Here is a 72,089-nt window from a genome sequence, read left to right on the forward strand (position 1 = left end):
GGGCTACTCGAATCAATAGTGTGTGATCGTGATACTACATTCATAAGTATGTTTTGGGAGGAATTATTTCTCCTTAATGGAACTAGCTTCCATTTTAGCTCTGCTTATCATCCGCAGACCGATGGGCAAATGGAGGTAGTTAATTGCACTTTGGAGATGTACTTGGGGTGTTTCTCAAGTCCTCGATCCAAGGAGTGGGTTAAATGGACTTCTTGGGCTGAATATTGTTACAATACAAGCATTCATACGAACACCAAAAAAACCCCATTTGAAATTGTGTATGGTAGGCCGGCCCCCACCAAATTTATTGTCATATGTTGCAGGTACAGCTAGAACTGAAGCAGTGGAGAACGAATTGATAGCACGAGATGAGGTTTTGAAGGAGCTTCGTGAAAATATTTTGTTGTCATAGTCGAGGGTGAATTTTTTATGCAAATAAGAAGAGTAGAGAGAGATCTTTTGAAGTGAGGGAATGGGTGTACTTGAGGTTACAACCTTACCACCATTTCTCTGTGGCCTTGTGTAGGAATTTGAAGCTTTCTCCTCGATTCTTTGGACTTTTCCAGATCATACAAAAAGTTGGTGATGTTGCCTATAAGCTTAAATTGCCAGAAAATTGCAAGATTCACCCTATGTTTCATGTTTCCAACCTCAAATTGTCACTTGGCCACAATGACCAACAGGGTACTACTTTGCCCGAAATTCATGGGAGCAATAGTGTTGTGGGTCCTCTTCCACAAGCTATCTCGGATAGGTGAACTCAGAGAAACAAATAAGAAGTTTTGATCCGTTGGCAGGGGCTATCACCAGTAGAAGCTACTTGGGAGGATGCTTGCACAATGTGGCTTCATTTTCCTAATATAATTACCCTTGAGGACAAGGGTCAAATTTAAGGGGGAAGGAATGTTATGCCCAAAGAGAAGTGGCTAGAGCTACTGGGTTCACTCACCCTATCGGATGTTAATTTGTTTTGAATTACTTTATCGGTTACCTTTTATTTGTATTTGTTTTTTTAGTCTCTATGTGCTAGTAGAGTCAGGGAAGATAATAATGACAATCTGAATAATTATCAGATTAAAGTATTAGGAGTTTGGTTTTACAATAACAATCTAAATAGTTATTGGATTGAAGTATTAGGGAGTTTGGTTTAGGAGTCTTGCTTATCCTTATCTAGTTGCTAAGTTGATTAGGAATATTGGAGTTGTTTATTTTTTTTATCTAAGTCTGTAAAGCTATTTATATAGCTTCATGTTATATCAATAAAAATCAATCAGAATATTATTCAGCAAATTTGCTAATTGGGATGTCAGGTTTTTCCTTGAACTAAAACCAAATTCATATCCTCTTTCTTTAGTTTGTTACAACAAAAGCACCATAGCTCCTTGCCGCCCATGGAGGTAGTCGTGGTCGAGCTGGTTGTAACAAGTGCGTAGTTAAACACCGATGACATTTGGACTTTGGTACTGTGGAAATTTTTTTTTTTTTTTTTTTTTTGAGGGTGATACTGTGGAAAAGTTCAGAATACTAGTTTAACCAAAAAAAGCACATGCATGCATGCTTATTTATATTTTCTCATACTTCAAAGCTTACATTCTACATTATTCAGACAAATACATGCATAATACTTTTTTCCACTCTAGTTCTCTAGGGCTTGGCTTCAGTTTCCATCTGGGCCGCCACCTCCACGGCCTCCGTGGCCTCCTCCACCACGGCCTCCATGGCCTCCTCCACCACGGCCTCCATGGCCTCCTCCACCACGGCCTCCTCCATATCCTCCATGTCCACCGCCATACCCTCCATGTCCACCACCACCATACCCTCCACGTCCACCACCACCATGCCCACCATGTCCACCGCCATACCCTCCTCCGTAACCACCATACTTTGCGTCTTCTACAGGCTCTGACTCTTCTGCAGCTAGCGTGCAATGCAAAAGTAAAATAATTCAGTGCAAAATACTTAATCACGACAGATCAAGAAATATATACATAAAGAGTGTTCTGGTTTAATAGTACTGCCTCATTCTTTTCATAGGAAAAAGCTAAGTTTATTTCCCTTATCCTTTACTTGTAAATAAATAATAAAAGAAACGTATATACTAACTTCTTGCTAGAGCATATAATAATGATCGGCATATAATGTATAGTTCTTAATTGTAAAAATAAAATCATATTCGTCATTTTTTTTAAGTATTTGTGGCTGCAGGTTCATGATTAATATTAAGATATGATGATATTCATATTTAAAAAAATTGAATAAAAAATAAATAAAAGCTCTCCTGCCATTTTTTTCAGAAATATGAGTGAAAAATGTAAAGAGAAAATGAAAGAAATTTAACAATAATAATGGGTGTTAGACTAACGTTTTTCCTCATCATTAGATGTCTCAGTAGCCACGGCTGAGGAGATAAGAAGAACAGACGCAAATAGAAGAGCTAAGAATATAAGAGCCTTCGGATTCATTTTTCTTGACAAAACGCTATTTAGAAATCACACTCAAAGATTTTAGGAAGGATGAGAACTGTTAGGTTTCCTTAACCGTTATTTATAGTGGTGGAGCGGTGCCAAAAACCGAAAGGGTGTAAACGTAAAAGACAATACATAGATTATTAAAGTGTTGCGTCATTAATTCATTACCAAAAGCGTAGTTGGCTGTTGGGCGTTGGCTCTTTAGTATGCATTAATGATCTAATTCTTTATACTTTCCATTGACAGACATTCAGATTGAATAAAGACATGTGTATTAGTTGAGCTCAGCAAAGTGTGAAATGGTGCCAAGTAGCAAATAAATTTGGAGATTTCTGCATGTACTCACGATAGTAGTTCATAAATGTGGACAGATGTGTCAACACAATAGTAATGGAAGATTGGTTCAGCATCCGCATTAGTCATCCACAAATTAAGTGCATAAAGTCCTTGTGAAATAAACTACATGCATGAGAGGCTTTAACAATACAACTGTCATTACAGGGACTGAGATTGGATCGGGTCCACTGCCACCTGAAACCCGACCCGATAACAATCGGGTTTATCAGGGAGAAACCAGACCCAACCTGAAAAGTACAGGTTTCTGGTCGGGTCGGGTGATCGGGTATTGGGTCGGGTCTATCCTTTTTTTTTCTTTTTTTTCAAATAGTGTGAAGGTGAAACCATGAAAGGCCTAAAAGAAACATTGAAATAGCTACCACTTTAATGAGCTATTAATAGGGAAAAAATTACTTACTTTATTACTCAAACTGGCCATTTAAAAGTTGTCATGGTTTTATTTTTATTTTTAAACTTCCATGTTTGAAGGATCTCCACTTTTTATATAATAAAATATTAATGCCTTTTTCTTTATCAAGTTAATGCATCTGTTTAGGCAATATTTTTTTGAAATTATTTTACTAATTTAGTGATTTACATTAATGTGAAAAATTAAATTCAATAATTTATTTATTGTCATATATAGGCTTTAGTCATGATTTTTTTATTAAGCAACAAAATTTTACAATATTTTTCCTTGTGTATATCTTGATCCGCTCCTCATTGAATGAGAAATTAAAATTTACCATTTTTGTTTACATTAGCACTAGGCTTAGTTTGGAAATATACTTTCCAATAAGAAACAAGATCCTTAATATAATTAGGACTGAAATAAAATCTTTTTTAAATAACAATTTATGGAAAATATTATTGTTAGAGTTATTCCTTTTTTGTAAAGTCCAATTATTTTATATTTTTATTATCATTTTAACCTTCATTTGGATGGAAAGTGTTGTCATTAGAAAATTATGCTACAATAAACTAAATTATGCTAAAAATTATATTTGGAAATATTGCAAGAAAAGACCATTACTAATTAAATAAAAGCAATATATAAAAAATAACATTTGGCATTGAAAGTTACGGGAAAATGCCAATGATGTTTGTTTCAGCAATGATATTGTCTGGAAGATAAGTCATTTTTCAAGAAGCATTTTCTATTAAACTATCTCATTTTCCAATGTTTGGTAGCAACTTTAAATGAGTTGAAAAACAACCTCCTAATTCCTTATTTAGTTTGCTGTGAGATAGAGTTGTTTTCCAAAAAAAAATTAATGCAAAACAATCTCTAAAAATAAGCCATATTTTTTATGTTGACCAAAAATAATTTTCCTTTAACTCATCTTTTTTTATACTTTCAAACGCTGAAAAATATGAAAAACTATTTTTACACAAGGTTTCCATCGAAACAAATGGAACGTATGTTTGTATTTAAATATAACTTGTACAATTTCTTTTTTTGGCAAAAAAATGTCATTTGGTGAAATGAAGGGAACAGACTAACTTTGTATGTAATCTAGTCTTATCTAAGAATAGAAGCAAATAGGTTAGTTTGATGCAACATTAGTACATTCCCTTTGCAGTTAAAATGTGGTCATAGTGTGGCAAACATGAAATATTAATACGTTGTAACGACTTACTTTACAAATTAATGTCTTATTTTCTCTCTCTCTTCTTTTTTTTTTATTTTTCTTTTTGAGAAAGGATTTCTTATTTTCTCTAGCTTTACAAATTTAGTTAATCTAAAACATAAGCTTAGTCAAATTCAATTTATTTTTATCTGTAAAGTTGTGATTTACAAATATGTATTTTGTTGGCTTTTATTCCGTGCCAAATTTGATTGTAAGTTTATTCAATCTTTTGTACTCTGTATTTATTGTGGGATTTGATTGTAAGGGTTGTGTGATAGAGAGAGAGAGAGTGTGAAGACTCAAGCAATTGAAACCAGAAGATTTCTCGTGGGTAGCTCGCGACTAAGCATCCCAGGAAGTGAAGCATGTGCCTTGCACATGACTGAAATGAGAATAGTCAGTACAGATGGAGACAACTGTGTTTCGCGAGTAGCTCGCAGGTAAGGCCTTCCCGCAAGACACCTGCGAAACATTCTGTTCTGTCAGACTGTACTATCTGATACATACTTTCTGTACCCACACTATTTATACCCTCATTACCCACAAATGTTAAGGAGTGTTTCTGAGAGAAAGCCCTAGCCAAACACCCTGAGAGTTAGAGATTAATTTACCTATATATCTCTATACATAAGATTGTGGATTTCCTCAACTCCTATCTCTCCATTTCCATACCATTGAGAGGTTAATAGCCCAAACACTTACCACACCCTTTCAGAGTATTAAGTGAGGTTTTGGTGCTGCTGGGAAGTATTGGAAGAAGCCAAGGATAGTAGATGCAACATAGAGCTTGTTTCGGGATCCGGAAAGCTAGACAAGACACGGTTCTGAGAAGTCTTGTTGGAGTAGGAGCTTGGAGGGCTTAGGTACAGCGGGTAGATTAGGCTTGGAGGGTCTCTTGCTAACCCATGTATCCTAACTGATTGTCTAGTGGATCAATTACTGCTTGGAGGGCAGCGGAGAGGTTTTTCGCCTAGATTCTTCGGTTTCTTCTTCGATAACACTTCGGCGTGTTATCTGTGTTTGTATTCTCCTTCCCTACTCTTTTACATTTCATTTTACTGCTATGATTATATGAATATGTGTTAAAGTAGCTTGTTTGTTTATCCGCTTGCATTTACACTATTCTGCACTTAGAACTAAGTTAGTGTAAAATTTATTAAACCGTAACTTTAATTTGGGGGTCTAAATAGCTCTTGTGTTTCTTAATACATTTTCGATCTTTCATTATCTCACACATATACTAATATTTATTGAAAGTCGTTAAGAGCTTTGCAATTATGCTAAAAATTATATCTGAAAATATTGCAAGAAAAGACCATTACTATTTAAATAAAATCAATATATAAAAACAACATTTGACATTGAAATTATGGAAAAGATCTATTAAAAATGTTAAATTCTGAATATTAAATAGTAGAGTTAATATATGGAAACTCATTAAAGACAATTGAAAAACACCCTTTAAACAATAAATTAAGAATTAGACGTGTCAATTCACCGAAACAAACGTAACGTATTCACCGTGCTTACACTGGAACAACATAGCATGAATAGTGTGACACACCTCAAGTACTAATGGGGCATAGCAATTTATTAAGTACATGAAAAAATTGTGGTCTAAGAACTTACGTGTTCTTTGTTTAGAATATATATAAAAATAAAAATAAAAATAAAAACAACAACAACGACAACGAAGAATCGACTCTATGTTTGCTGAACTAATGATTTAATTATTGTGATTGAGAATTCATAAGTATAACAAAAATATTTAATTAATAATAATGCTCAATTCTAAAGTTATGTTATCAATTCTAAAGTTATGTCATACGAAACATTCAGTTATAATGTATAAGTTAATTGCATTTTTTTATGGGCGGACTTAAAAAAAAAAAAATGTTTTGTTAATAAAAAGGATTTTTTTTTTTTTAATAAAAAAATAACATTACATTATTTATATTTTATTAGTCAATACAATTGTGTATTTAAATTAAATTAGAGAATCTAATATACTGCAGCTAAGGAACTAGACGTAAACAAGAAACAACAATATTCATAATATAAAGAAAAGTGAAAATAATAATGTTCAAAACTTATCTTGTAGTTTTTTGGTAGTTGCTTTTGCAATAAAACCAATATAAGGTCCAACATTGGTTGAAAGCATTTGGAGGAAGTATGTGAAGTGTTTTGCTGTGGTGGAAAGCGTTTAGTATGAGTCACTTAGCGGCACGCCGGCACTCTGAGATATTCAGCAGCATACAGGCTCTTGAGAACTTAATCTGCAAATTAGTGCTTAATCTGCAATGGAGATGGAAACTTATAAGTTTGCGGAAGCTTCTACCAGAAACATGTTAAAATCAATAAGTGGCCTTGCCTTGGTCTGCATGAGCTTAATTCTACTGTAGGTACAGGAAAGTAAATCATGTCCATGATAAGATAATAAAGTAAGAGAAGAATTTATTTGGAAGGGGAGTGGAATTTGATGGGCGCATACTTATGTGATGTTTTTGGAAGTTTAAGTTAATGAGATAGTGTGAGTTCCCTTTTCTTTTTCTTTTTTTTTTTTTCTTTTTTTAATGGTTCTCAGGCCCAGTGATGATGGGGGATCCTGGGCCAACAAAGAAATGATGATAAAATGTGCGGGTGAACTAGGTCCGGTTCTCTACGGCCTACTGGGGTTGTTATATGAACCGGTTTGTGTGCAAGTCACATAGAACTTCATAAGGCAAAAAATGTGATTTCCTCCTAAGCTATAAAATATCATTGTAAGTGTTTTAATGTTGTAAAATGACATTTTATTCTTATAAAATGAGTAAAAAAATTATTTATAATATTCACAATGAGAAGGAGATTAAAATAGAATATTTAAGGCTTATACATTCTAAAACATATACATATATGTATGAATGAACTTCATAAAAATGGGTTAGCCACGAGATCCTTGGCCTGAATTCTCACAGACTTAGTGCTTTTGTACAAGACCTGTGGGATTTGAAACTTAAGTCAAAGTGGTTTTGCTTGGACATTTCCTTCCAAACCAATCAAGTGAGGAGAATTTTGTGGGAGGAGTGATATCTGATGTGTGCATGATTTTGCATATGTTTCTTTGGAGGCTAAGTGATATTTTGAATGATCTTAAGGATATGGGACGAAGTCCTCCTCCTAGGCTCTCTCGTTCTATTCTTTTTCTCTCCTGTCTCTCTTGCTGAACTCTTACAACTCTAAAAATTATTTTTTTAAACCTCTAGAACCCCTTGGAACTCTCCCCTTCCCCCCCCCCCCCCTTTCTGTTATGCTTTGGTACTCTTTTTATAGTGGACATGGTTTGGTACCCCAGACAAGGACCTCCTCAGTTTGCTGGGTAAAACCATGTCCTCTGATAAAATCTGAAGGAGTTCCTTGGGCAGAGTTTTAGATTAGTTTGGAATTATAACTCAAAAGATTATTTGGCTTTAGTTACAAATGGAAGATGCCTTCCTGGAAAGTCAAAGGAATAGGTGGGATATTCAATGTAATGGATGATAGTTTTGATTAATAAGGACAACTAAGACAGAGTTATAGGGAGATGCTATGCACATGGAGGAACTGAGTTAGGTCTTTGGTTCATGCATTCTAAGCAAATACATTTACCAAGGGAAAACTTCAAGATCATCCTTTCACCAGAAATCACTCCCCTACCGACCAAACCACTTCTCCCTTACTACCAATTCGAGATCCCATGAGCTTGAACCATGGGTTACAAAAAGGATACGTAGTTTTGTTGGATTTTTTAATGACTTTTGCTGGGAATCTGAACATACACCTTGGCTTTCCCATGTGTCAGTTAAGATCCTCTTCTCAAGGCTTTAATAGGACACATCAAGGTCCTAGGGCCTTGATGTTGACTCTTCCTGATTTGGCCTTTTTACAAAAATGGCATAGATTCCTCATTGCAATGGGTGAGCTTGGAAAGCCTCTGACCATCCTCCCATTTGCTTCATGTCCTCTGCGTTGATTGAGATCCCTCGATTCCTACGTCAAGTACTAAACTCAAGAATACCACTCGTCCCTTTCACTTCTCTCTGCCTCTTGATTTCAACAGGACATCTAATGAATATTTCCTTCTTTCAAGGATACTTGTGAGTGACTTGTTCTATCTTCTAGGTTGCCCACGTCCTTCTCAAGATCTTCTAAGCCGTCCACGTCCTTCTCAGGATCTCCTAAACTTTCCCTCAAAGGATTCGCTTCTTGGGTGATGGAGATCCTACTCGTGGCCTAAGTCTAGGTCCTCTTCTTTTTTACTTTTTCTTTCTTTTTCCTTCTTTTTAGGTCTTTGGGCCTTCATGGTCCTTCTTAACTTCACGGGTTGAGTCTTCTTGTTAAGACCCATGGTCTTTCCTTGCTTTTTATGGAATAGGCTTCCTTGTCACATTTTGGTCCTCAACAGATAGATAATGCGACAACCGTAAATGGGGCAAGATAGATTGGTGTTCTTTGATTGCCACTCTTCTACCCTTTCCTAGACTTTAATTGCCCCTTTTATATTAGGTATGGTTTGATTCCTGTAGACTCTATAGCTCCTTTTAGTATGTTGGACAAATCATGGTTTTCTGTTGAAGGTGTGCTTATGTAAATCTAAAGAGTTCAAAATTCTATTATGTTGAGTAGAGGGTTACCTTGAGTCTTATAGCAAGAGACAGAACTACTAAGGGGTTGAAGGGCATAAAGCATGTGTGATAAGGCGCGTGCGCGTGTGTATAATGAATATTTTAACAATTGAACACAAAATAATTATTTTTGGCTCCCTTCTTCCCAAGAAGTTACAAAAAGGCTCATGAAAATGATAAAACGCAATAGGCAAACACCCATACTATAACATATGTAGCGTTTTTATGTTATCGTGTTGGCTGTTGTTAAAGACTATTTTTTAATGCCAAATGAAATTATTTCATTGGCAAACCGAGCCACATCAACATTATCATGGATTTTGGGTAAATCTCCTTTAAAACCCAAAAAGGCTCGTATTTTATTCAACTGCATTAATTGGGCTCACATGGCCCACAAGATCATCACTTTAAAAGGCGGATTCATGGTCCACATTTTCTCATCATCAATTGGGCTCATGGCCTACAACATCATCAAGGATTGGGCTCAAGCAATGATTCAAAGCTCAGCCCATATTATCTCTCTCATGCTAATGATGATTCAAGGCTTAGCCCATATTTACACAAAACAATGTCAAAGCCCATGGTTCAACTTTCATGGCGATATTATCTCATCAAAGCTCATGACATGTTATCTCATCAAATCCCAAGGTAAATCATCTCATCTTCAGCTCATGATCCAAGATCATGAGTCTCATCGGAGAAACTTTGGGAGTCATGGTTTGGAAGGCCAAGAAGTAAGTTTAGTAAAGCTCCAACAGTTTAAAGTAAAAGAAACATGTTGTTTGACATGTCTTCTCCAACTCCCTGAATTCTGACGAGTCAGTGTGTAGCGGATAACATCTAATAAGGCTCTCTTATCACATAACACTTAAAATGATAGAACTCTCCATTGCTCTTCACCTAAAACTTAATACTTATCATATAACAAATACTCAATAGCTCTAGCCATCTAAATGCTGATCAAATAACTATTCATTCAATCTCCAGCTGTTCCTATACGAATTTGGGAACCTAATCATATTATTTCACATAAACTAAATTACTATTTTCAGTTAAAATCCAACTCAAACACGTTGCTAAATCTGATTGGCTATCTTTAATCTTCAAATATAAATATTCATAATATCTTTAATACCCAGCTACAATCTACCATAATCAGAGCAAATAGTCCGCTGCCAACGACCTGAGAAGAGCATTAAATGCTCTTCTTATTCCCCAAGATTGAGTCACAACACAATGAGACCTTGATTAGTTCTCTAAAACTTCATTAATTATCAATCAATCATCTTATTACTTACTAAAAATGTATTATAATAGAATCATGGACCAAAAATATAAGTACCCAAAAAAGAAAACATTTCTAGCAGAACACTAGCAGCGTGTTCAACACTTGATACTTGGCTAAAAGTGACATCACTAGCTATTTAATGCTCAATCCTAGCAGCTAGCTACTATACCCAAAATAGCAAGATATCCTTAAAAGAGATCTTACCATTTTTAGCTAAATCCAAGAAATAAATTTTGAATATTCTCTCCAGCAGTTTGACATCATCCAGCTAACCTCATCTACTTTAGCTCCAAGTAATAGCTGTCTTATGATAGCTATGACAGCTTTTTCAGATAGCTATGACAGCTGTTTTAGAACATATGTGTCAGCTAACTAATTAGCAGCCTTGACATTACAGAATTTTCTTACTTTGCTAAAAACCAAAACCAACCAAAGAAACTATGTTTTTCTTACTAAAATTCTTTCCTTTTTTGCTGGTTTTTCCTCCAACTGGATTGATTTAGTTTCAAACTTGACTCTGTATAAAGAGGACCAAGCCACACACTATTCCACATACTATTACCCATCTTATACTCACTCCGCCACTCCCTAATTCTAAAACTTTATCATCTTGCTACCCATATCCTCTAAACACATCTCCATCTTCACTTCTCTTGCAAAACCTCTTCTCTTAGAAAGCAACATAAGCCACCACAATACCTCATATTATCTACTACAACCTCTCCAACAACTATAATCTCATATCTTTACTATCTTTAACCTTCATATCTCTCATACTTCCATATATCTTACAAACTCATTCCTCACTAAATATCCATACATACTTCCTATATCTTTAAACTCTGTACTGTAACTCACAAAGTATCTATATACAAATTACGTATCTCACAACATACTTATACACATCTCTCATACATCTTACAAATTACACATCTCACAAAATATCCATAATATCTCTCACACATCTTACAAATTATCTCTCACAAATTATCCATACATATTCCTCATATATATTACAAACCCATCTCTCACCAAGTACATATACTAATTATCCATACATATTACAAATACTACAATCCACAAAACATCTATATCTTGTACCATCTCCATACTTCTCAAAAGATATCAAACATTCATACTAAAAGCCCTTCTCATGGAAGGCATAAACTTCTAATAATAAAGCCCTTCTCTTAGAAGGCACAAAGACTTCTTGCAAAAGCCTTTCTCATGGAAGACATGGACTTCTAATACATAAAGTTATCCTAGAAGGTAAAAATACCTCATACCAAAGCCCTTCTTATGGAAGGCAAAAACCAATCTTATAAAAGCCATTTTCCTGGAAGGCAATACTATTCATAACTTCACAATAACTAAAATAGCATTATCAAGTGAAAATTCATTTAAATGCATGATAAAAGGGACAAACTTAACCAGCCTCTACACACAGCTGGACATACTCTCTCTCCCTCCAGTTGTACCAATTTTTCCCTTTTAATCTTGAAGTCATCATGGAAGGACTTATCATGGCATACTGCCTCTCCACTGTTGGAGTCATTCTACTGGAATATTATCAGCTCGCTGATACTTTACAGCTAGAGTTATAAACTATACAAAGATAAATGACTATGTTTCCATATCTCTAAATTTACATTATTGAATAAATGATTATTTCACCTTTAAATAAAAATTACTTTAATATTACATTACTATTCAATAAACACGATCTCACTAGTGTTTTACTAATAAACACATATATTAATAATTAATCTATCACTACTAGACATATAATTTGAACATAAACCTCTACTGGACATACATTATTTGAACATAAACCCTTGCTGGTCATATCTTATTATGTTAAAAAAGACCAATCCCATTGCTGGACATATGACACTTAATTAATTACTCCCTAATATTTGACATCACCCAATATACATTATTAAGAACTTTAACTCATAACTTGAACAATGCTATTACACTAAATACATATTACTTTATTTCAACTATTATTACAACCATTAATCAAAAATATTATATTAAACACATATTATTTATTTATTTCAATCATTATCATGATTCTTAGACTTTGGGTTTTACCCATTTTGTAGGCCTAAAAATACATTGGAAGCCATTGGACTTTGCGGTCCAATGTCGAGTTTCAAACTCAACTCCCCAGACAAATCTTGGCCTAGCAAGGTCACCCTTCAAATGGACAACATGTGGTCGTGCAGTAAATATCGATCCCCAACAACTATCTCTCACTCATTATTCACAGACCCAAGCTATTTTTTTTTTTTTTTTTATGAGTGCTAAGATTGGCTATTTGAATTTTTGAATGAGATATGACTATTTTTGCTGAATAGAAAGAGAGATGAATACAAATTACAAACCAAGTTTACGTACTTATAGTGAGTGAGAGTGGGGTGCATGTGTGGCAATTAATTAGTGTGTGGGATAGGGTGGCAGGTGTGTGTGACTATTAATTTTTAACTTAAAATATTTAAATCTCTTTTTTGAAAAAACTTAAAAAGTTTTTTATGGTTATTTGTTAGTAAATTAGTGTTAATTTTAGAGAAGTATTACGTCTACAATATTTCCACAATATTTCACAAGAAATTATAAGTAATAAGTTGTTATTGGTTCTAATATGAACCCACAACTAAAATTTTTCTTTTATCCACCAATAATAGTTAATAGCAATTTGCCATTTAGAATTTTTTTGTAAAAGTGTTGTGAAAATGTTGTATACATAGCATTTCTCTTACTTTCATGTGGGACATTATGGAATTGAACAGGTGTGTTAATAAATTTATGCTAGTGTGCAGTGTGTAGCTATAAGGAATTACAAATTTTATTACATAAATTTTATAAATTGATGTATCATTAATTAACAAAAATTAGGATTGACCAATGTAAATCATTTGTTTAAATATTTTTTAACTTTAATTTTATAAATTGAAAAGGAAATTGTTGCAAATTTTAATAAAAAATTAACCATAGATGATTTTTGTTATTTAAAAGAATGCTGAATTCTATTTTTAGATGATTAAGTTACAGTGTATTAAGAAACGTTTATTCTGTTTCTTCTCTCTTTTGTTGATATTTTCTTAACATACATGCTAATTTGGATTTTAAAGATTTTATTTTTTATTTTTTATTGAGGCTCCCCCCCCCCTCCCCCCCAAAAGTTTAGATCCTAATTCCGTCCCTTAGAACATCTCTAATAGATTAGCTAAATCTATTTTTTGGAGAACAAACCCCAAAAATCAACTCCAACAGATTCTCCAAATGCAAAACTTTTCCAATTTTTTTTTGAAGTTGCTACAGTGCTTCTCTAGATATAGAAAACACTATAGCAACTCCAAATGAATTTTTCTCCTTAAAAAAATCATACCACTCAATAAAAAAAAAATTCTTTCTCTCTCCTCTCACAACAGCTACAAATATTCATAACGGCTACAAATACAACCATCCTTTCTCTTAAACATCTCTAAACTCAAGCATAATCAAAATACAAACTCTAAAACACAATCTTAAAATTAATCAAATCGTAACAATAAAAGCAAAAAAGTAAAAAATAAAAAAAGACAAAAGCCATCTGACCCATTTTGGCTATGTTGGAGAGGAAGACAAGCAGCAGCGGAGCGAAGCGCCTACCTTTTTCCTTCGATCAATGGTGGAGCAAGCCTCTCGCTTGTTCTTTCTCTGTTTCTTATCACATAAAGAGCTAGAGAGTGTTCTAGAATCAAGTAGAAAAAGAAAAGGTAGAGAGAGAGAGAGAGAGAGTTGGAGAAAGTGATCTGGAATCAAGTAGAAAAAGGAAAAAAAGAAGGGAGTTAGAGTGGGTATATGTGTGTAGAGGAGAAAAAACAAGAGAGAGAGAGAGAGAGAGAGAGAGAGAAACATGTATGGATGAAATTGAAAGGAAAATTAATATAAAGAATAAGAAATGACAATTAAGAAATGCTATTACAATATTTTCACAATAACTCTTAAGTAATAGATTGTTATTAGCTAATATTGGTGAGTAAAAAAATAATTTCAGTGGTGGGTTCAAATTAAAACTAGTAACAACTTTTCACATAAGATTGTGTTGTGATTCATGTGAAAGTATTGAAAAAAATGTTGTGGATATAACACTTCTCATTGAAAAATATAGTTGTTGGGAATAAACATAGGAAGAATAAATAATGATTAAAAGAAGAATAAATAATGAATGAAGAAATAATATTTAAATGAGATGGAGAAAATAATAGAGAATCTGTTGGAAAGTGTATTTGAAAAAGTAGATAAGTAAAAACTAAATGCCACTGTTAATTGCCCAAATAGTATAAAAATTTAGATAAACTGCTAAAGATACTCTTAGCTAACTTGGTTTTATTTCTTAGTTAGAAAATTTGTTAAGAGGAAAGAAGTACTTGGTTTTAGTTAAAAAAGACGAGGATTTCTTAGAATGTCAAAGAGTATTTACTATTTAGGGGCATTTGATGTAGTAGATAACAACTCATACTGATGGGAACATTAAGAGGAAATAAAATGAACGTCATGCACGCATAGCAGAGCTTGAGCCAATTACTTGGTTCACGGCTTCAATCTAAACACATTGACCGAGAGGATGGCTACCAAGTCTGTCAACAATACAAAATCACTCGCCTACTTGTAAGACCACTTTTCCTATTATTGCATGCTTAAGAATTGTCAATGGGCTTGGGCAATAGGTTAGAAAGATTGAATGTCAACTTAGTGGGCATATGCTTATATTTGCGGGATGGACATGTTGGTTGACTATGGATATTGGACTTGAGAGAGAGAGAGAGAGAGAGAGAGAGAGAGAGAGAGAGAGAGAGAGAGAGAGAGAGAGAGATTGTAAATAAATAAATAAAACCAGTCTCATCACACACACTTCGCACGTGTGATGAAACTTTTTATTTTTTATTTTTTGGATTTGCATATTTTACTCATGGCTGTTTTATTTTATTTTTTATTTTAAGGAAGTTGTATTAGTACTTCACTACTAATGTGAGAGAAATGTAGAGGTGAGAAAAAAGCAGTTTAGTGATTAAAAAAAGGGTAAATTGCAAATTACACCCCTAAAGTTTGGAAGTATTTGGATTTTACATCCTAAAATTCAAAACTTGAATTTTACCCTCTAAAGTTTGGGGGTTTTTGAATTTTACACCCGAACGTTTAAAAATTTGGATTTAACCCCCTAAATTTTAAGAATAGTTGGATTTTACTCTCTAAAATTTGGTGATGTTTGGATTTTACACCCAAAGTTTTAAAATTTTAGGATGTAAAATCCAAACAATCTCAAACTTTAGGGGGAAAAATCCAAATTCTGAAACGTTAGGGTGTAAAATGCAAACACCCCCAAACTTCAGGAAGTAAATTCCAAATTTTGAAACTTCAAGGTGTAAAATCCAAATACCCTCAAACTTTAGACATGTAATTTGCAATTTACCCTTAAAGAAAATGGTATGTTTGTGGAAAAAAAAGGGCAGTTTTATTTTTTATTTTTTTCAAAAAAAAAAAAAGTTGTATTAGTACTTGACAACTAATGTGAGAGAGAAATGTGGAGGTAAGAAAAAACTTTTTTTTTTTAATTTAGATAAAAATTAGGAGTTTTTAAATTACTAATTTTATATGTTTAACCCTATGGTTTAAGCCTTAAAAACGGATGAATTTGAGGGTATTTTGGGTATCTAAATTGAAGATCTCAAATAGGAAAAACCCCTTAAATAGTAGTAGTAGTAGTAGTAGTAGTAGTAGTAGTAGTATATATATATATATATATATATATTAATAGGTAAAGCTGAGAGAAAATCCAATTAGACTTTACAATTGAAGTCTAATTTTGCGTCATGTATCCTAAATTATTTATTTTTAGAGAGAGTTTTATTTCTTAATTTATGATTCAAATGTGGGACCACATCATAAATATCTATTTGAGTGAGTTATTGCGTATAAAAACCAATGAATCTAGAATTAATGAACATAAAAAAAAAAATTTAAAAATGGATAATTTATATTTTCTACCTAAATATTCTTGCAAGACTTTTTAAAGAGTTAAAAAAATATAAGAATGACAATCAATAATATTTAAATTATATATGTAAGAATTATACTATGCATATTAATGTATACCTTTTAAGTAACCTCATGCATATGTATGGGGTTACAAGTTAGTCTATATATATATATATATATATATATAGGTAAAACTCAAAAAAAGTTTAAGGGAAATACTAATGAGTGCCTTTAGAGCATTGGTTAACAATCCATTTTAGAAAAGTTTTGACATCACTTTTATGAAAAATGAAAAAAACTGTCAAAACATTAATTATTTTTTTCTTTTCTCATAAAAATTTTCTCTAACTGGATTGTTAACTAATGCCCTAAGGGCACTCGTTAGCATGAAATTTAATTAGAATTTGAAATTAGAATCTAATTTTGCACCATGTGCCTAAATTTATGTGGAGAACACACCATATTTATCCACTTAAGTTTGTGCCATGTTTCCACTTAAATTTTTTAATCTTTGTGCCAAATGAGTTAATGAGTGCAAAATACAAGGAATCAAATATTAATGAACTATAAAATTTATTAAAAAAAAAAAAACTAATCACATATACTCAATAAAAATCACCACACAACAAAGATTACCACACATTCTATCTTATTAAAAATTAGAAAAAAAATAATAATCATAAGTAGTATTAAATTTGGGTAAAAATTTTATTATGTGACTTGTTAGGTTCTAAAGAATTAGGAACTAATGTATTAGAACTTCAATGTGTAATGTTGGCAAATCATGATCAAAACATTTATTCTAGATTTAAGCTACTCAAAGTGTGTTTTTGTGTAAAGTTGAAATCGAGTATACTACAGGATTTATTATGTAAATCTGCAAAACTCGATCGATCGAAAATTAGACTCGATAGATTGAAACTCGTGCAGATTGTTTTTCTGCAAAATTTTCCAACTCAAGCCCAAGCCCATATGACGTGTAGGGTTTTATGTTTTGCCTTAGATATAAAAGGAAAAACCCTAACCACGTTTTATTGTTGTTGTTTATGCTGTGTGTATGAATCTCTTGTGAGATCTAAAGGTGTTTGCCTTCATACATACTTAGGGTTATCAAGATCAAGATTGATGTCGAGAGCTTGGTGATCGCTTCAGTTGCTGTATAAAGAGTTTAAAGAAAACACAAGTGGAGTACTTGTGGTTATTGTGAATCCAAGAAAGAAGTAGTCCATGGACTCAAAGCTGTCACGTGGTCATGGTAGTAAGTTTTCTATTCGAGGTATCAATAGGATGTTAGTGATCTAAGTCGCTATTGTAAAACTTCAATTCTTTCATAGTGGATCTGTTTTACCTTAAGGATAGCTAGGTTAAATCATCCACAGGTTTTTTACTGGTTTGGTTTTCTTGGGTTATCATATCGTTGTGTTCTTTATTTTCCGCACTGTTTCAATGATATGATTTACTTGTGTTAACCTAGAACTGTATAATTTACCTAAGTTAATCACTTGCCTAAATAACTAGGTTAATCTGTTTGTGTTTAAGGGGTATAAAAGTACATGACTAATTGCGTTTACTTTTTTTTAAAAATAAAAAAATTGATTAATTATTTATATTTTTATGATAAAAATTGTGTTTAATTTTAAATGTATCCATACATATACATGTGTTACATGCTATTTTTTATAATTTGATTAATTATTTATATTTTATAATAAAAATTGTATTTAATTTTAAATGCCTCCATGCATTTGCATGGGTTATATACTAGTATAAATAATTAAGGACTCAACGAGTGTCCTATTTAATTTATTGATAATGTAGTATATTATAATTTACTTATTTATTTATAGACAATTTTTTTAAAGAAAAAAATCTATGATAAAACTCTAGATAATTGTAAGGACCAAATAAACTGGCAACCCAAGTCCACTTAGAACAGTGAGTTGTACAGCTCAGCCTTAGCCCAAGTCAATAAAATTTGTAAGTGAGGGCTCTGCCCGAGGATGAAAATAAGGAAGAAAGGGCTGATGTTATGAAATAGATGAGCAAATGTCTCCCCACAAGCCTGCCCGAGGAGGCCAATATTATACAGAGAGTGACACTGTTCACTCTCTTCTCTTAATATTCTTCTTGTTTCTTTTTCTTTTCTTGATACTTGTGTTTGCCTCTCCTTTTCTTTGAAAACACTATCTTTCTTATATACTCCTCCCTCCTTCACATCTTGACCTCCCATCCTTACCTAACAAATATCTCCTAATGACACTTGTTTCTTTTTACATTTAAAGAAGCCAGTAGAAGGAGTTGGCTTAACTGTGACTTATACTGTTCAGGTCACTTTATCATCAATGCAACTGATAAAACTGTTGCCCACCATTTAATACGAAGGCAACAGGTTACTCCAAACTGGAAACTTCCTCTATTTTCACCAATTCTCTCTCTTTAGACCATTCTTCCCACTTGGAATGTCTCAAAGTCCTTTGTCTCATCCCCTCCTCTCCTCGGGTGAATTTCCTCTTTGGGCACGTGATATCCCCATATCAGTACTGCAACTCTTCAATTTCATTCTTGGTCCTCGGGCACCCACAATAATTTTTCTAATTGATTAAAATAAAAAAAATAAAAATAAAAAGACCTAGATAGATAATTTAATCTGTTGTAACTTGTAAGTCCCAATGAATTATCACATGCAATGCAAGTTTGTACTCTTTAAAAAAAAAAAAAAAAAAAAAAACTTGTCGTTTTCTTGTGATTGTCAATGATTTAAGTGCCTAGATTTTTGCGTTGTCCCCGCGAGTATAAATGAGATGGGAATGGGATGCCATAACCTACCATGTGATTGTGATATGCGTCAACATATAGTGAGTAGTAAGTAATGCATGATTTTCATAAATAAATTAGTAACTAACGAATGACCACTATTTTGGCACGTAATTTTATCCAATATTAAAATCTTCTGAGTCAATAGATCGACTGGCATGGATGGCGACTGATTTGTGAAAGTGAGATCCACAATATTAAATCCCACCTCTAATGGATGGCTACAGTCTAGCACCGGACACAGCTAACGATCAAAGAGGATGATTGATGTTATCTCTGTTTGTTCATCCATAAAGTTGGATTTGGAACAGTTGAAAATGCATGACTTATGGGATTCAAGGAGGCCTGACCGCCTGAGATTCAACATACCTTAAATATATGAAAATTTACGAACTTATATGGAATGGAGAATACTAGAGTTATTATCAATTATCAATTTACTCTATAATATTTTTGAAACCAAATGTTAGAGAGGGTTTAGTGTTTTGAATATTAGCTTGGATTAGTGCGTTTTTTTAGTGTAGTTTCTTCATTTAATCAACTAAGTAGTATTTAAATTGGGAAAACATTAATGGTCTGTTTGGATTGAGGAAGAGGGAGGGGGAGTAGAGTAGAGTAGATTTAGCACAAAATTAGTTTTCTTTAGCCAACTCTACTCTACTCCCCTCCACTCCCTTTCATTCTCCCTTCCATCCAAACAGGCCGTAAAGCTACTGCTAAATTACTATAAAGGCTTGCAAATGGACACGATAATGAATGTGTTTAGTGCCACAACAACATAATAAATGTTCTGAACTTTTTGTTTGTGTGTGTTTGTTTAAAAGGTGACATATCCATTTGTAAGACTCATGTTGTAAAATTTATAGCATCGCTCATTTAAAATGTACTCTTGATTTTTGAAAGAGTTAAGCATGTTGAAACAGCGTGCAGACCTTTGGCATACTTGTACTGGAAATTTGGCTTAATTCATCCTTTTGTGGACCACATATACTTGAATATTTTCCCCCTCTTTCATTTTCTATCGGTTTTCTCAAGAATTAAACAAGGTGTTATTCTGTATAATTTAAGCTGGAATTTTACAGTAGTATCTCTTTATTATCTTCATTTTGATAGCTGATTTGGGTTTGAATTTTTATTTTGCAATTATAGAGTTCCTAAAATATTTTACGTTCATTTTTAAATGAGTGGATTAGATTTATGATGTACATTTTAAGAAAATATTGACTATCACCTTTTTGGTATCTATTTAAATTATTGATGATGTGCCATTAGCAATCCACTCAGTTCAGAACAAATAGATAAGATTTTAGGAATTCCATGATGAAGTTAGCCTAAGAACTTTGGAGGATTCTAAACATTGGTATAATCAGTGTGTTAGCTTCAATGATCAATAGTTTGTGTTTGAATTGTTAAATGAATTGAAACAGGTATGCAATCTTATAAATGGGTTTCAGATATTTCTGGTGAATTTGAATTTTCCACCTCTACAGCTAAGGACTAGGTTGACTTATTGTTTATGTATTGGAAGCTTAGCATGTAAAAGGACTCTATCACTAGAATGAGTCTCAATGTTGTAGGGGAAGAAATGGGCACCCAAATGCCTGCATGTAGCGATCGTACAAGGACAAACTGGACACCAACAATGGAGTGCTATTTTATTGATCTTTTATTAGATCAGGTGCATAGGGGGAATAGGATGGGCCATACATTCAACAAACAAGCTTGGACTGATATGCTGACCATGTTCAATGCCTATTTTGGATCCCCATATGATGAAAAGGTCTTGAAAAGTCATTACACTAATTTGTGGACTCAATTCAATGATGTAAAGAGTCTACTTGATCAGAATGGATTTTCATGGGACGATACTAAACAAATGGTGGTTGCCAATCATCATGTTTGGGATGCTTACATCAAGGCTCACCCAGAGGCACAGTTTTATATAAACAAAGCCTTGATGAATTTCAATGATTTGTGCTTGATATATGCACATACAACAGCAGATGGAAGATACAGCCTATCAAGTCGTGATATAGACTTTGATGATGACATTCAAGGAGTGAATACTGGTGTGTTTTTATATCCTGTCATGGATCAGCAGAAATGATGCATATGCCATTGGCATTGGAATGTATTTTATTGGGTTTTTTTTTGCTTAAATTACTATTTTTCATTGTGATTGATTTGGTTATACTATCTAATTCTTTATTATTTATTATTACTACTATTTTATTCTAGAGAGTATGCATAAAACAAGGAAGGACCATAAGCAACAACCCCCTCCCCTTTTTCTCATGAGTCTATCCAGAGATAGATGGGACTCTAGGCCCCTTAGAATTTAATAAATTTTGAAGTAATAATGGCCTTTTACCATCTTTGAAATTTGTACACTGCAATCTCTCTTTTAGCCAATCTTTGGGCAGTCAACCATGGTCTGCTTTCCACAAGAATCAGAATTGTGGTTACTGCTGATTTTGAGCTTAGCCAATTATGACCTTAGTACCTAATGATAAGACTTGTAGTTGCTGTTGTATTGCAAACCTGTCTGTATTATGGGGAAACAAGCACCTTTATTCCTATCCACGGAAAAGAGAAAAAAATGTTGCAGAGAAATGAGCGCATTGTGCTTGGCTTTGTGTGAACTCTTGATTGAACTGGTCCTGATGGTTTATTTTTTGGGAAGTTGCATATCTTACTTCATTTGATAGCTAGGAACTGGGTGCAGCAAGATTGATTGAAATTACATATGTTCTATGTTAGCTTATAGTAATGAGTATTCAAGAAGTATAATCTGTTTTTAATGAATAAAAACTTATTTTACTGATTAGGTGTAGCAATGAATAGCCTTGTACCAGCAAGTAAAGAGCATTCAAAAATAGATTGGACACCAGCCATGGACCGATATTTTGTCAAACTTTTGCTGGACCAACTTAAAAAAGGCAATAAGATCTGTAATACATTCAAGAAACAAGCATGGAATGACATGCTCACCTTGTTCAATGGAAAATTTGGCTCTAAATATGGAAAGAGTTTCTTAAAACACCGTTTTAAGAAATTATTGAAATATTATACTGATGTGAAGAGTCTACTTGAGGTAAAGGGATTTTCTTGGGATGAAATTCAACAAAAGATATCAGCAGATGATTATCTATGGGATAATTACATCAAGGTACACTATCATATATATTTGGTTATTGGTATTCATTTTTACTGTATTTCATGCGTACAGTTGCTGATGTAGGCACACCCAGATGCGCATTTGTATCGTAGGAAGACCTTGCTAAACTATTGCGATTTGAAATTGATATTTGGAAATGCAGTAAACAATGGACATTGCAGTCATTTATTGCAAGGGAGAAACTTTGAAGATGATATCATACAGATCAAGATGGGTGAGGTTCATTTCTTGAATTAAAAGGAGGACCTTTAGAGGGAACCTGTATTCTTGAGGACACTCCTCTCCAATTTATTAGTATAATTCTGTTTACTTATCGGAAAAAAAAAAAAAAAATTATCAATTCTTTCTCCAAAAAATACAAAAGAGTTATTATAAATTTTATTATTAAAGGTTTATAAATAAAATGATAATGAACGTGATTTTTAATTATCACATAAACTGCTGAATTGATTTTATGTTGTGTTCAAAAGTTGACATAATAGTTTTTAAGAGATTTATGTAGTAAAATATGTAATGCCTGTAATATTACCTATATATCATAGGGCAAAGTTTGGCTGCAAATTTAGTTGTAAATTAAAATTACAATTTCACTAAATATCTTTTTTTTTCTATGTGAATTTTAACAAATTTACCATTGGATTACATTTACTTCTTATGTCCTCTATTCTTACAAAATTTCTAGAAGAGTAAAGATTAATAGTTATATTATCAATCAATTGTTTAAATTATAAGTTTTTGTAGTCTAAAATTATGCATAAAAAATAAGTTTATTGATCATATAGTAAATAAATCCTATTGGTACAAAATTTGACTTGTTTATTATGAGCATAAAGAACATACAATCCAACAATTAGATTTTCAAGATATGTAGCCATGTTAATTATTTTAATGGAAGTTGTAGCTTTAGGCTACAACTAAGTTGGTAGAGTTTGTCCTATGACATAATCAAAAGGTTTTCATCTTTTTTTAAAAAAAAAAAAAAAGAAAAAAGTAAACAATAAATAAAATAGCTTATGTACATAATTAGGAAAAAGGAGGATGCATCACTTAAAAATTAGATATCATTTGAGATAAGAAAGGTAGGCATCTACAAGTGTAGCTCCTATTGAGAATATATATGAATTCCCAGATCTATAAGATGCAAAAAACAAAAAGAAAATAGCATACACTCAAAAGGCAATATAATCACATGACATAAGAAATGATGTGATTCGGCAATTTGCCTACGTCCATAGAGTTGCAGTGGCTTCATTATTTTCATGGGAAAATATAATATACGGCAGTACAATTTTTCTATCTAAAACAACACCCCAACCCTAATTTGAAATAACGGTATTTATATCACATACAACGGATGAGCACTCCAGCTTGGGCATGCCAGCCCAAGCCTCCATTTCATGGATTAAGCCTCATAAAATCTCTCATTAAAAAACCAAAATAATTTTATATCGAGTTAGGTCATAATCTAGATTAAACACAAACTAGCCTCCACATAGTCCAACAATTCATGCACCTTTAAACCCTATCATTTATCTACTTTGTTAAATTCTGCTTTGTATGAATTTTGTTGGGGTTCATCAAGACCACCAACTGTAAATCCCTTCACGGCACTTTGTTTATCTTTGCTTCAAACTTCAAAATTTGTTCCTTTTCAATCAAATAATCCTCCCAAAGAAACAAAAGTTAAAGTGATTAGAAACTCATATTCAATGATATACAAATTACTAGGTGTGGGGTGGGGGGAGTTCAATGATAAACAAATTACAAGGTGTGTATGTGGGGGGAGGAGGAAAGAGATGATTGACCCCAAACCAAACACCGAATTGTCTAAGAACTAATATATGCACATAATCATCTCGGGTGACCTAGCTACCGATCGACCTTTGGATCTCTTTCCTTCAGGTCATTCAACTAGAGCAATCAGGTGATTCAACTAGAGCAATCATCAATCTTAGTAAGACATGGCCACCAACTTTCGGATCCCTTCCTCCTTGTTGGTCGTCCATTGCTACAAGTACCCTTAAAAGCATTGCGCACTAGCTTCCTTCACATTAACATTGATTAAGCCCAAAAGTCATTGAATTTATTCCTGAGCGGACGACTAGCTATCAGAGATGTACTGCCCATTTTCAAGGTAATTTCCCACCAAATACAACACCCCCATGCTCTCTATAAAATTATAAATTAATACCCCTCCCTTCTGCTTAATTAGGTACGCAATCTCACAAGTTGAGACTATCATTTTCATTTCTCTTCTTCTCCCCCATGTTTGCTCTTAACCGTACGTCAAAGCATTCCTTACCAACCTCTGCTGGTTTGGGACGAAGTAGGGTTTCTCTTTCTTAGCAAGGTACCCATCCAGTTGCAATGATTTACCATTGCTCAATCTTATCATTGACCTTGTGATGGTTCCACATTGTTTAAAATTTTAGCCACTTACAAATTTCATTTCCTTCGAGGAATATGGATAATAAAATTTAATAAGGGTTTATCTCAAAATTCAAAAACATGATACTCCAATTGACATTAGAGTTTTTAGCAAATGATTTGAATTAAGTGGACAGTTAATTAATGATCAACAACGAACTAGATGGTGATCATGGTGTAGTTCACATACTTGACTTTGTGTCAAAACTAATTCAAAATAGCAACTTCTCTCTCTAAGGCCTTATGAGGCTTGACAATTAGTTCTGCGGGGTTGACTAGAATGTGGATTTGAAGTATCATAAGCAATGTTACATATACAAAAAAATTTGACAATTACATTTTTTACATCAATTGAGTTGGTAAGCTTGTACGGATTTTTATCTAAGCCAATCATTAACATCATTTTTTCACCTACTACTAATAATCTAACATATCAATAAGTGTCAAATTTGTTGTTAAATATTGTGTATCTAGACTTTCTCGAAGTCTCATCATTTAATGTTTTAATCAACGTTTTGTGACTTTTCAATTTCCAGAAATCCCCTTGCGTACGAAGTACTATTTGCATTATGCAAGCCGTCTTGTGTCTTCCTTCTTCTTTTTTGATACAGTGTCTTCTAGTATTAATACATCCTATTAATTGGGTGCCATTGATATATTTATTTTTATGGGGTGCCAATGGTTTTTTTTTTGGTAGAAAAGGGAAAGTTTTATTTATATATATATATATATATATATATATACTATACATACCACAAAAGTCTCAGTGCAATTAATGGGCACTGATTGATCAGGAAGTCGGTGAACTTTAGGCCTAGCCATTTTGACTAAATAAACAACTTGCTCTTTTATTGCCTTCCATCCTTTATTATTATATGTAAGGTTGAATTTATTCAATCATTTTGTTGGTTTTATTCCGTATCAAATTTGGTTGTAATTTAACATTTAGAAACTCTGTATTTAGGCGGGAATCATGTAAGGGTAGTGTGTGAGAGAGTGTGAAGAAAAGCTTAAAAGTGTGTACTCAAACAGGGCCTTGCAACTGGATCTCGCGACTAACGAGTCGCTAAAGGAGGCACACATGTGAAGCATGCAGGGAAGCTGAAGAGTCACGCCAACTGGAGCACTACAGGACAAAACTTTCAATCTGGCCAGGCAGTTAGCTCGCGACTCAAACTCGCGACTCGTTCCAGTCGCGAGCTCAAGTCGCCAAACCACTCTATTTGTTACAAAACTAACCTTTTGCATTCCAAACACACACTAGTATAAATACCCTTATATGCACGTATTGTAGAGAGCTTCCAAAGAGAATTTTGAGAGAGAAACCCTAGAGAAAAACAAAATTGACTCATCCACAATCTTTATACTTTGATTCTCCAAATTCCTCTACTTTCACCCTTTCCATTGTTACATCCTTGAGAGGTACATTAGTCAAACCCTTATCTCACCATACCCATATCTGTGAGGAGGTTATTTGGTGTTTGGGAAGCAGTTCGGAAGAGACCAATTGATATTGGTTGATGCAATGGGCTAATTGCGGGATCCGATAAGCTAGAGAAGACAATGTTCGGCGTAACCCTGTTAGAGCAAGAAGCTTGGAGGGCTTAGGTGCACTGGGTAGATTAGGCTTGAAGGGTCTTCTGCTATTTATGTATCCCAACTTTATTCTCTAGTGGATTATTAACCGCTTGGAAGGCGGCGGAGAGGTTTTACGCCGAGAACTTCGGTTTCCTCTTCGATAACACATCGATGTGTTGTCTTTGTGTTTGCATCTCTCTTCCCTTAATCTTTATCATTTAATTACTGCTATGGTTGTGATTATTTTCGGTTTAGATTGTTTTATCAATTCTATTTTAGCTTATTTTCATATTCCGCACATATATTGTTTGATAATAAGCTTGAATTGGTAATTTGTAATTTGGGGGTCTAAACGTTCATATGTGTTTTACACACTATTTGAACATTCACTATGTACTAAAAAAATTAAAAATTAAGAAAAAGAAAGACGTACGTGTATTTGATCATGTGGGTATTTTAAACAAAAGATAAGAATAAGTTGAAGAGAACTCCTCCTCAACAGCCAACCACAATGTGGGATCATATCTTTAGTTACATACTTCCTAATTAATTGTTTCGCTCTTTCCATCCCTATATATAGAGAGAAAAGAAAGACGTTGGTTTTATATCATCCTTCTCCAATAATAGTTTCTTTGATAATAGTGTTTGCTAAGAAAAATGGGTTCCAAGGCTTTCCTTTTGCTAGCTCTTATGTTGGCCATTGTTCTTCTCATCTCTTCGGACGTGGCAGCTAGGGAGTTGGCTGAGACTTCCTCTAACCTTAAAAACGGTACGTTGGGTTTTAGATTTGTCCCCTTGGTAACATTTTTTCATGTTAGAAATTTACATTTAATTTCTAGTTTATTTGTGTAGCAATAATTAATGAAGGTATGGTGCATGAATCTTTTTCTGTCTTACAATGACCAGTGCCCATGTTACTGAAATAATTGAGTTTTCTGAAAAATAGAACATGCACATTTCTTTTGTAGCACTGTAAAACATGTTAAAGAATAATTGAACATTGTTTGCACGTTGGCCTCAGCATATAAAGAGCATTTTGACGTGTTAATTTGCGGCAATAGAGGCACATAATTTGTGTGTGTTTCCTGTTTGGGATAATGATTCTCTCACATAATATATTTCACATCTACTTTTCGTATTTTAAATGTAGACATTACTTTTTAATATTTTAAAATGTGTACGCAATACATGCAATTGTATCTATTGTGTGATAAAAAAAAGTGTATAAAATGAATGTAAGAGAATATTTACTGCCTTTTTTATGAGCATATGCCACATAGTGTGTGTTAAGTACATAGTGGCTTTAATTTTCACAAAAGCATAATTACATCATCTAATATGTTTCATCATACATGCAGCGGAGGTCTCCACAAAGACCAATGACGTAGATGATGCCAAGTACGGTGGACATGAAGGATATGGTGGAAACGACGGTGGAGGATATGGTGGAAACCAGGGTGGCGGATATGGAGGAAACCCTGGTCAAGGCGGATATGGAGGAAACCCTGGCCATGGTGGCTATGGAGGTGGTGGACACGGGGGAGGGCATTGCTACTATGGCTGTTGTCGTGAGGGTTACAATGGAAATGGCTGCAGAAGGTGCTGCTCTTATGCTGGTGAAGCTGTCGATGTTGAAACCGAAGCCAAACCTTAAAACTAACGCAATAATTATCTAAGTTATGGTGCTTTGATACTTTTTAATGTTATGAATAAAGCTTCAAGAGGTGTAGAAATAAAACCATGACTGAACGTCGACTATGACCTTCTTGCTCTTGCTCTATAGTTACACATGTTCTATAAATGATATCGTTCCACGATGTTGTGTGACACATAATATTGGACACCATCAGCTCTGATCTCAACCAGTCTTGTTTTTCATCCCTTCAATTTCTAGCCAGTATATATAATCTATTACTTTGACTTACAACGTAATCATATATCGACCATTTCTGCATTCAATGTATCGTTACATCCACTTATAGTATATTGATAAAGTTGTGAATAAGATATAACATTGGCCTACTCTTATTGTTGAAGTAATTCATATATGAGTGGCTAAGTGATTGAGAGACTAAATCGTACACTAGTGTTCACAAGATTTGATTAATTGATATAATATTAATAAGTTCACATTTACAAACTTAAAAACTTAAACTTAAGGAAACCTGTAGTACGAGATTTTTTTTTCTTCCTTCCTTTGACCTCAACCCATGTCTTTTTGACATTGGGCAAGCAAGTCGACTCAAGGCCTAGGTAACTTAGGCCGGAACCTAAGGCCCCAATTTTTAAAGATTTTACCCTTGAAAATGCCCAAAATGGTTGGATGATATTAAAGATATTACAAATTTTTGTATCACCAATCACAAAAAATAAAAAATAAATAAACATTCATTTATTAATTAGGTAATTGAAATTCACCGATTACATTTATTATCACGTTAATTTGTATACTTTATGTAGTAAAATTTGTAGTATTTTTAGTATTTTTCAAAATTATATGATAATAAATAGTTAAAATAAAGGCTTGTGTACCATTTTTCTTACCACCGAAAAGGTCTCCAATATATTATACCAACAAAAATCCAACCCAATTAAAAACCGTAAACTTTTTGGGGGAAAAAATTAAGCAAAACTATCATGCATAACTTGTATTTTGTAAACCAACTACACAATCAACAAAAAATAATGGTGAAAATGTATTTTTAATCCTTACATTTTGGGCTTATTTTCGTTTTGATCTCTAACTTAATTTCGTGCCTACCTCAACTCCTAAAGTTAGAAAATCACATCCATTTTGTTCTCTGCTATCAATCTACTAACAGAAAATTCTTACATGATAGACGGAATATACTATTGGCATATTAAATATTGACGTGACTAATAAAATAATAATAATAAATTTTATTTAGCATTTTAAAAATGCACATCAGTATATAATTAATAAAAAAATAAATAATATACATTTTTTAATTTAAACTGAAAAAATTCAATTTTAAATAAATCTTTATCTCTCTCTCTCTCTTGGTTCGTGTGTTCGGTATGATTCTCTCTTCTTTCTCAATCTTTGTTTGTGTGTTTTTTTTGGGTATCCTTTTTCTTCATTCTTTCCAGATCCATGACTTCCTCTCTTTCTCTCTTGGTGCGTGCTTGTGTTTGTATTTTTCTTTTCAGATCCATGACTCACTCTTTCTCTCTCTCGGTGCATGTGTTTCTGGACATGGGTCTGTTGGGGGGGGGGGAATGATTTTCCGGTCATGGGTCTTAGGGAAGAAGGGGAGAGGCTACAATATTTGGTGCTCTGGCGTAGACCCATTTTTGGCGCAATTTTTCAGGATATTGCCCGAAAAAACGGACTGCACCTTGTGAGCAATGCCAGTTTTATCTGCAATTACTTTTGAACAGAATGGCCCATGATTGAGTTTCCCTCTTTCTTTCATGTTAAGCTAGTGGAGAGAAGATGCGAATATAAAAAATGGTGCTCATCTGCTTTCGATGTTTGGCAACTGATATTGCGTTATGATTTCAATGTTTACAGTCTTTCTTTGAAGCATGGTTTATGGTAATTAGCTATCAAAAAAAAAACTTATGGTAATTAATTAATAGTGTGGCAGTGTGGCTAGAACAAGTTGAAACAGCATAGTTGAGTCCAGTTGGGAGATTTCTGCAATGCTAGAGGGCCTTATAATGTCTTGATTTGGGGAAGAACATGTTATTATGTTCTTCCAAATAAATAATGAAAATCAACAAAAATAAATTAATTTTTTAAGAGAAATAAATTTAATGTTTTTTTTTTAAAATTTGTCAACATGGTATTTTTTAAATACTAAATAAAATTTATTATTATTATTTTATTAGTTACGTTAGCATTTACTATGCAAACAGTACACTCTATTTGCCAAGTAAGATTTCTGTTAGTAGATTAATAGCAAGGCCAAAATGGATGTAATTTTCCCTTTTTAGGGATTGAAATAGGCACGAAATCAAAGTAGGAGCCAAAATGAAAATAGGCTCAAAATTTAAGAACTAAAAATGCATTTTCGCCAAAAATAATCCACAAACATTAAAAAAAATTTTAAAAATAAAAAATTTACAAAACTCAACTAGTCTGTTTAGAGTCAATCTTATCTCATGTTTCTTTCTATGTCCTTTGGATCAATGTTACAGCTTATAAGAAACAGTATACACTTTAAATAGGTAATAAATTTGGCTACAAATAGGTAATAAATTTAAGTGGCATTAACATACACTAATTGTTGTTCTCTGAAATAAACTTAATTTTATTTTGTTGTAATGACTTTGAGGTTTCATCTTTTATCTGTTTTAAAGTGTAAATGTTCTAATTTTTACTCCTAATTGATCTTTGTTCTCTCTGTTTGTTAGATATCAGTCTAAACCAAAAAATAAAAATAAAAATCGGGACATTTGATGGAAAAGTACGGTTCATAGCTATTAGTAACATCACACAAGGATCCTACTACAAGTTTTAGCCTCTTCTAGAAGATCTCTGTTCAGCATCGTAGGTTTATTATGCTTTTTCTACCTAGATTTGCTAGGTATATAATAGTTTTAATATAAAATAGTTTTTCAAGCTAGGAGAATTGATGTTTGACTTGAAATGTGTATATCTCGATGAATTTCAGACTTGCTGGATGAATAGATTAGGTTAATTACAAGGGTATTGAGTTTCTGTGACATTTGAATTTTTGAATTAGAATTGCCAAATTTCAAGTATCCCAACTTTTGGTTTTTATCATTAAAACTTTGTCCAAAAAATTGAAAGACTAAATTGTTAAATTTATCTCTGTAAGTTGTCCAAAGATGTGTAGTTTTGGCTTGTGCATGATTATGCAGTAAGTTACTATGGTGGGCCTTTTTGCAATTGCGGGCTGGGCTGCCTCCTGCCACGCTATGGTCCAAAGGTTCTGGGTAGGAGAGTCAGGATCGACTTGGCTGCAACACACCCCAAATCGGCTTGTGTGCAAACTAAGGCTTCTTTACTAAAACTTTGGTGACATGCCCATGGTAGAGGAAACTGTTACAAAAGGGTTATGGTAAGCAAATATAATTTAGCAACAATAAAAGGGGGTATGCTCACTGTCAGCTGAAAAGCGGAAAATATTGAATGAAATAAAAGGTAAAGCAATGCAACAATATAAATGCAATATAAATAAGATGATAATAATAAGAGGGAGATAACACCAATGCTTAATCAATAAAACGAAAAAAGAAAAAGGTTAGTCTACTGTGCTTGGTTGTCTTACGGAGTTAAGTCCAAGAAGAGAACCACTTTTTCAATGTGGATAACCTCACAGGGAGATCCTGCCATGGAAATTACCCACTTTGAAAGAATTGGCCTAAATGGCTTATGCTCAAATTCCTTAATCATTAATAGAGGGTAGGCTTTTAGAGGGAGAGAACAGATTGGTCTATTGGTGCATGCCTACCGTCTCACTCTTGCCCACCCTCTGTTTTTCTTTCTAACTCTCTTTCTCTTCTAAGTTTTGCTACTCTATTTTCCATGCTCTTCTTTTGTAGTGCTATTATGTTATCTCTTTACTTTCATGTTCTTGTTCCTTCTTCCTTTTTTTCTGTGCACGGTGAAGGACCCTTTTTATACTGCCTGCCATGATGAGTTTTTACTATTTTGCCCCTTAACCGCTTTTGTCTGTTTGTGGGTGTCCTTCCAGACCACCCATTGGTCTGTCAGCTGCCCAGCCACTACCACTTACCTATGTTGGCCATGCCATTTCCCATTACCAGACAAAGAGTCTTATTTTGTTTTCTTACTCACCGTGGCATTCCCATCCGGATAAGGATGGGCATTCTCTCTCACTATCCCTCATGGCATGCACCTAGTGATTCCAACTCATTTTTCCCTCTTTTAGGTGGTATGTCATCCCAGCAAGACATTTCCCCCAAAAGAGTTTAAGTGAGAACCCCAAAATAGGCTCTTCCCTTCTCCCTACCACCAAACCATACCTCTCTTACCTCTGACCCATAGCCCACCACCCCTGTATTGGCTGGGTATAGGTTGGTGGTGCCTGAACATTGTGCGTGCTCCACTTCCATATGTGTCCATGTCTTGTCTGCTGCTCATACATTTGCCATGACCTGAAGGCTCGTCTGTTCATTCTGCTACTCGCTTTTAACCTTTTGTGGCGTGAATGGTTCTTTGAGCCTTACTTGATTGTGAGCTTTTCCTTCTTTAATCCATCCTTTGCCCCTTTCGTAGGTCTGCTAGCACTTCTACCATGCTATTCTGTCATTCCTACTATGCTATTATATGACCTGTGCTTGTTGGGCTCCTTTTGGGCCTGTTGTATACTTTCTCTTTGCTTAATTCTTGTGGCTCAGTATTACCATTGGGCTAGTATTCATAGTATTTTGGGCTTCCTTGACCCATTCCATTGCTTGTAGGCTTCCTTTGCCCATCTCATCATTTTGGGCATCCTCGGCCCATTTCCTTTCCTTGGGCATCCTCAACCCGTTTCCTTTTCTTGAGCATCCTCGGCCCATTTTACTCCAATAGGCCTTTGCTAAGTCTTTTGGGCTTCCCCGTCCCAAATTACCATATCCTTTGCTTTTGGAGTTCATAGGCTTTCCATCAACCCTTACTCACTTAATTCATTACTTTGGGCCTCTTTGGCCCATTCTTGCGTGCTTTCTTTTTTCATATAATGCCCATGGGTTTACTCCTTCTTTTCTCTAAGCTCCTTTTGGCCCGCTTGCTTTCTTTGAGGCCCATTTAATATTTTTTAGGCGTATGATCCATTATTCCTGCAATTTGGGCATAATGGCTTTCTTCCCAATTTACTAACTCTTTTCCTCCCATATTGTTGGGCTTCTTCTTGCTATTGGGCCTTTCTGCCAAAGTGGGCATCAACAGTTACTAACACTGGGTTTATTTTGATGAAATTTTTTTTTTTTTTAATGACTTGTTTTCAAGAAAATATTTTTCAAAAAATTAATCAATTTTTATTTCCTAGGTTTGGTAGCGACCTTAAAAATGAGCTAGAAATTTTATTTTTTGGTATATGGTATGTTGATGCTAAAAATCACCAATTAAGTTAATTATCCAAATTTGGAGTTTAAGAAGGTCTTCTAAGATCTGCAAAAAAAGAAAGCTGAACAAATAAACCACTAAGGTGTGCTTTGATAGGGGAGCCTCAAATGCTTAAGTTAGTATCAATCTCTATATTTTGTATGTAAATAGTATTTTGTAGTTTTTTTCTCATACCTTAGCAAATGAGGCAAATTGTCCCTTTTATAGGTAGTCAAGGTAGCCATTGTGCTCATAAATGCATTCCCTCGCATAATTGGAGGTGGTTATTACCTTAGGTGTAATTGTCACCATCTTGATAGGAGTTTAAAGCTTTTGAGTAACGGTCGTCATTTAATGTGTTGAATGTGCATGAATAGTTACATCATTTTCTTTGATTGCTAATTGGTGACACAAGATCGTTGGATGACCTTACCAATTTTTCTGTCCTTATCATGATATGTGTAGAAAATCAATAATATTTCTTCTAATTTAAAAAAATTATATGAAGGAAAACTCTCATTCATAACATGTATATTTTGTAAACCAACTATATAATCAACATAAAATGGTCTACAACCATTATAATTTAATATAGGAATATAGACTTTTTTATGAGTAAATAGGAAGATAAATACTATGGTAAATTACATTCTAAATTTTAGAGTCTTGGATATATTTTATTTAAACTTCAAACTTTCAAAATGTTTCATTTAAACCTCAAAGTTTTTAAAAATGTTTCATGTAAACATCACATGATTAGTTGGTAATAATGAAATTTATTTCACACTTCAAAGTTTAAATAAAAGTTACCCAAAACTCTAAGGTAGGTTTAAATGAAACTCTCTGAACTGTAAGCTTTAAATGAAAGTGTGGAACATGTTCGGAAGCTTTTGAGGTTCAAAATATACATTTTGAAAGTTTAAGAAACATACCCAAAACTTTAGGGCCTATTTGGTCTGAGCAAAAAAGTTGTGTATTTTGTATTTATTTTCAATTTTTCGTGGGGCCCACCACTAAAAATCTTGTTTAGCTTTATATTTGTATTCAGTTTTCATTTTTAGTATAAAAATAAAAATAAATAAAAAGGGATTTGAATACAAAACTAAATATAACTTTTTGGTGTTTTGATTTTCTTAAAAATGAATACAGAGGCATTTTTGTAAAAAAAAAAAAAAAATCAAATTTGTGGATCCCGCTATCACTGACTTGTCACATCAAATATCTCTCTCTCTCTCTCTCTCTCTCTCTCTCTCTCTCTCTCTCTCTCTCTCTCTGTTGGTGGTTGTCATAAAAAAGAAAAAAAAAAGTGAAGAGGAAAACAATGCAGAAAATGATACCAAACAAAAAAATAGATGGAAACAAAAGATGAGTATAGAATTTGAGTATAGAAAATAAATACAATCTCATCACAAACCAAATAGGCCCTTAAGGGCTTGTTTGGTTAGCTGGAAAAAGGAAAAAATTTTGTTTTCATTTTCAGTTTTTAGTAGGTCCCACCACTAAAAAAACTGGTTTGGTTTTAGCATTTGTATTCACTTTTCATTTTCAATATCCTAAAAGTTTGATTTGAATACAAAAAATGAATAAAACTTTTTTGCATTTTCATTTTCTATGAATACGAATACAATGATATATTCATATATATTATGAAAGCAAAAGGTTACTCTTATTTTGAATGATGTTATGTGTGTGAATGAAAAAAGTTATTTTTTTTTTTAAGTAGAAAACAATAACCAAACTCAGGTATGATATATTCTATACCCAAATTATATATTAAAAACAACTTACCAAACATTATCAAATGTGAAAATAAGTCTTTTTCTATATTCAAATTCAAGATTTTTTTTCTCAAAAAATAAAAGATTTGAATATAGAATAAAGAAAATGAACGTACACCACTTTTGAAACCAAATAGGCCCTGCAGCTAGAGACAATCTTTCAACATTTTGACATTTTCAAACAGAAACTGTCACTGTTCATAACTAGGAGAGCATTATACAACTTCCCATTACCATCGTAGGAAGAAGGGTCATTATTCTGCCATTTCATAAAAGAAAATTTAAATTAAATTAAATAAATAAATATAATATAATATAAAGTAAAAAAAAACCATTAAACTGTCTACAAAAAAAAAAAAAAAAAAAAAAAAAAAAAAAAAAAGATATGCAAGAGTAGTACAGCAGCAAAAATTTACAGCAAATGCTTCTTAGCAGTGAAGACTAGACCAAATGTGTACCGATGATGTTAACATATTTCACTTGACTTGAAACATCAGAACCAGCAGCCCTTAATGAGAAAAATAAATTGACTTGAAACATCAAAACCACCAGCCCTTAATGAGAAAAATAAATGACAAATTTTAACTCTAAACCAGTTTGGAGGAATCTCCTCTAACCCACTACATGACAATTTATAAGACAATCCACGTTTATTATTAAAACAAGCAACATTAATCATTAAAAAACCATGCGACTAAAACTATACATGAATTATCTCTTCAATAGTCACATGGTGCGTTGGAGGAAGATAGCTCTAAAAACTTTTTCCAAAAATAAATTATTGGAACAAAAATATGAAAATACTATCTTCGATGAGAAATATATATGCATATACACAAATAAGAGTACATTGATAATGGTCAAGATTACATCACCAACACGAGTACATTGATAATAGTCAAGAGATATCATCACCAAGACAATATTCAATCGTCACATGGTGTACTGGACGAAGATAGCTTCAAAAACTTTTTCCTAAAATAAATATTGAAACAAAATAGTATCTTCCGTGAGAAGTACATGTGCATATGTATACAAAATAAGAGTAATTGATAATGGTCAAGATTACATCACCAAGACACTACTTCTCAACACAAAGCATGTTTTATAAATGTTATCAAATCCCTCCTTTCTCTTTTAAGTAGGTAATCTTAAATTGCCGGATATTAATGAGGGAACAACAATTTCTTATCTCTGTATAAACCTCGTGGTTATGATACTTTCTCTGCAAACCTACCTGGTCCTTACTACCAAGCTCAACTAATCAACATTTCAAAATTCCAAAAATCGTGACCCTATCTAAAACAGAATATAAAAGGTACTACAACAATATCAAGGAGAGGAAAGGGTAGAGGGGGGATTGGGGGGCTATTCTGTCGTGACCCTATGGTCATTTCCAATAAGCCGTGGCTTTGAAAAGTCATGGATGTACTTGAGAGTTGAGACCAATGAGATTTGCATCTTCAGAAGTCCAGAGAAAAAAAATGCAGCCAACTGATATTGTTTATGGTTCAGAAGTGAACAGCAGTGATGCATTTGTTCCTCCAAAGCCAAATGAGTTTGACAAAACTGCCCTGATTGGCATTTTCTTTGAAGCAGTCAAAGGCATGAAAGCATCATTAAATATGATATCAGGTTTAGTAAGATTAAGTGTTAATGGCGCAACTCCCTGCAATGGAACACAAGCCACTTAGTCATAATTGCAAACTTAGTAAGGCTGATAACTAATTTGCATGTTAAGAAAGCTCAAAGTAATTTCTTTTAAGTTTAAGGTACTTGAGGAAATCTCCACAAATCTTTTCTTTTTCAAGAATATATCTTACCCCATGAATCATTTCATATATTCATGAAAAATCCGGTAAGAAAATGTTTCTATGAAAAAAAAAATGTCTTGCTCCATGCCAATGAGCTTCCTTCTCTCATAATACTTGGTTGGAAGGTGAGGTCTTTAAGTTCAAGGCCCACCAAGTGTGTGTATAACTTACCAACAAAAAAAAAAAAAAAAAAAAAAGCCTTGCTTCTTTCTCAATTCATGCTCGCTAAAAATTGTCGTGTTTCATTATTAATTCATGCTCAAGTAGACCAGCTTAGCATGCTCTTCTCATCATGAGATCTCCAAAAATCTCTATACTATCAATCAGGAATTCATACAATGGATTTAGGGTTTTCATGTCAATTTTCCAAGGAGTAAGGTAATCACAATTACTCACATGGTCTATGGCTAAAACTGCAAAAATTGCTTCAACAGCTCCAGCTGCTCCAAGGAGATGGCCTATAGCACCCTGAAAGTTATTGTAATTACATAAAACCACCAAAAGAACCAGTCAGTAAGAAAACCACGAAATAGCAGATGTATATGTTGTACATTGGTATGCATTTCAACAACAACGGATGATAAATTTTTTTCTCAAAGCAGCATAATACATAGGTGAGGACGTCAAAGCCCACCAAATTTTGAACATGCAACAGAAAATATGTATTGAGACAAAGATTCCTCTAGAAAAATCATCACAGGCTTAAACACAAAATCTTAAAACAAAGCTAGAAACTATAAGAAAAATATTCTTTAATGGACACAAATACTTGTGTAGGACTGAAGGCTTCCTACTTCTATAATCATCTACAAATTATGCCACTCCTCTTTGACCACTGATGATGTTAGGACAAATATGATTCACTTGTTAGGAACATATATTACTATTTTATGTAATTGACTAATCCTTTGACAAAATGCATTTTACTTGTATTTAGGTAAATCTAGGATGTGTTTAATACTTCAAGAAACTGTATTTCAAGAGCAAGTGTTGAAGACATGCAGTAAGTCTGTCCAGGATTCAAGCTAAAAAAGTGTTGTTCATTAAAACTCGACAGCTAACTCGACAGCTAGCTATCCATTGGGCTTAAGAAGCTGTTCCAGCCCCGTGGCTCGACATCTGCTCAACAGCATCTCGATAGACAGGTATCTATCGAGCTTTATGAAAAACAAAATTTCAGTTCTATTTTGACTCCAATCCGGTTTTATGTGTTTGAGTTTTCTTTTCTCACAACCTTAGACATATAAAATGATTATTTTAAGGGCCGTTAAAGTGTTCATAAATTGCACAAGTATTGAGCAAAGTTTGTTCAAGCAAATTGTGACTGGAGACAGAATTTGCCCTAGTTCATCGTTCTTGAAGAAGTTGCTGTATTTGTGCATCGTAGGATTTTATGACCAAGCATCTTTTTTATCTTCATCGTTAGGATGAACTGAAAAACTTTGCAACCAACAACCTTCTCTAGTTAGTGATTGAAGTCAAATACTGGGATCCACGCAATTGGTTAGTCACGTACTTGGGAGTCGTGCATTGAAAGGAGAAATTATCACTACAGAATAAGTCCAATTGGGTATTGAGGTAAATGTTCAACTGTAGGTTGGTATAAGGTACCGGGATTCCTTTACTTGTAACCGCTTGTTGTGATAATAGTGGAATTTCGGGAGTTGGGGCCTGAAAATCACCCAATGGGGTTTTTGCCATGTAGGTTTTCTCCATTTGTAAACAAATCACCGTGTCAAATTTATTTTCCGCTGCATACTTAGTTTATTGGTAATTTGTTTGTGCTACCATGCGTTTGCATGTTAATTAACTTAATTAATTTACTTGGCTAAATTAATTGGTTAATTTATCACAAGGGGTCAATTCGTTTTTTGCCTATTAAATGAGAAGATGAAACTAAGCTTGTGGAGGCCAGCCAACATTCTGAACATAAATCAAGCTAATAAAATGGATGGATATCATGTATAAGTTATCAACCTATTTGAAGTGCCAAAGCTTACCTTCGTGGAGGATAGGGCCAAAGCACCTGATGTTGCATGTTCTGAGAATACATTTTTGATAGCATTGGCTTCTATCGCATCACCTGAATAAGGGATTCAGAGACAGGACCACATGCATTAGTTTGAGCAAATAACATTCTAAGCCAGCTTTATGGAATCAGAATGCAGCAAGTTGTGAAGGTCCATATGATTTACCCAAAAGTGTAGAAGTAGCATGGGCATTTACATAATCCACCTGGTTAGGATGAAGGCCGGACTGCAGGTCATAAAAAAGTGAGCATATTATAACAAACCACAATTATCCTTTAATGCATATTGACATAAAATTTAACTTAATCAGAAGCATTTTGTTGAGGAAACTATTATATCAACCTTACAAAAGAACTATTTAAGGGTCATACTAAGATGGCAAATGAAAAGAGTGAAACAGCAATAAAGTTAATCGCCAAGACAATTTAGCCCTGCACCCATTATGACCATACATCCACCGATTTTTCTGTGATCTCATGTGAAATTGATCACATGAGATTTGGATGGTTAAAAAAATCATTTAAATCATTTGTAGGCATATAACAATTTGTTAGATTTGAATACATATCCACCAATGCAGCTAAACCAAGCATAACCAAAACCTATGAGTTCCCAGTAGAGCAACAATCTGAAATTCCTCTTCTAAATTGGTTGAAAAATACTTGTGGCAAGATGTGGGGCCCAGCAACCTCTGATTAGCTAGAAATTTTTTTTCTTTTCTTTCTCTTTCATCTTTTCCGATCAAGCATGGGAGGTTTTTGTAGTTTTTTATTGAATCCAAACTCTTTCAGTTGGTGATACAGGAAGGGGGCCATTATTTCTCCCTAAGGATTTTTGAACGTGGCAAATTTTTCATGAAATCAATTTTTATGGATAAGAATGCAGCACAATGGCTGATGAAAAATATTTAACACACTTTCGTTGGGGTTAATCCCAAGCAATTTTTTACATTCATGGAAGGGGACATTGCATACACTCTTCAACAGAGTTCCAACTCCTTTGACCACTTCTTATTATTAACTGAACTTAAGATTGGCGGGTCTAGGAGGTCTATTATGTTGGAAAATCTAGTTTTGCATCTCATACAAAACACACAACAGAAGCAACAATCACGAATCTACTTCATTCATGAGAGATAACATGTAACCTTAAATTCTAAAACAAAGAATAGAAAGTGTACCTTGATGCAATGAAATTCAAAACCAAGACTTGAGAATACCTTTAACCTTCATCTCAATTCCACATGGTGCCCAAGAAATGTGGTCTCTCAATCAGTCTTTTTGTACATTGATTCTCAAAAAAAAATCCTTCTTCTCCTTGTAGAGAAAAACAGTTTTCTTTTCTTTTTATCATACGTACATTCTAACTACCTTAGTAATTACTTATTTAATAAATCTTATTAAATAAAAACTGATTATCTAATTGGGTTAGCATTTTGGGCATACCCAATTGGGCTTTAGTTTGTAGCTTGAGATGGGACTAAAGGGAACAAATAAGACACTAGCTCTAATGGGCCTTGGGCTTTTCTGTTAACTCTTGACAAGTCCAAAGTTACCATTAATTATATTCAATACCACTATAAGAATATAATTGCACTCGAGGTCTTATTAATAAATTATATCCCAAGACTTTATTATACATGCAACCCCTTCATTAAAATATTCATAGTAATACAAAGTCGTAAATGTTGACTGCCACTTTGAAGATTACTATATCTTAATCCTTTATATTATTCATCATATATTTATGAAATCCAATTTCATAAATATATACTTTAGTAACTCCTTACTAAAGTGGTTGGGCCTAACACTCTAAATAATCAAACCCATTAAACTTATCTTGAGGAAATATTTTATATCTTCGTTAAGAGATTATGAATTCTATCTTGAGAATATGGGCCCGTTTGGTAACCCTACTCAACACACATTTTTCACATTTCAAATACACTAACACACATTTCAACACACTTTTTCACCAACATATATATCAAAAACATTCAAAATACCTTACTCAAACTTAGTTACCAAACGAGCCCTATATGTTCTATCAACACTAAATGCAACTGCCCAACATACTGAGATTTTGATCATGACTTATAGATCTCACTCTTGATATATCAAAGTAACCTACACCTCATGATCAGGTCCATTATTCTCTCAGAATTTAGAGTTGATATAAATAGAAGTCGTGAGATTTATTATTCATTTGACAGTCGTTAAGAAAATAATAAATCCCACAGCAGTCCAGTTCAATATGTCTTAACTCTTAAAACATATCAACTAGAAGTCTTCACTACCATGATCAAGACAAATCATCTTAGTTGATATGTTATAGTCTTCACAAATGAAATGCCCAATTTCATCACTGACTACGAACTAAAATTCTGAGTTTATAAAAAACTTGTGATTTATATCTTCTAGGACTTTTCACATAAATCACATACTATGCATCTCATTGACTAAAATAATGTCCCGTTAGTTCATTAATAAATAGTCTCAAAATTAAACAATTTAATTATTTATAACATGCCAATAAATTGGATTTTAGGGCATAAACCCTAACATGTTATTATCCCGGGAGGCCAAGCAAAACATGGTTGGAGGTTTTTCAGGCTTAAATTAAGAAAGATGATAGAACCTAACCAATATGTTATGGGTGGTTCAGGCCATTGGAAATTTACTACTCAGCCAAATTCTGAGATTCAAACCTCTGATTATTAGAGATAGGAATCAATCACAGTAGTTGGGTATCACAAATAAGGGGAATACTCGATCAGGTGATGAAAGGGTGGTGAAGCCAATTGCAGAACATTCACAGGTGGTGCCGAGTGCAATTCTTGTAGGCAACCCATGTCTAAGAGCCGTAGGAGGGGGAGACGTGGGACCTCAGTGCCTTGATGTGGATGCTAAATTAGGGGAGACAATCTCGGTAGGCAATAAAAAGAGATTTCCATTAAGGTTCAGTTTGAATTCAAATGAATCAGTGACATAGGACAAGGGGGAACAACAAAATCCTTTTTTTTTTTTTTTAGATAACGTAAAAATATTATTAATAAAAGTGCCATACTGAGTACATTGGGGATGTACTATAGGGGCACAAACTGCGAATCACAGCTCTATTTATCAACTCCATTTTGGTTTCTTGAAGATAGACAAGACAACATTTGGCCCCCATTTCCTAATCAAATTTCTAACCCAGATCCTTTTATCCTGCTCATTCATGATTCAACCCTCTAACATTCCAAGAAATAATCTTCAAACTCATTGATGAGACACAACAGCCCACTCCATACCTGCACTCCTTAATTTCTTTGAACCATACTCAACATTCAAAGACAACAATAAATTTTTCAACTCCCGGTGACCTTTTTGCCCCGACTTGACCAACTTCGTCTAATCACCTATCACATGTTGCTATTTTTTTTTTAATTTTTTTCTGGCCTCTATAGCTAACAACAATCCTGTAATTTGCTCCTTAAAACCTTCCAATGAAGTTCCCTTCGATTTCTTAAAAGCCTTTATCCGATTGGTTATCCATTGTGAAAGCTGATTGTTATCAACAATCTCCTTACACCCAAGCTCCTTCATAGGACTAGATTCCAAATCCAAAGGACCTCTAGTGGCCAAAGGTACCACAACTAATGGCTCGCCACCTCTCTCCCAAGTCATCAACCTTTCATCAAACTCCCAAATCTCATCCTCTAACCTAGGAACCACAAACATGGAATCTACTAGCCCATCACCCTCCTTTGCCCAACTAACCCTCTACCCTTCATTAATAACAGAACTAATACCGGGTACAGACTTTCCCTCCATGCCTGAGCAAACCCACATGCATTCTAGAGACCGATATAGTGACAAAGGGAGCACTAACTGCCATCCGTCCATCACGCAGTTGTAGCATCCATTCTTTGGAGTTACCCCAAGACTTTCCAAGTCTCCAACCAATTCCCTAATTGTGGACCAAGATTGATGAACCCCCTCAAGATTAGAATCCTCATTAGTAGTGGCCGATACTTCCGAACCCACAAAATCCTCATCCTCATCTTCCGTCGCCACCTGAGATGTCAAAGTCACCATCACCGACCCTATCGGAGCACTAGAAGCCTATACCGGTTCAAGTGATGGCTAGGCCACCACCACTGGCAAGACCGACATGGTGAAGGACCGAGTATGCCGAATCCAGCTTCTCTGATCACCAAAACCATCATCACATGTCACTTCCGACACCATTATGAAGGAAACCGTGGCCAAAGGCACCAACGGCACCATCCCCAACCCTATCACCGACCCTATCAGAGCACTAGAAGCCGATATCAGTTCGAGGGATGCTTGAGCCACCACCACTGGCAAGATCGGCATGGTGGATGGCTGGGTATGTCGAATCAGGCTTATTTGACCACCAACACCAACATCGCCTACCACTTCCACCACTGCTATGGGGGAAATTGTGACCAAGGGCACCATCGCAAGCTACCCCGACGTTGTAGGCGAGACCACCGAGCTCACGGGTTGCTCCGTAGCTGTCGAACCACTTGTATTTGAGCTCAGGTCAAAGTGGCACTTCAAGTTAGATGATTCCAGAACAATTTGCCCGTAAAAGAAGGCCCAAAGTTTGCTTGAGCATGTTTGGAACAGTTGCCAGCCTCAAAGACACTTGGGCTTGACAAACACCGGCCCAAGTATGTTTGTTTACCGGCCAAAATGGCCAAATGGCCATAATTTTCTAAGTATATAGTTAGTAGACCCGGTTCCCAAACTATATTATTTACTAGCATCTCGAGTCTATGAGACTCGATTTTTATGGTCTAATCACATCCTATGTGGCATATTTTTCCACTTGGCGACCACATGAAAATCGAGTCTCTAAGACTCGATTTACAACCCTTATAAACAACAGATCAGAGACCAGAACATACCAGAGAAGAACCCAGGAAAAAAAAAAACAAGAAACAGAAAGAGAGAAGAACCCAGGTGGCAGGGCGGTGCGCAACCCAGACCAGGCGGCGACCAACCCAGGCAGCGCGCAACCCAGGCAACGCGCAACCCAGGCGGCGCGCGATCTGGGCCGCGCGAGACCCAGGCCGCGCGTAACCCAGGCAGCACGCGGCCTGGGTCGCGCACCACCCAGATCACGCGCTGCCTGGGTCAGTCGCCGCACACCGCGCTGCCTAGCCTGGGTCGCCGCCTGGCTTGGGTCACGCATGGTGCGCACTGCCTGGCCTAAGTCTCTCCCTCTGATATGCATTTCTTAAATTTTTTTTTGGGTATTTCGGCTTCTCTGATCTGATCTAAGTCTCTCCCTCTGATCTGGATTTCTCTGATCTGATCTGAGTCTCTCCCTTTAATCTGGATTTCTTAAATTGTTTTTTGGATATTTCGGCTTGTACGAAACTTAGAATTTTTTGAAATTTTTTTTGGTTTATAAATCGAGCCTTAGAGACTCGATTTCCACGTAGGAAACAAATGGCACATCAGACCATAAAAATCGAGTCTTTGAGACTCGATTTATGGGCCAAAATCGAGTCTCATAAACTCGAGATGCTAGTAAATGATAAAGTTTGGAAACTAGGTCTACTAACTATATAGTTAGGATTTTATGGCCATTTGGCCATTTTGGCCTTGTTTACCGCCCAAAAGAGTTACTTGGGCTTTCTAATCGAAGGGGCCCAGCCCCACTTTTATATTTTGAAAAACAATTCTCTCCTGTGCTACCCATTTGCCAGCTTGCTCACCACGCTTAGGGTCCGTTTGGTTGGAGGAGTAAAAGTGGAAGAATAGAAAATAATGGGAAGAAGGAAAAGTAGGAGAATAGAAAATATTTTAATTTTTCTCCTTTTTGTTTGGTTGAGAGTGGAAAAGTGGAATAATGGAAAAAATGAGTTTGTATAAATTTACGTATATATTCTTATTAAAAAAATATGCCCAATTAAAACCAAAAAAAGGGATAAACAATAAATAAATAAAAAAATCAATCACCTAAATTTATTAAAAAATAAAAATCATGTCTAAAAAAAAAATCTAAACAAAAACCAAAAAAAAACAAAAACCAAAAAACACAAAACAAAGCAAAAAAAAAAAAGAATATGAGCATAGACTTGTAGGAAGCCTGCCAAAAAAAAAAAAAAGATGAAGGAAGAAGAGACAACGTGTAGGAGGAAAAAAGAAAAAAGGAAGAGCAACGTGGACAAGCCCATGTGCAATTGCACGTGGGCATTTTTGTCCAAAAATGATGTTCAATTTTTCTCTTCAATTTTCTCTCCATTTTAGAGAGAAAACTTTTTGATGGGCCCAGAAAGAAAATACCTGAGTCCCACAATTTATTTTCCTTCCTTCCCTCCCAACCAAATACACTCCAAAAAGTTTTTCTTCCTATTTTCTCTCCAATGTTATACAATCCACCATATTCCACCTCCAAACAAACACACCCTTAGAGCGATCCCAAGATACCCGCCTCTTACCATTCTCATTCACATCCACAATCAGCCCTTTCCCTAACCAAAGTGACTTCCTAATATCACGCACCTTTACAAATTCAAAAGTTTTTGAATTCGAATAAAACTTCGATGGAAATCTGAGATTATTTCCTTCCAGGATTTTCGCCTCAGTATTATTCTCCCAGCCTGAGCTTTGAAAACTACTACTTGTGTGCAAGATTTGACTCTTGGAGGCTCCGCTATTTTCTCCACGACTCTATTCTTATCCTTTTCTCTAATGAAAGACTGTTGAGCGTGCTTCAAACTTGCTAGCACTGGAGATTTTACAGTTTCAACAAAGGACTGGGAAGAACGAAACTCTGAGAATTACTTAGACTTGTATGGTACAAATTTCAAGCCACCCAACGCATATTGGGAAGGTTCTAACATTCTTTTTAATTCAATCCCAAAGGCCCTCCAACCTTATTGTAACTTTCCGGCAAGGATAATGATAGATCTCCGCAACACGCCTACTTTAAGCTCAGTCACTAATAAGTACTAACCAAATGAGTTGGACTGTCGTTGCAATGTGTAGGCAGTATCTCCTACCCTGAGCGTGAAAAACTGCTTGGGATTGACCCCAATGAAGGTGTGTTCCAGGTTTAGCATTAACCAAAGTGCTGCACTCTTGCCCATAAAAACTAATTGCATGTAGTATTTTCCCCGTTCGAAAATCTTAAGGGAGAAAAAATTCCCCCCCCCCCCCTTCTTCCTCAGCCACCAACTGAAACAGCTTAGATTCAATAAAAAAAAAAACTTCAGAAACCACCCATACCAATCCAAAGAATTAAACAAAAACAATATTTCTGATTAATTTGAGGTAGTCGGGCCTCCAAAAAAAATCTATTTCTACCACATATCTCCTAATCTATGAGACTTGAGTCTAAAAAATAACATAAATTACCATGCAACCGAACAACAAAATCTGATTTAGAACACCAGGGGCAAATTTGGTATAGCTTGGGTTTTGATGAATTAGGGTTAGGTTTTGGTATGGAATAGGCTAGAAAATAATAGGGATTATAGGGTTTCCAAAGGGGACAAGAATTAATAGGGTTTGGGAATGAAAACAAAGGTGAAAATCAAGATTTGGGCCGTTGTGAACAATAATGTGAACAGTAACCGTGAATAGTAAAATTAAAGAAGATAGATCAATTCTAAGAATCACACCTAGACTTCCTAAGCATCTCACCTTGGATTCCTTGGCATCACACCTCGGAGAAGGTTGCACCACACAAACCTTAAAGAAAGCTTCATAACTATTAAATTCTGAAAACATTCATCACTCACCAACTCAATAGAAAGTACTACCAACTCTTTAATTTTCTTCTTTGTTTTCTTCTCTTCTTTGTTTGCTTTGTGCTTTTCATGCAGAAAGTAGCCTTTTGAATATACATCTTTCTTACTTATCATAAAAAAATATCCACTAAAAGTCTACAACACCCTAGATATGTGCTGCCACCACAAAAGAGTACCAAAATAAAAATAGAATTGGTTGATCAGGTCCAACATATATTGATCTACATATATCATTTGCACAATTAGCTAATGATAATATATGCATATACAAGAATACACATGCATGCCAATAGTAAGTGTACATTACATAAAAGGTTCAATGCAATCAATTAGATTGTTACCTGACTTAAGGCACGCTTCATGGCCAAAATAGCACCTCTTCCATCAGTATGTGGTTGAGTAATATGATATGCATCACCTAAACTACATTATAATCTTCAGAAACCAATAATCCACAAAAACATTATAATGAGAAATCTAATAGTTATTATGTCCATGATAAACGACCTGACATCCCATAGCCACGAATCTCTGCATAGATTTTTGCACCTCTATTTTTTGCATGCTCAAGTTCCTTCACAAAGAAAAAAGAAAAATACCAATCCAAATGAAAAACAGTGAAAACCACTCAATAAGGATAGGAAAGGGGAAAAAAATCTAAATTTTCAAAAAAGAGATGTTTCAACTCACTTCCAACACCAAGACTCCAGAGCCTTCTCCTATCCTGAGTTCAATGTAAAATTTAGACAGCATAATGAAAGCATATCAAAACAGAAAAAAATATAAATTTGAAAAATAGGGAAGCCATGAGAATATGCTTACACAAACCCATCTCGGCCACAATCAAAAGGTCTTGAAGCTTCTTGTGGAGCAGAATTGTACTTGGTTGTCAAAGCCCTTGACCTAGACTTGACAAGAAATGTTTTTCTAAATAAAAAAAAGTAATAACACCCCCCTCCCCAAAAAAAAAAAAAAGACTAAAACTAACTGCCTTAGCAGACTTTGTTGCAGTACATAGGCCCTAGATAAGGCACAAAATTCAATGCACTAATTACCTGCAAAATCCCGCTATTGATAAAGCATCAATGCTAGACTCTGTGCCTCCAGCCAACATAACATCAGAATCTCCAAATTGAATCATCCTAGCAGCATCGCCAATCGAATGTGCCCCAGTGGCACATGCTGTCACTGCAGCATGGTTTGGTCCCTATATACAGAAACAAGACCAGACCAGACAATAATATCTTTTATTGAAAAAATAAGAATGAATGAGTCCTCCAAATTACAGAGTATCATTGGTTAGAGTAACTGAAAATGGGGAAGCGTTCATGAGCTTATTGAGGACAATGAGCTCTACCACCTTTTTGTGCAGAAGAACTTGCCAACTCATCATTCTAATGGTTGGGGAGATAAAGCCCCAACCAGGGAGTTGTGATCCATGCATCAATTTGCCACATGAGGTTGTAGTTCCATGACTGGCCCTTTGTCCTCAAAAGCTCACACAAACATGGACACAACTCCCCCTTCCCCCAATTTTGTAAAAAAGATATTTTTCCATGATTAAAGTTATCTACGCACCTGAAATCCATATTTCATGCTCACATGACCAGATGCCATGTTAATTAATATCCGTGGGATGAAAAATGGACTAAGCCGACGAAGGCGCTGCATTAAGGGGGGAAAAATACATATAGAGTTAATCGTTTATGAAGCTATCAGGATGGTTCCAGGCTACAGTTATGACCATCAGGAGAAACTAATAACCATGAAACATGTTCTAAGAGCTGGTAAATATTAGAACAGTGTAGGACAAACAAACCTTCTCACAAATCATTTGTGCTGCATCCAATATGTCAGTGATGCTTCCAATTCCCCCACCAATGGAGACTCCCTGGTGTTCTTCAAGTTTTAAAAAAAACAAAAAAAAGCATATAACCATGGTATGGAAAAAAAAATGTCACGTATTATTCACATATGAAGAATATTTACCGTTCTTTCCTTCTGTTCCTGCTCAGAGGGCACCCATTTTGCATCTTTTAGAGCTTCATCAGCAGCGCACAGTGCATAGCCTATAAATCTTGCAATTGATCGATGCTCCTGAGAATTATCATTGTGATCAACTTGAAGAGATAAAAAAATAGAATATATATAAATGAATTAGAAATTACAGCATGAATAGATGAACAGTAAGAAGAAAATAATAAGTGCAGTACTATTCTTTATAACCTAACCAAAGTCATCCACCATCAATGTTAGACACTAGAGACTGGTTAAAAGAAATAGAGCAGAGCAGAATATATCCAACCTGACAACTGAAAGTAAAATCATGCAAGATATCAACCAAATCCCTTTTCTTGTCAATGGAGCTCCCTCATTTTTTTCAAACAAACTACCCATTTTCAAGTTCAACCCCAAATGATTGACAAGGTTAAAATGATTTTCTTGTGGTAAAGCAGTGGTTTTTACCCATCTTCAATCCATCCAGAAGTAATTCGTACTTCAGCTGCACTCAATATGTACTCACTCATATTGTCACCCTCAAAGTCTTTTGCTAACAGATATAAAGACTTTAGCACAACCGATATCCCACAGTTCCTCTTTTCATCTAAATATCACACACATATCTCAAATCATCAAAACCATACCTTTTCATAGGTTACACAATGTAAAATTCAGATTCCAACCAAACAAATTGATTCCCTAGTTACCACACCACTATAATTCAGATTCCAACCAAACAAATTGATTCCCTAGTTACCACACCCACTATAAAGCTTAAGAACCAAATTATACAAAAAACTAAAAAGCAACTCAAAGGCAAAGCAAGCACTGAGCCTCAATGCAATATATTAGAGGAGAAATTTACCTTAGAATTAAGCCACAAATCCTGATTGAATTCACCCGGATTAGTTCCACAAGGTACAATTGCTGCAACCTTCGATGTCAACTGATCAAAAGTATGCAACTGGGTCTCCCTGTCAAAGGAATTCATCTTGATATCTTCAGGTGTTATTGCTCTTATCCCACATCCCCCCTCTATTAGACTCTTCCACGTAGTCTCCACTCCACAGCCAAGTGGAGTCACCATGCCTAAACCTTAAAATTTTTTTAAAAAAAAAGTACTTTAACAATAAAATTTAATACCGAAACACAGCTAATCTAACAATGGAGATTGTAGTAGGAAATGACGATAGCAAGTACTGGCCAGAGACAGAGAGACAATACAATAATCACTTACAAATTAACACTAAAAATGCAATAACCACTTCAAAATCAACAGTAGAAATTAAAAACAAAACAAAACCAAAAAAAAAAAAAACCCAACAAAATTGAAGCTTGAAGGCTATATATAGTTCAGATGTATCTATGTATTTGTATCTATGCATATGCAAAATACACGCATAACCAACACACACGCATATATATACAGTCAAATTACACGCTTCAAGCTCTAATCTTTAATGGGTTTCTGCATTTGTGTGTGTCTGTCTGTGAGAGAGAGAGAGAGAGAGTTACCGGTAACAACTACTCTTCGAGAATGAACTACAGGAGGGGAATCAAAAGCTCCGAAACCAGGAGAAGAAGAAGAAGAAGAAGATATGCGACGACTGAAATGGAAACGAGAGGGAACTACAAGTTTACGCCAAGGAAAAGGAGGGCCTGCCATGGCTTCCAAGACCCTTCTGAATTTTTGCTTTTTTGTTTTGGGTTTTTAATTTTAGCAGTACATACTGTTTTTTCGTTTCGTTTAAGGCTGATATGAGAGTGGGTACGGGACTGCGATAGACTGCGAAACTGCGATTTCAATTTTCCTTCAATTGCGTGGTCGAATTAGCTCAATTGGTCACGTTTTTAACGGTTATATAAAAGAGTCCAAATCTCTATACAACTTTTCCCTTGCTCTACTAATAAAAACTTGTCACGTGTTCACCTAATTAATTAAATACTATCATTATTGACTTATTAATACTACCATTATTAATTAATTAGAAAAACACATAACAAGTTTTTATTGGTAGAGTATAGAATGGAGTAGGAAAAGTAGAACAAAAGATTTGGATTCATATAAAAGATATGTGGTTCAAACTCCGCTTACACCAAAAACTAATTAGTATTTTGATTTGATGATAAAGAACTATTATTAAGAGTGAACGTATACGTTGAAACTCTCTCTCAAAAAAAAATTTCTTTTAGTTGTCTCATCTTAGCTCTCAACTGTCTCTACACAATAAGTGGTGACATTTTTTTTTTAAGACTTTATAGAATGGTTTTTTTTTTAGCGCAAAAATACCATTTTTCATCCTTGCATTTTGAGTCATTATGGTCAATTTGATTTTACATTTTATAGGATAGTAATTTTACGCTTTATGTCAAAAAAAAAATCTACGCTTTGGTACTCGAACAAGAGTAATTTTTTAGTACTTTCGGAGTACAAATAATGGTACTCCTTCCTCTCACATTAATGGTGGAGTTCACTCATTAAATTCATGGTAAAATCTACTCTGAATGTGAGAAAATGAAACATCATTCTCCGTGTTTCAAAAATACCTAAGAATTTTCCCTCAAATAAGGGATCTATGTTCAAGTTTGATATATTTAAACTTTGGATGTCTCAGCTGGATTCAATTGGAGATGCCAGTTGAGCCAGAAGGCTATTGTCAAGCAATCAATATCTTGAACTCAGTGACAACTCTAAGAAATTTTTCTAGGCTAATCATTAAAAAATTTAAATTATACAAAATCAAATAAAAAGAGAACTTAAATATATCTATATCACACACACACACACACACAAAAAAAAAAAAAAAAAAAAAAAAAAAAAACCAAAGTACATGAAGTTACAGTTTCCTTCTACTAACAAAATGAAAAGCCAAAATGGGATTGATAAGAGACAAAGTGAGAAAGAGTGTGAAATAATGATAGAAGAAGAAGAAGAAAATAGGGAAAGGGAGAATATATTATATATGTGATCAGCACACTTGTGAGACTTCCATCCACAAACACCAACAAAGACACTGCAAACCCCCCCCCCCCCAAAAGTTCTTATTCAAAAAAGGAATTTCAACAATCATTTTACTTAAAATTTCCAATGTCCATTCTTTCTAATTTAGTAGATCAAAAAGTAATCCTACTTTATTTAGAAGCATTATCCAAGTACTTAAGGTTGTCCATGGGTAGGGTTTGTGCCCAATCTGATCACTTTAAGTCCCCCAGAATGGCACTCGTTGCAGATCGAGAAGAAGCTTTGCTTTAGATGAGTCAAGCCTCTTCAGTTATCAATTGGATGTCGGTCAGATTCGCAAAGAGCATATATGGCGGAAACTCACTGGATCTTGCCAAAATCCTGCTTAGTCTAGCAAGATCTCACCATATTTCATCAAATATGAGCCAAATCTAACCAAAGAAAGCGTTATATCAATTAAGAAAGCCTCATTTCAATCAAGAAAGCCTTGTATCGACAGAGAATGACTACTTGTAATGGTGGAGATTGGTCAAGTTGGTTGGAATCGGGTTTTCATGCAACGACCCACCAATTGACTCATCGGAATTAGTTTTTGAAGGCAAAGACGACCTGCCGCTGACCACACCAGTGTCGAGTTAGATCCGGTCAGTTGGGGTGGGTGGGTTGGTTCCACTGGTTGCTTGGATAGTCCTACAAGTACTCTTCCTTTTCTTCTCCCACCAATCTAATTAGAATATTATTAAAATAGTCAAGACAAAAAAATAAAAAAAATAAAAAAAAAAATAAAACCATCATTGACACTTTAGATTATGCCAACCAGAGAGAATAGTCAAATTCTTGAAATGATTTTGATACCCTTGTTTATAAAAAAAGTTATGCTTTTGTGTTGATTATCATATTTTTTTTCGCTTTGCATTATGTTCAAAAGCATGGTTAGTTGTAGCTTGAAGATGCAACAATGGTGGAGTTACATGTCCAACGTAAAGGGAATGTTAAATTTGACCAATACTTGGTAAAGAGAAGCTCTGGGCATCTATCGCAACCCATGAACTCTACGTGTAACAGCTACAAAACTCATCCTCAATGTCTTTATCTTGTACCATTGAGTTCATGTTTATTTTGGGTTATCATTGGATGTACAAGGTTGCCCATAGATGAAACTATGTGCTAAATGAGTAATACTTTGCATCTGAACAAGTCCAGTTGTCACGTAGTGAAAATGGTTGCTAATGAGTCGCGTCATTGCTAAATGAGAATTTCACTAAAAGCACATTTGGTAGACTGTAATAAATACTGTAAAGTAATAGATGTTCTTAAAGAATACCTATTCAGTTACTTGGTTATGTTTCTATTACAGAGAATAACCATTCATGATGAATAACTGTTCTTTTTTTTTTTGAGGGGGAATGAATAACTATTCTTAAAAATGAGAAATATTCATTCATTATCAAAACCCATATAATTTCTATTCCTTAACCCAACCTAATTCACTTAAAAGAAAAATCTCAAAAAGCCCCATACCTGCCGCTGCCCTCAACCTTTTTATTCTCTCTCTCTGCCATATTAATCTATGGTTTTCAAATTCATTGAGGACTTGCGAAAATCTGAAAACCACAACTTGCCAAAATCTGAAAGTCATAGACTATGTTTTTCATGAAACAATATTTCTTTATTAAGCTATCATTGTTGTTGTTCATCTTCTTCTTATTTTATTTTATTTTTTTATTTTTTATTTTAATATTTTGAGAATCAATCTATGGTTCTTTAGGCCATAATTTCTATATTAAAAAGATTTTTCGCTGGTTAGTCTATGGCTCGGCTCCAACAACTGAACTTTAATTATTAAAAATACATCTTGCATAGAAGCACGAGTTAAGATTTAAGGTGTTATCATTTTTTCCTCTCTTTTTTAACATTTATGGAGTTATTAATTTTGAAGTTTGAAAAAAAGAAATATATATTAATTATAAAATAGTTCAATTTATACAATTAAAATGTTAAGTTAGATTTTAAAATGTAATTTTATAAATAAGGGTATTTTAGGGAATTTGATTTAAATATGTTTTCATTTAACTAGAGTTAGGGTTCTATTCTTGTGTTGTCACTAAACAAATGAATAGTAATAGTTATTCCATAACGACATCTTATATACCTTGTAATACGTATTCTCATTCCTATGTAATTATCATTATAATGTACCAAATATGCCCTAAATGATTAAAGGTTATAACTAAACAACCTATCACAAGCCATTAGATGTTGCACAACAAATCTCACTTGACATATGAAATTTTTTAATTTTTTTGTGCCAAGTGAATTATTTATATATATATATATATATATATATTAATAACCAAAGCTTAGAAAAAATCCAATTAGATTTAAACTGAATTCTCAATTTTGCGCTACGTGTCCCATTTAATTTTTAATTTTGCGTCAAGTGAATTATTAAGTGTAAAAATCGAAGAGTCCAGATCTAATTAAATTCTAAATTGGATTTTAATTAGAGTCTAATTTTCCATCATGTGTCCATCTAAGTTTTTAATTTTTGTGGCAAGTGAATTATTATGTGCAAAAACCAAAGAGTCTAAAACCAATTAAATTCTAAATCATATTCCATTATATATATAATGAGAAATCATTACATATTTTAGAAATGTATGGTTTAGAAAAAGTGTGAGTTAATAGTATGTATAATTAGATTTTAAGTTAATACATATGCACAGAGCTACACACTAGTATATATTTATAACCAAAGCTCAAAGAAAATTCAATTAGATTTTAATTGGATTCTCAATTTTGCGCCATATGTCCCATTTAATTTTTAATTTTATACCAAATGAATTATTGAATATAGAAATTGAAGAGTCCAAATCCAATTAGATTCTAAATTGGAGTCCAATTTTCCATCACATGTCCATCTAAGTTTTTAATTTTTGTGACAAGTATTATTAGGTGCAAAAACCGAAGAGTCTAAAATCAATTAAATTCTAAATCCTGTACTTATGGATTAATCATCACGCCAAAGATGCACGATAGTAAAATTATAAAAATTGAATGGGAAACATGACTTAAACTTATACTCCAATTTAAGATCTAATTAAATTCTCTATCAACGATTCCTATTACATTGTAATCACTATTATAATGTACCAGACGTATCCTAAGACCAAGTCTCCCAAAACCAAACAAAAAAAAAAAAAAGGAAGTGAAACGGCATTTTATACTTTTCATCTTTATCTATATTATTTTTATCCTAATCACTTTCCCTTTTTTTTTTTTAGGTAGAATGAATTATCACGACACCATCATATTAGCATAGCCACCCATGTGAGCCTTCAAGGCTATAATTTCATTTAGTTTTTTTTTTGCTTTTATTTTTTTATATTTTTTTATAATTCAACTTTTAATACACTTATAAAAAAATAAAAATAAAAACTTTTAATACACTTAATGCCTTTTTCTTTTGTGAAGAATACACTTAATTCCTTTTTTTTTTTTAATAGAAGGAAATACACTTAATACTTAATAGTATTGTAAGGACACAATTTGATTCCTAAGCCCAAAAGGTAAAAGAATCTAGGCCCAAAGAACCCAATACAATGAATTTGTAGAGAGTGGGTTAGAAAACTAGGCTCTAATGAGTTAGGTGACAATTATAATGAATTCAGACCACAATAAAGTAAAGATAGACTGGTTTTATCTAAAGAAAATTGTCATCGACACAATCCGAGGAGATCAGTTCTTGTATATATCTTTAGAATTTGATTACAAGCATAGTTTTTGTTGCTACAATATTTTCTTTCTTAATTTTTTAATCTCCATCCCTCAGTATCTTCCTTCTATTTTATACTATCTTCATTCTTTCATCTCTACCATCCACGTGTAGATTAGATTGCTAGTGTTAATCTTTGTCCTATCAGCACATTCCTGAAGTCTTTGGGAGTAGCTGTAAGGTTGAAAGATACTGTCCAAGTATCACTTCCACATCAATGCTGCTAGAGAGTTAGTTGCAAAGCATTCAATGCGATGGTAGCAGCTTTCTCTTAAATATTTCATAGTCTACCTTTGTCCTGTACCTTCAGAATGTGTATCCTTACCAATAGAATTTCTCTTAATGTTGCCTTGGAAGGCAAACCACACCTTCAAATCTTGGCTTTGATCAGCCCAGGAGGCATTCCTCCTCGGATAACCTTCTTGGACTCTTATGACCAAACCTCACTTCTTCATTCACTAACACGGGCTCCCATAACAGTGTTTACCCGTCCTTGGACTACTTAATGTTCTCGGATTGGGCCTCCGGCCCAATATATATACATAGATATATACTACTAGGCCTATCACCCCTACAAGTATAATAAAAGAAATTTTTTTTTTTTTTTAAATTATGTACACTAGGCACGCCCTCTTTAATTTGCTAAGCATATCCTTTAACATGTAATTGATAAATTTTTATTTGTACAGTTTAGAGTATAAAGTGATCATACTGTTTGGTAAAGATGCAATTTTGTTTTTGATAAATTAGGTTTTACTATTCTATACTTTAAAATTAATTTTATTCTAATTAATTATAATTTTATATTATAGATATAGTTTCATTTATTGCTAAATATTTTTTAATATAAATGTCTACTAGAAAAATTTCTATTTGGATATGAAAATTTTTTAAGAAAAGAATAGAAAATTTGAAAAACTACTTGAATCTCAAAAAAATATCTTTGGATAAACTTATTTCTAGTAATAAACAAAACTGTGGGCTCAAGAATTTAAATAAGGTACCTGTGCCATGTGTTGTATCCATGGTCGAGAAGTCCATTATCGTGTCAAAGAGGCCACACGCTCAGACAATAAGGCCACGTTAATGGCACATTGCCAGAGGAGGTCCTACTGTTGAGAAAAAGTTTCGGAGAGGGGGTTAGCTCTGACATGACTGAAGGGATAGTGGCTGCCTCACATTTAATGCATCCCACCAAACCTCCTGACTGTATTTATGTGAAGAAGACCTTTGAACAGTGCTGCCTTGGCTGCCGCAACTCACAGGGGGTTTGGGAAGGTGTTTGATGAGACAAACACTCAAGTGGTGGACTAGACAATAAACAAATAGAGGGTTAAGATCGCCTAAAGGGAACTATATAATGTGAAAGATCCTCCAAGGAGAGGGGGTAGAAAATCTGTAGAGAAAACACTGTAGCATTAAGAACAACAACTGTAATCAAATCTAAGAGAAACATATTCAAGAACTACTCTTCTCGAACATTGCCGATGAAGAATTTTTGTGCACCATATTTGTTTATTCATTGTTTTTCCTTACTCTCTTACCATCTTTAGCCCATTGAGGGCGTTGTCCACTTCATTGAAGCCTAACTTTTTAGCCCACTCTCTACAAATTTATTATATTGGGCTTTTTAGGCCTTAATCCATTCATCTTTTAGACTTAAGAACCAAAGCCCGCCTCTACAATTGGCGTCGTCTGTAGGAAAGGCTTGAGTTTTAGTGAGTTCGATGTCCAACCATGGCAGGATCAGGGCAAGACTGGGAGGAGTCTATTGGTTCCCAACGTCAGGATCAGTTCCTCAACCTTGAGTGGAGGAGGGATCGTGAGGTTAGTGTGCACATCACACATACTAGGAGGAACCAGTCTCGAGGAGGGAGTCACATCTCTTACAAGGAGAATACCAGAAGCTTGCAGTTAGAGATTGACCGTCTTCGTAGGAGGCTACACCGCAAGCAAAGAAGAAGGACTCCCTCAGATTCTAACCCTTCTTTTGATGATGAGGGAGATGGTAGCTACAGGCCCAGGTCCAAGACTCCTCCCAGTGAGTCTTTTTCATACGATGAAGACTGTCACTACAAACGGAGGAGTAAAAGTCCACGTCGCAAAGGTCTGGGCAATGATGCTATGAGTAGGGCTCTTAGCCAGATCTCTAAATCATTGTTTACGTGTAGAATTGAAGGGGGAAAGCTTCCCCGGTGTTTTGCTCAGCCAACATTCACCATGTACAATGGAAGAACGGATCCTGTGGAGCATGTGAGCCACTTCAACCAGAGAATGGTTGTGCACTCCAAGAGTGAGGCTCTGATGTGTAAGGTGTTCCAATCTAGCTTGGGGCCTATGGCAATGAGGTGGTTTCACGACTTGAAGGAAGGCTCTATTAATTCCTTTAAAGAGCTTACTCGAGCATTTGGGGCCCGTTTTGTAACTTGCAGTAGGGTTCCTTGGCCTTTGAACTATTTGTTATCTATGGCAATATGGGAAGGGAAGACCTTGAAAATGTACTCTGACAGGTATTGTGAGATATTCAACGAGATAGATGGGGACTTTGATGACGTAACTATAAGGACCTTCAAGGTCGGCTTACCCGTCAAGTTTGATCTAAGAAAGTCTTTGACCAGGAAACCGGTCAGGAGTGTACGTAGGCTCATGGATCGTATTGATGAGTATAAGCGGGTTAAGGAGGACCAGCAATAGGGAAAGAGGAAGGCTAAGGTGGTCTCACAAAACAGAAGGAATCTTAGGTCGAACATGTACAATAACAATCGACCTCGAAGAGATTTTGTAGGGCATTCAAGATCTACTACTACACTCAAGTAGTCATACTGTGTTCCGAAAGCCGGTACACCAAATCTTGGAAAAAATCAAGAATGAGTCCTACTTTCAATGGCCAAACAGGATGAAGGGAGAACCCACGAAGCACAACCAAAGTCTTTATTACCAATACCACCAGGAACGAGAGCACACTATCTAGGATCGTAGGACTTTATGGAGCCACTTAGAGCAATTAGTTAAGGTGGGAAAGTTGAAGCAATTCCTGCATCAGCCCAACGGACAGGGGGGTCAGGCAAGGTCAGGGGCTCAGAGGGACGCTTCCGCAAGACCACCTTTAGGTAAAATCAGCGTCATCTTGGCTACCCCGAGAAGAACTAGTTCTCAACCATCTAGGGTGATGTCTGTAACTCTACCATCTACAGATGGCTCGTCCCCTGATCCGAAGAAGAGTAGAGTGAAGGCCTGACCAATTTTGAGCTTTTCCGACGAAGACAAAGTGGGAATCTTGCAGCCACACGATGATGCCCTAGTAGTTACCCTCAAGATAGGAGGGTATAATCTAAAGAAGGTGTTGGTAGATTAGGGCAGCGGCATAGAAATCATGTACCTTAACCTATTTAAGGGACTGAAGCTAAGGTTCGAGGACCTGACACGCAAGATTGTCTTTCCAAAAGGCCAAATCCGGCTACCCGTTCAAACAAGGACAGAGGCCGTGGAAGTGAATTTCATTGTGGTAGATGCATATTCTCCCTACACTACCATTGTGGTAAGGCCTTGGCTTCACGCCATGGGGGCCATACCTTCCAGCCTGCACTTAAAGGTGAAGTATCCGTCCGGGGGACAGGTTGAGGAATTGGTGGGGAGCCAATCCATGACTAAGCAATGAATGGTGGCCACAATTAGACATCAGACCGGGGGTGAGTCCTCAGCCTTCACGACGAGGGACTTGTAGCAATCAAGGGTGCCAGAGTTTTCTACAGGGGCAATGGCAAAAGGGGCTAAGTGTGAGCAACTAGAAAAAGTTGTCATTGGCAATGACGAGAAGAAATTCTTCCAGGTCGGAGTTTAACTGCCTCCTCAGGAGAAGGAAAAGCTGATAGATTTTTTCAGAAAAAATATTGATGTATTTGCAAGGCTCTCAGGGTGGATCCGGACTTCATTTGTCACCATTTAAACATCAATCCATCTGTCCTCCCCAAAAAGCAATCACTTCAGCACTCATCTAAAGAACATTCTACTATTGTCAAGGAAAAAATGCTTAAACTTAAGCGGGATAGGGCCATAAAAGAGGTGTTTTACCCCGAGTGGTTGGCCAAGACGGTGGTGGTAAAGAAGAAAAGTGGGAAATGACAAGTGAGTGTAGACTTCACGGATTTAAATAAGGCTTGCCCAAAGGATCCTTTCCCCCTGCCTCAGATAGATCAACTAGTGGATGCAATCACGAGCCATTCTTGGATGAGCTTCTTGGATGCTTTCTAGGGATATCACCAGATACCCTTTGCTCTAAGTGATTAGGAGAAGACTTCTTTCGTTACGCCCACAGGGAATTATCATTATAAAGTGATGCCCTTTGGGCTGAAGAATGTGGGGTCGACTTATCAAAGAATGATGATCAGAATGTTTGAACCGCAACTGGGCAAGAACATCAAGGTCTACATAGACGATATGGTGGTAAAGAGTAAGGTGGAGTTCGAGCACATAAATAATCTCAGAAATATTTTCTAGATACTAAAGAGACACAAACTGTGCCTTAATGCTACTAAATGTTCTTTTGGAGTGGGCTCTAGCAAGTTTCTAGGTTATATGGTTACCAACTGCGGAATTGAACTTGACCCAGATCAGATTAGAGCAATCCACAACCTGCAGCCTCCTCAAAATCCCAAAGAGGTTCAAAAGTTGACAGGAATGACTATCGCTCTGAATCAATTCATTTCTCAGTCAGCGGACAGGTGTAGGCCTTCTTCTAATTGTTGCATAAGTGGAAGGGATTCGAATGGACGGAGGAGTGTTCATCGGCCTTCCAGCAATTGAAAGAATATCTTTCTCAGCCACCCATTATGTCCAAACATGAGGAGGATGAGGTTTTATTCGAGTACATCGCTGTAGCCTCACATGCGATGAGTCTGGTACTGGTGCGGGATGAGAATAAGGTGCAGAGACCAGTTTATTATGTGAGCAAATCGTTAAATAAGGCAAAGGTTCGCTATTTACCACTGAAAAGGGTCATCTTAGCAGTAGTGCATGCTACACGAAAGCTCTCACATTACTTCCAAGCTCATACTGTTGTGGTTCTAACCCAACTCCCTCTCCGATCACTTCTTTGGAAAGCTGATTACACAGGGAAGGTTGCAAAATGGACAACAATCCTAAGAGCTTTCGATATTAAATACATGTCTTGCACCTTTATAAAGAGCCAGGTCCTCGTCAACTTAGTGGCTAAGTTTGCTGAGTCTTCATTTGAAGAAAACGGTGAAAGGCTGAGCATGGATGGAAAATCAGTTGGGATGGTCTCCTTGCAGGAGCCCCTACCTTGGAAGGTGTATGTTGACGGTGCAGCAAACTAAAAGGGATCAGGAATGGGGCTGGTTGTAGTATCGCCTAAAAGGATCACCATTGAGAAATCCTTAAGGCTGGGCTTCTCAGCCACAAACAACGAGACCGAGTACGAGACTTTGCTGGTAGGGATGGCTATGGTTCAGAAAATGGGAGGAAGAGTAGTGGAGATGTTTTCAGATTCGAGGTTGGTTGTAGGCTACGTAAAGGGGGAACTAGAAGCCAGGGATGTAAGAATGCAAGAATACCTAAACCAGCCTAGGCACTTGCAATCAAGATTTGACTCTTTTTCCTTACACCAAATCCCTAGAAGCAAAAATGCACATGCTGATTCCCTTACCACTCTTGTAACCTCCTCAGAGTAGAGTCCACCTTGGGTCATCATGGCCGAGGATCTATGCAACCCTACCGAGATGGAAAGGAAGAAGGTCCAGATTCATCAACTGAAGGTGGGACCTAGTTGGATGGATCCTATTGTCTTATTCCTTAAGGATGACATCTTGCTTGAGAAGAAGGGGGAGGCTGACAAAATGCGAAAAAAAGCTCCGTGATTTTGGTTGTCCGTGGACTAAAAGTTGTATAAGTGCTTTTTTTCTGGATTGTATTTGCTATGTATCCATCCTAAAGCAGTAGAGCCACTCCTAGAAGAGTTGCACAAGGGGATTTAAGGAAGGCATATAGGAGGCAGATCCTTGTCTCATAAGACCCTTACAAAAGGATAGTGGTGCCCAATATGTAAAGGGGAGTGCAAGAATATGTGAAGAAGTGTGACCAATGTTAGAGATTTGCTCCCAACATTCATCAGCCAAGGGGCGTTTTTAATCCTTTGTCTAGTCCTTAGCCTTTTGCTCAGTGGGGCTTGGACATTGTGGGACCCTTCCTCAAAGCACCGAGAAACAGGAAATGGCTTCTAGTCAGCACTGATTACTTCACAAAGTGGGTTAAAGCTAAGCCACTAGCAAACATTAGGGATGTGGATGCCAAGAGGTTTGTGTGAAAGAGCACTCGGTTTGGAATTCCTCATACCCTCATCTCAAACAACGGACTTCAGTTTGATAGCAAGGCTTTTAGAAGGTACTGTTGTAAATTGGGTATCACGAATAGGTATTTCACTCCAGCTTACCCCTAGGGGAACGGGCAAGCCGAGGTTATTAATAAGGTCATAGTAAATGGACTCAAGAAAATGTTGGATGATGCAAATGGGTGGACGAGCTTCCACATGTCCTTTAGACATATTGGATTACCCCTCATAGGTCGACAGGAGAGACCCCCTTTTCAATGACCTATGGGGCCGAAGTTTGTGATTCCTCTAGAAACTGGATTCCTAACACTGAGGACTAACTTATTTGCTCTAGACAGTAATGACAACCTACTAGAAAAGAGCCTGGACCTAGTTGGGGAGCGGAGAGAAAACACCATGGTTCAATTAGCATATTACAAGCAGAAACTCAGACAAGGGAATGATTCTGGTGTGAAGTTAAGACCATTGAACCCAGGGGACTTGGTATTGAGGAAGGTGGTGGGCACTGCAAAAAACCTAGCATAGGGGAAGTTAGGGCCCAATTGGGAAGGGTCATACCTTATCACCTTGATAGTAGGCATAAGAGCATACTTCCTAGAAGATCTAGATGAAAAAGTTGTGTCGTGACCTTGGAATGTAAATAACCAGCGAAGGTACTATTATTAATGAAAGGCAACTCTGCCATGTTTTTAGTTTGGACATTATATGTTTCGTTAATCACTTGTGTAAATATTAAACAGAACATTGGTTATGCCTGGCTCTTCAGACCACATGTCTTGGATAAATTAACATTTTTTAGTACTTGTGTGAATATTAAACAAAACTATGCTTGGCTCCCCGGGTCACATACCTTGGGTAAATTAATATTTCTGGTTATTTGCTTAAATGTTAAACAGAACATTGGTTATGCCTGGCTCCTCAAACCACATGCCTTGGGTAAATTAACACTCTCTAGTACTTATGTGAATATTAAACGGAACTTTGGTTATGCTTGGCTCCTTGGACCACATACCTTGGGTAAATTAACATTCTTGGTTATTTGCTTAAGTGTTAAACAGAACCTTGGTTATGCCTGACTCCTCAGACCACATGTCTTGGGTAAATTAACACTATTTAGTACTTATGTGAATATTAAACAGAACCTTGGTTATGCTTGGCTTCTCGGACCACATACTTTGGGTAAATTAATATTCTTTGTTATTTGCTTAAGTGTTAAACAAAACATTGGTTATGCTTTACTCCTCATACTACATGTCTTGGGTAAATTAACACTCTCTAGTACTTGTGTGAATATTAAACAGAACCTTGGTTATACCTGACTCCTCGGACCACATACCTTAGGTAAATTAATATTCCTAGTTATTTGCTTAAGTGTTAAATAGAACCTTAGTTATGCCTAACTCCTCAGACCACATGCCTTAGGGTAAATTAACACTCTCTAGTACTTGTGTGAATATTAAACAGAACATTGATTATGCCTGGCTCCTCGGACAATATACTTTGGGTAAATTAATATTCTGTGTTATTTGTTTAAGTGTTGAGCAGAACCTGGGCTATGTCTAGTTCCTCGGATCACACGCCTTGGATAAATTAACATTTGTATATCTCTTTTCCTACTAAGCATTTTGATTATCTCTAAAAGACTTAGACCTCTATGTTGATTACACAATTTTTAGTACCAACACGTAGTAATTTTTTCTCATTGTTTACAATAGATTTAATTTATTTTAGCTAACAACATATAATTACTACTCGCTTTTGTTAAAACATGGATGTTCACCCTTGGAAGCACCTTTAATCTAAAAATCTCAGCAAAGGGAAAAATAATGATTATAGCCAACCAGAGACAAACATTGTAGGAAACACAAAAGTCCACAAAGGCAAAAAAATAATATCTTTTCATTCAACAAAAGGACAAAGTACATCATGAACTGGGGCGAACTGCCCTAACCAAAGAAAAAAAAAAGTACAAAGAAAGAAAAAAGAAAAATTCTAAACTAAGCCTTCGCTAGGGGAGGGTCTTATTTGCTGACCAGTGAAGGAACAGGAGGATCAGCGACTTTCTTCTCCTGGGACATAACCTGAGGCTTGGCTGGCTTGGACTCCTTCGCCTTGAGAGCGGCTTCCTTGACCTTGCCTTTGTCCTCTGGTCGAGCTCTGCTTTGGCCAACCTCCTTACCCTTGGCCACCTCCACTCCCTACCTCGGTCACCAGCCTTGCCAGGCTCTTTGGTGGCCACGGGAAGGGGAAGAAAGGCCTAGGTGGGAGAAGGCTGCTCAGCCGCAGTTGGAGCAGGAGCAACTTCCTTAGGGGCTGCCTTAGGGACTTCTCGGAGGTCCTCAGGATAGAAGATGTTCTCAGCTTTCCTCCACTTTAAGTTCATAAGAGCTCTAGCCATATTTAGGGTCTTAGTCCAGACCTCGAGGCAATACTCCCTATAGACCGCAACCAACTCTTCAGTTAGTTGGGCCTTGGTTTCTTGCACTCCAAGGTCATAAAACTTTTTCCCTGTAGTGTTAGCAACTACTTGGGCCACCTAGGCAGCCTCCTTGGCCTTAGACAGCTCCATCTTCAGCTCCAACACCTACTGCTTGGCTGTGGCCAACTCTATCTTGGTGTAGTGGAACTTTTGGTGCTGCTCCTCCATTTTCTCCTTAGCGTTCCTAAGACCAGCCTTCGTTTTCTTCCGGTCCCTATCCGTAGTGGCCAACTTCAAAGCCAGCTCCTTGTTCCTGCCCTTGGCAACGGCGAAGGACTTATTGGCCTTCGCGCAGAGGTTATCCGCGAGCCTCGCCTCGTTGTAGGCGTCCTTTACCCATTTCTCGGCGGCGAAAACCTTCTAGATGGCCTACGTAAAGACAATAAAAACACTCCTTGAGATAAGCAAACAAAGAGACTATCACGGGATCAGTGGGACCAAGTTAAGAAACTCACCAAGGCTAAGTCCCTCTTCAGGAACATAAAGAGATCCTACTGCCCTATGTTCTTTAAGGCATCCATATCCTTAAGCAGCAGGAGAGGTCGCTCTAGAGCCTTGGCCACGTAATGGGCATGAACTCTTTTGAACTCCTCAATGAAGGAGCTCCAGGGTACCACCGCACCATCCAATTCCAATCGGGGGTTAAAAGTTGGATAGCGCACTTCAGTCGAGTGCTCGGCCTCCTTACTCTCAACCGAAGAGGCCCGCCCTTTGTCTTTGGCCATCTTCTGCTGCTTGGGCTCCTTTTGGGGGACCACCACCCTCTCCTCAGCTCCTTCCTTCTCCTCCCTCTTCTTCTTCAAGTTGGGCATAGGGAGCAGGTTAACTGTAGGAAGAGGAGAGAAGGGGAAAGGGAAGAGTAGGAAGGGGCTGGGACCCTAAGGCGCCCTTAGATGTCGACCCTTTATTCCTTTCCACGAGGAGCCCTTTCAAGCCTTTTTTCCTATTCAGGCCATTCCTTCTTGTTTCTCGAAGCTGTCGTCTATGTGTGCAATGACAAGACCAGAGGTTTGAACACCTGAAAATTTGTTGGGCTTGCCTTCTTAGTCCGAGACTTGAACCACCGGTTCTCTTTACTTCTCTCTCTCGTCCTCAAGATGAAACTAGTCTATCTCAGTCTCGAGCGACAATCGCAAGAAAGCAGTTTCTTTTCTTAGAACCGCTGCTTCACGGGGAGAGCGACAAGCAGGCAAGTCAACTTGCACAATGTCTTCTCGGGCAAGGAACCTAGGCACCGAGATGTCTATCCGCGCCAACCAAGGATCACCTGCTACTATCGCGTGGCCTACATCTTGAAACTTGTCTAACATAGGCTTGAAGTCGAGGATGAGATGGACGGCTCTTAACTGTCTGCCCTCACTCATGAACACCTCGGACCTTAGTACTTTGTTGAGGTCCGCGACATTGACGAAATTGATATTGGGGGCCACGTGCCTTTTATCTAATAAAATAGCAAAGAAACAAACCACGGTTAGAACAATGAGGCCCTCAATTAAAAAGAAACAAATACTAAAGGAAAAGAGAGGGCAACAAAACTAAGAAACCAATGCCCATGTTAAAAATAAAAAAAGAAAAAAAAAAAGACCTAAACCTAAGGTACCCCACCTAGCTCTCCCTCCCAGATTAGGCAGTGAAGACCATCGTGCCATTCACCCGAGACTATCAGAAAGTCATCCTTCATGCCCTTATTGGATTTGGGGAGGCATGAGACAAGCCTGACAACCAAGGATCTAGACTTAAGGTAATACCTTGCGTCTTCGAGCAAGTGGCACTCGTACACCCAAACAACGTCGTGCCAGGTGAGGTTTAGCTCCATTTACTCGTTAAGAGCATCCACACTACCCAAGACCCTAAACAGGTTAGGCGCGCATTGGTGAGGGCACAACTTATGGGCAATCAAGTAGTCCCTAGTTACTCTACCCATGTGAAGCGTCATTCCCCCTTATATGAAGGCAATTATAGGAATGACAACCTCCCCTTCCCTTCTGTTGGTAAGCCACTGACCTAGAGCACAGTACCATAGAAAACTCCCTGGGGAATGTGGTACTTAGCCTTAAATCCCTCCATACTGGTGGGAAAGTCTATGAGGTGAGCGAATCTACCCATCTAAGCAGACTAAGGTAAAGTGAAAGAAATTTTCAAGGAAAGGAAATAAAGAATAGAAGGCTAAAGAAACTGGCCGAAGAGAAAAGAACCTAAAAGTGAAAGAACTTACAAGAATAAGCACAAGAGTTGCTTCCGGAACTCACTACAACAAAATGTATTTTCAGTTACGAAAAAATTTGTTACTAAAAGTCTAGTTTTTCGTCGCTAAGAATCTTTAGCGACGAAATCTACTAATTAGCGACGAAATTCATTTCGTCGCTGAAACCTCGTCGCTAAAAGTCCCGGCGATGAAAAATTTCGTCACTAAAAGTCCGATTTGTTTTAAAATAAAAAAAAACTTTTAGTGACGAAAACGATTCGTCGCTAAGTATTTTCCTCGCTAAAAACACTATTCAGTGAAAAAAATATTTTGTCACTAAAAACACTTTAGTTTATTAAATCATATTTAGTGACGAATAATTTCGTCACTAAAACTATTTTCGGGTACATATAGTGACGAAAAAGTTCATCACTAAAACTATTTTTAAGAAAATCCAGGCACATATAGTGACAAAAATTTTCGTCACTAAAACCATTTCTTACAAAATTCTACTACATTTAGCGACGAAATATTTTGTCACTAAAACAATTTTTTGTTGCTATATTTGTGATGGAAAAATTCGTCGCTAAAACTTATTTTCTGTTTTTACTTTTTTCATGGCTTTGATATTAACCTGTAACCTGTCATTACATTATTAAAACCTCACATTTGAATAACACATTTATTTCAACAACACATTTATAAAAAAAGATTCATACATTCAACAAGTAAAAAATAAAACAAGTATACAATTCAAACACCTTCCATACAATAATTGTTTGCAACATATACAATAACTCAAGATGTTTTATAACAATACAAAAAGTGTAGCATAATATAATTAGAACTAACGGAAGATGTCCTCATATGTCTTCAAGTAATGCCAAAAGTAAATATCCTAAAAGCCACCAATAAGAAATCTACACAAATATAAAAACAATACTACATTAAAATTGTAAAATAAAAATATTAATTATGTTATAAGAAACATTTCTAACAATGCATTAAGAGTAGCCACACCAATGAATTAAAATCATAACTCCTAATGTGTGGGTCAATTGCTAAAATAAAGTACTAACCAATAAGTGTTTTAATTTGAAGATGAATCATCCCCATAGGTAAGAGCGTCATCATAACCCTTACTCCTCAAAAAGTTAAGAATATTCTTTTGGACCTCTTCTTGCTTAACTCGTGTCTCTTGGTCCCTAGCTCGCTCCTCTTGGTCCTAACTCTTGCCTCTTTGAACTCAATTATCTCATTTTCTAGCCATTAGATACACTCCACCGAGGAATTAGATGAGGCGGTGGTTAATAGAGAAGAGGAAGGTCTTATGCCAAGTCCTTTTACAATAACAGACTTCTTTTTAAAAACCAAGTTTGAGATCTCCTCTTGTATAAGGGGAATTACATTAGGATCTTGACAATGATCCTCTTACACTTTGAGAATATTTTCCTATCATTTGAAAGAGAAAAAGAAACAAACAATCACAAAATCAATACTACATATGTTATAACTTTACAAACATGATAGAGATGGAATGATAGGGATGGAATGATATACATACATATGTCACTTCATCCTCATGGTGTATCCACATATTTGTATTTGGATTGAAATGAACATCTTTGAAGATTTTGCCAATTCAAGAACTTGACCATCATTATTATTTGTCTAATTAATTAATATTCGAGTGTTAGATAGATATAGTTAATTAATCATAACATGTAATATACTAATGTTTAAGAAAATGAAAAAACATGCATCTCTTCATCAACCCTAACAGCAAGTGCTTTTGTCTCGCATCTATGTTTGCCTGAAGTTTTCTTCCTATTTTTAAAGTTCTTTCTAGATTTTTTTCTAATAAAAAACATTCAAGATATTTATTAGATCATAAATAAAACATTATACATTTACTTCATCTAAGTATTAATCTAATCAATTGACAACATAATATGGTAAACATTGGATAATAATAATATACGCATAAATAATTTACTAGCCATTCCTCGTTGGTCCATCTTCCATCAATGAGTTCAGTCCACTGCTCAAGTTTGGCATTTTTTTGCAAGTGACTTCTTGCATAGTCAGCACCATGAGATTGTACGAGCTTTTTATAAGCCTGATGCAACTTGTTAGAGCTACAACTCAATAATCTTCCACATTTTGTATTTAATGTTTTCATTATCAAGTTGGAATCTCCTTGTAGTTCAAATTGATTCTGTAAAATAAAGTGTATATGTATTATAAAAATATTATTATATGAATTTAATATGCTTAGTGACAACAAAGACGAGTTAGATGTTATCAATGTAAATTTATCACGATATTTTGAAGCATCACATCTCTAGTAGTAGCATCAACACTTTTCCAATTTTTCAAGTTGTAACTAGACAAATTACTTCGCACTTGTACGCCAAGTTGATTGACAAGCTTGCACGCATTCTTCCCAACAGGAGCATCATACTCTGCAGCTATACATACTGGAAACTTATCACTTTTTTCAACAAGTGCCTGTACTGCTATGCCACGTGTTGTTCCACAGGTATTTCTGCTAGTAGATCCTATTTAAATATTATTAATGTTAAAAAAAGTATACATTTCATGTACATTGTAGTTAAATTATGTGAATTATAATCTCAATAGTAAAAACATGATGCAGTTATAATTAAGTATGTTCTATGTAATTACCAGTCGTGCTAGTTAATGCGTCGGTAGTTTGCGGTAGTGTGCGCCTCCGCACTAGAAGAACTTTGGGCGGGGGGATTTGTTTCAGGAGGTATTTCCGTAGATTAAACCACTAGGATAGATGCCTCACCTCGTGAGCGTGTAAGTCGTCCTGGTGCCATCTGTAACTAACAAGCATACATATAATAGAACAACAAAATTATTACAAATAACGGAACAACAAAGTTATTATCATCTACTGTATCCTATGAAACCTCTATTGTACCTTATAGATTACAGAATTAGATGACTTATCATCATTGTCATAGTCACCAATAGGTGGTACATAATCATCGTCTACCACAACACTAGTTCTACTTCTTTTTCCTTTTGCACAATTGGACTAGTAGAATTCTTTAAAGAAGTTGAGATATGTTTCAATCCCAAAGTATCAATTCTCTCTTAGTTTTGCCTCATTCTGCCCAATCTTGTTATCTCATATCTCGGTATATTATGAGTGTATTTGGCCTTTTTGGGCATTTTTTGAAACTATGTATTGATATGAAAGTTAAGTACAATTACTACTAACTTAACATCATTATCCATACCATTATCAATATCAAGCAATTCACAAATGCAAAATTTGAACACAATTGTTACTAACTCAACACAACAAATGACCACATCAATATCCATATCAAGTTCAAGATAAGTATAAAACATCTCAATAACAATTACTTCTAAGTTTATATATCATAGTATACACCATTATCCATATCGAGCAATTCACAAGTGCTAAATTTGAACATAATTGCTATTAGCTTAACACAACAAATGACCACATCAATATCCATATCAAGTTCAAGATAAGTACAAAACAATTGCTACTTAGACAAGCATAAAACTTTAAGACAAGCACACAACATTTAAGACAATTGTTATGAATTCTACATATCATAATCCATATCAAGATCAACATCAGGTATGTCATGCTCTTCATTTTGATTAGCATCTCTTGAAGTTCCACCTTCAAGAACAACCTCAGTTTCAACATCACCCATACAATAGTTAATAATATTGTCCTCAACATTGATAGAGACAACATCAACAATCACTTCTTGTTGGAATGCATCACTATCTTCTGTATTATCATTGGATTCTCCGCCCCTGACTTCTAGGACATCAAACACTCCCCTATGTTGGATGGATTACACAATTTTCCAAGATTAACCCAATTTAGTATCTTGAAGGTAGAAAACTTGCCTCGTTTGACTAGGAAGTATAAAAAGGTCATTTTCATACTACCGACTTGTAACATCAATGTTTGTGCAGTGTGCATCAGTTCTTACTGTTCTCTGTCGACCATTGGTACCAGTATTATGCCATTCATACTGAAACAAAACAACTTTATGACTAAACACATACTTCAATTCCTAAATTTTGCACACATGACCATAGAAGTAATGCATTTCTCCCTTATAGTCCCCTTCAGTACATACACCATTGTTTTGGGTTACACGGCAATTGTCTAGGTCCCTTGTATGGAACTTTACACCATTGACTATACAAATTGTGTACTCTTTCACATGCGGCTTAGGACCATTTGCTAATGATCATAATTGTTTAGTAGTTTCTGGTGACTCATTAACTTTCAATTTATTTATCTATAATGACATACAATAAGTGATATTAATTAGTAATAAGTAATGACGAAACTATTTAAATGTTTATTCTTTATTAGTGTGTGATTAAATTTCAAATATCTTACACGTTCTTTAAACCACTTGAGAAACTCTTGTCGTTGGATTTGAGTTATAGCTTCTCCAGAAGGATTATGTAATGTGTTTTTGTGTTCACTGTTAAAAATAAGATGATATATTTTCAGCTAAGCATTGTAGATAATATTCAAAACTTGATTAAACAATACATGCATATGAAATAACATACTTTAAATAAGGCTCTAGTTCAGGACTATTGTACAACAAGTACCAATGAGCAGTATCAAGCAATGCACGAGACAAGTAGCCATCATTTCGCCTATCATCTGTAGGTCGGGCAGTTTGTGAAAAAACTATCAATCATTCGCTAGATTCACCAAAATCTTCATTTCTTTCTCTTCGATTATGCACAATTTCAATCCCATCAATATACAAAGACCAGTTGTTAATACATTCTTTGAGAATGTAAGCCTTTGCAATCGAACCTTCTGGTCGAGCTCAATTGGAAACGTATCTTTTCAATTTTCCAAGGTACCTATGAGGAAAAAAAACTTGGAGTATGTGATTTTATACCACATGGGAAAGATGCAATTGATGAATGCATCAAATGATCTAATTACCTTTCAATTAGGTACATTCACCGATAATGTACTAAGCCTCCTAGAATTGCTTCACGAGGCAAGTAAATAGAAAGGTAGACCATAACATCAAAGAAAACTGGAGGAAAGAACTTCTCAAACTTGCATAGTATAAGAACTATACATTCTTCTAGTTTTTCCAATTCACTCCGCTTTAGAGTCCTTGAGCATAAGTTTTGGAAAAAACTACCAAACTCAAACAAGATAATACTAATGTCTTTATGTGCAAACCCTTACAACCTAATTGGAAGAATTCATTGTAGTAGCACATGATAGTTGTGACTTTTTAAACCAGATAATCTACCATTTTTTGCATTCATTGACCTTGACTAATTTCAAAAAGTCATAGAAACCATTCATTTCATTTGGGCTTAATGAAAAGAAAGCCCGAGACTTGTCATATGATCCATTAGGACGTTGTTTCAAATGCAACGTGTGCCTAAAGTTCATATTTTGCAAGTCTATCCGTGCCTTGTCAATGTCCTTATTTTTC

General features: G+C 35.4%; 4 protein-coding genes across 5 annotated transcripts; 2 read left to right on the forward strand and 2 right to left on the reverse strand.

The window, feature by feature from the left end:
* Positions 1-1,472: 1,472 nt before the first annotated feature.
* Positions 1,473-2,510, reverse strand: LOC115958526 (cold and drought-regulated protein CORA-like). Of its 2 annotated transcripts, none has more exons than XM_031076937.1 (2): positions 2,363-2,510; positions 1,473-1,911 (listed from the first exon to the last, which is right to left on the reverse strand). In XM_031076937.1, exons 1-2 carry the CDS (start codon positions 2,460-2,462, stop codon positions 1,658-1,660), a joined length of 354 nt encoding a protein of 117 aa, XP_030932797.1. In that variant the 5' UTR covers positions 2,463-2,510; the 3' UTR covers positions 1,473-1,657. The 2 variants fall into 2 exon arrangements, with proteins under 2 accessions (XP_030932797.1, XP_030932796.1); XM_031076936.1 differs by having other exon boundaries at positions 1,473-1,917; positions 2,363-2,500.
* Positions 2,511-20,790: 18,280 nt separating this feature from the next.
* Positions 20,791-22,694, forward strand: LOC115955004 (L10-interacting MYB domain-containing protein-like). Its single transcript, XM_031073023.1, has 3 exons — positions 20,791-21,276; positions 22,036-22,376; positions 22,449-22,694. The coding sequence occupies exons 1-3, from the start codon at positions 20,793-20,795 to the stop codon at positions 22,620-22,622; spliced, it is 999 nt and encodes a 332-aa protein (XP_030928883.1). The 5' UTR covers positions 20,791-20,792; the 3' UTR covers positions 22,623-22,694.
* Positions 22,695-27,024: 4,330 nt separating this feature from the next.
* LOC115954490 (cold and drought-regulated protein CORA-like) lies at positions 27,025-28,288 on the forward strand. The gene is made up of 2 exons (XM_031072350.1): positions 27,025-27,159; positions 27,749-28,288. Exons 1-2 carry the CDS (start codon positions 27,048-27,050, stop codon positions 28,042-28,044), a joined length of 408 nt encoding a protein of 135 aa, XP_030928210.1. The 5' UTR covers positions 27,025-27,047; the 3' UTR covers positions 28,045-28,288.
* Positions 28,289-36,170: 7,882 nt separating this feature from the next.
* LOC115957887 (3-oxoacyl-[acyl-carrier-protein] synthase, mitochondrial) lies at positions 36,171-50,646 on the reverse strand. The gene is made up of 14 exons (XM_031076230.1): positions 50,345-50,646; positions 49,695-49,924; positions 48,818-48,925; positions 48,648-48,719; positions 48,407-48,493; positions 47,884-48,035; positions 47,651-47,731; positions 47,519-47,552; positions 47,336-47,402; positions 47,170-47,246; positions 39,220-39,280; positions 39,025-39,107; positions 37,421-37,492; positions 36,171-36,879 (listed from the first exon to the last, which is right to left on the reverse strand). Exons 1-14 carry the CDS (start codon positions 50,493-50,495, stop codon positions 36,715-36,717), a joined length of 1,440 nt encoding a protein of 479 aa, XP_030932090.1. The 5' UTR covers positions 50,496-50,646; the 3' UTR covers positions 36,171-36,714.
* Between the last annotated feature and the right edge of the window lie 21,443 nt (positions 50,647-72,089).

The sequence above is a fragment of the Quercus lobata genome, chromosome 8 (assembly GCF_001633185.2).
Source record: "Quercus lobata isolate SW786 chromosome 8, ValleyOak3.0 Primary Assembly, whole genome shotgun sequence".
NCBI classification, from domain to species: domain Eukaryota; kingdom Viridiplantae; phylum Streptophyta; class Magnoliopsida; order Fagales; family Fagaceae; genus Quercus; species Quercus lobata.

What these genes read in the sequence shown, in the direction of transcription:
- LOC115958526 (XM_031076936.1), bottom strand. Translation starts at nt 2,462, where the DNA reads ATGAATCCGAAGGCTCTTATATTCTTAGCTCTTCTATTTGCGTCTGTT. An exon ending in ATCTAATGATGAGGAAAAAC is followed by an intron (nt 1,918 to 2,362) that starts GTTAGTCTAACA and finishes ATTGCACGCTAG; the next exon opens with CTGCAGAAGAGTCAGAGCCT.
- LOC115955004 (XM_031073023.1), top strand. Translation starts at nt 20,793, where the DNA reads ATGGGCACCCAAATGCCTGCATGTAGCGATCGTACAAGGACAAACTGG. An exon ending in CATTCAAGGAGTGAATACTG is followed by an intron (nt 21,277 to 22,035) that starts GTGTGTTTTTAT and finishes TTTACTGATTAG; the next exon opens with GTGTAGCAATGAATAGCCTT. An exon ending in TATGGGATAATTACATCAAG is followed by an intron (nt 22,377 to 22,448) that starts GTACACTATCAT and finishes TTGCTGATGTAG; the next exon opens with GCACACCCAGATGCGCATTT.
- LOC115954490 (XM_031072350.1), top strand. Translation starts at nt 27,048, where the DNA reads ATGGGTTCCAAGGCTTTCCTTTTGCTAGCTCTTATGTTGGCCATTGTT. An exon ending in TTCCTCTAACCTTAAAAACG is followed by an intron (nt 27,160 to 27,748) that starts GTACGTTGGGTT and finishes TCATACATGCAG; the next exon opens with CGGAGGTCTCCACAAAGACC.
- LOC115957887 (XM_031076230.1), bottom strand. Translation starts at nt 50,495, where the DNA reads ATGGCAGGCCCTCCTTTTCCTTGGCGTAAACTTGTAGTTCCCTCTCGT. An exon ending in AGGAACAGAAGGAAAGAACG is followed by an intron (nt 48,720 to 48,817) that starts GTAAATATTCTT and finishes GAAGAACACCAG; the next exon opens with GGAGTCTCCATTGGTGGGGG. An exon ending in CTGGAGTCTTGGTGTTGGAA is followed by an intron (nt 47,403 to 47,518) that starts GTGAGTTGAAAC and finishes TTCTTTGTGAAG; the next exon opens with GAACTTGAGCATGCAAAAAA.